The sequence below is a fragment of the Pistacia vera genome, unplaced genomic scaffold, assembly GCF_008641045.1.
Source record: "Pistacia vera cultivar Batoury unplaced genomic scaffold, PisVer_v2 Contig220, whole genome shotgun sequence".
NCBI classification, from domain to species: Eukaryota; Viridiplantae; Streptophyta; class Magnoliopsida; order Sapindales; family Anacardiaceae; genus Pistacia; species Pistacia vera.
The window spans coordinates 72039-144127 of record NW_022196025.1 but is presented as its reverse complement, the minus strand read 5'-3'; the positions used below and the strand labels follow the sequence as shown (position 1 = coordinate 144127).

The window sequence follows — 72089 nt, the reverse complement described above, 5'->3', positions numbered from 1 at the left end:
ATAAAGTCATAGATTTGACAGGGCAACTATGGTAACATGTTTTCTCTTGGGATTTTCATCAAACAATTCATAACCACATGCTACTACCATGTTGGCTACACTTCCACCACTCTCTAATTCAACCAAATTGTGAGCCAAAAACTCACTAAATTGAGTATCAAACCTGGCTCAATTTATCGCTTCTCTACACTCCAAAAATCTCAACACAAAATCTTCCACAACTTCACCAAATCATCACATAACCATACACTACTTCTCATGGCTAGAATTTATACATCAATAAACATAAAAAAACAGCTCATAATTCTCTCATACCATCATATAAAAACATGTAAAAAAATTCATTCAACAAAGTCTTGCTCAAATTAAGGTTCAAATTAGGTTTAGTTACCTTGAGCAACTCCAACACTATACTCTCAAACCCTAAGCATATACAACCATGAGAATTCAAAACTTTAAAATTTAATGTCACTTCTTGGTGCAAGAATCTTACCTTTGGATGCTTAGGATTGAAAATCTATCAAAAGTTAGCCAAAATCCTATGAATTTCCTTGGAAATTTAATGAAGAAATTTGAGAGAATTTGCGTAGAGAATGGCTTGAATGGAGGTTAGAGTGGCTAGGGTTTCTCTTCTTCAACTCTTAATATCATAAAATAATATATATTAGATTCCTATTTTACCCTTGCACTTTCTATGAAATTTCATCTTTGCCCTTTAGTCAATTACAATAATGCCCTCATCTCCATTGCATTCTCCATGAAATTCTATCTCTTTTTACTCCCCACATTTTCAACTAATTATGAGTGAAAAGACCATTTTACCCCTAATGAAATTTTAGGGAATTTTCTTCATATTTGTTCAAGATAACTTTAACAAAATTCAACTAAAGGTATTAGGGCATAAATAAAGCTATGTACCTTGATGTGGGCGTTACAATCTGCCATCAACCACCACCTCATTCTCGACAAAAGAGCTTTACTCACTACATTACCATTCCTAGAGGTTGGGGGTCGAGGTCATACTTCTAGTCTCAGTTCTAATCTCTATCTTCTAGGAACAATGAACACTCACTTCAACAAGAAAAGAATCCATAAATTAAGTTCAAAAGTGAACAAATGTAGTAGTTCAGCTCAATCTTCTCTTATTCCATATCTCCTCTCTCCGGGGAAGGAACCCCTGGAATTCAGGGTTGGGAAGGTTCGTAGTCTGAGGGTTAGGTTTGATACCTTGTATCTATTGAAAAATCTTTCTATTTCTCTCAAGTCTTGTATATGTAGCGACGGGCGTTGCTTGATAGAGTAATGTATTGGAGCAGCTTGCTTTGCTATTGGAAAGATGCCATGTCCCTTTTTCTTGACGCCGAATAGAGGGGCTAGATTGATCTAAAGAAAGATGCTTTCGCACGAGCGTAAGTCTGTCTATTTCTTATATATAAATTCTTAGTTCAGTGCAAGTGGCTTGTAAATGAAACCTTCCTTTATAGGGTCGATAGGCCTTGCCTTATCTTAGCCCTCTTTCTTCTGCCTTTCCTTCCTTTTACACCTTGTTGTTAACTCTCTTCTTTACCACCAATGTGGGAATATTCCTAACTTTACTGACAATTGGGGAAGGGAAGGAAAATCCGAGGAGAAGACTTTAAGAATCCCATCTCATGAGTAACTATTGGGTAACTAGAAATTTCATAAGATTAGGGGGTGAAAATCAACTAGAGTGGGTCGACACTTATCAATATGATTTTGCAGTTATCGCTTCTTATTATTTGGTTGAATATACAATGGTATGAACATGCCCCTTCCTTCTGGGCCATTGAAATCAGACCCCTGATTCTTGGGGGACCCGTGGAAAGAGCCTTGATTGTTGGAAAGCAATTATGACATTTGTACCACTAGACACCTCTGACCTTCTCATGCGGAAGAAGAAACTTCCTTTAAAGTGGAAAGATTTGGTGTGATGTTCATGAAGCCATTGAATTTCTAAGCCCTTCTACCATTGGAGCGGTGCCCTTCCATTATCTTCTATTATGTGTGAAAACCATATTGCTCAATTTCATTTCATTTTCATTCATTGTGGGACCGATCCAATCCTAGAACTTTGTTCGAGTTGTATTCCGTTTTCTTGGGAAAAATGGTTGTAGTCAATTTGAGCTCTAACGGGGCATCTCAATTTGATCAAAATCAATATTTAGGATATATTTGTGCAACGAGTCATTTTATTAATTTAGATTGGCAACTAGAAAAGAAAATTCTTGCATTTCATATATTTGAATATCCACATACTAGCATAAATATTTATGAAGAATTAGCTAGAATTTTTAGTGAAAATGAAATAAATGATAATTTTTTTTCTATCACATTTGATAATACATCATCAAATGATAGAGTCATTGATTTTTTGTCAAAACAATTAAATCCACCTTATGAAGATCAACTATTTCATATTAGATGTGTTTGTCACATAACAGATTTAATTTCACAAGATGGATTAAAATCAATTGAAAATGAAATATCCTTAATTAGGCATGCAATTACATTTATTTCATCATCTCCTTCACATTTACAACAATACCATAGTTTGCGTAATCAAATGGGGTTAGAAAAGAAAAAATTGAAAACTGATGGTAGGACTCCTTAGAACTCCACATATTTAATGTTAAAATCTTGTAAATCATATGAAAATGCTATTAGACAATTTTTTAATGCAAAACAACATGATCATCAATTGACTAAAAATCATTGGGAACTTGGTTTTTCCTTAACGAATATTTTAGAACCTTTAAATAATGCTACAGAACAATGTTCTAGTATTTATTATCCTACAACTTGTTTAGTCTTATATAGTATGATGGAAATTAGTTTTAGTTTTAAAGAATATTGAAATCATGCAGTTTTTGTAGATATTGCCAGAAAAAACAAAACCCCCCCCCCCCCCCCAAAAAAAAGGGAAAAAATTAGGAAAAAATGCCTATACTATTTTCTTTAGCTATTGTAATGGATCCTAGGATAAAATTATAAGGAGTAAATAATATGATAGAAGAAATTTCAGCAAATCTAGAGACCCCTTTAAAATTTTGTTTAGATAATGTTAGAGCTTTATTACTTCAAATGTATTCAAATTATGAAGTCATATGTGAAAACACGACAAATATACAACCACCATCAAGTTCAAGTTCCTTTAGAGGTAAAGAGTGTATTTGATCTATCATCACTAAAGGTAAACAACCCATAGGTACAATCTCTTCATATAATGAAATTACAAATTATTTAACCATGGATCCTTTGGCTGAAATTATGATTCAAATTGATCAATTTGATATTCTTTGATGGTGAAAAGCACATCAAAATACTTATCCTATACTTTCCACCATCGCACGTGATTTACTATGCCTCCAGTTTCTACTTGTAGAATATTCTTGTTTATCAAACTTATGACTTGTGTATGCACAACAGTTATGTATGCACACTGGTTGCCAATCTTATGATTTGGCTTGTATCATTTGTCTTGTGTGTACAACAGTTCTGTGTGTACAATGGGTGTCATACTTGTGTCTTGGCTTTTTTCATATTGAGTGTGTGTATTCACAACAGTTTGTGCTTGCACACTCGCTTCAGATATTTGCAACCCGGCACTAGTTGCATGTTTGATAAAGTAGCAAATATATTTTTTTTCTTTTATCTTTGTTGCAACCTTTTTAAGACCTTTTACATATGTCATATTATCCTTAAGTGGTCCTAAGGAATAAAGATGCATTTCTTGATTTCTTTTGTGTTCCAAACTAAAAGAAGGAATACTTTCCTTATTTGGACAAACATGGGTCAGCCCCTTGTTCACATGTGTTGAGCAAGAAACGCTACGCTATATAATATCTCTTCTTGCGTATTTGGATCTAACCTTTTGATTTTTATTCTTCTTTGTACTCTGAAATTTCTTGGAGTATTTTCCTCTCAAAAGGTTCATAAGTTCATTTCATTTTTGTGCCAAAACCTCACCATATCATTCATTGTCCTTATGGTTGTTGGAACGTGGTTCCTTACTGATGCTCGTGCACGGAGTCAATGCTTGAAGCTTGGTGGTTCGAAAGCTACTCTCGGGTGTGTTCTCAGTGTGAAGAAGGTCCAAGGAGTTTCAACAAATTAAGAATTCAGAGTGTGATGCTAAGTGCAAGGTTGAACAAGGAGTTCTTTTCATTGTATCCTAGATCAACTTTGAACATTATCTTCTAATGTGTTTCTAACTTAGTGGATTACTTTTATCTGGACAAGGTCCCATGGATGTACCGAACCGTGTATATGGTTGTGTTCTTTACTTTATGCACTTGTGCATGAAATGTTCAAATCTGAAATCTCATAATCTACTTGGTAAAAATATTCCGCTGCCCTTAAAAATGGGTAACCATACTCCCAAGTGAGTTAACAAACTCCCAACAAGTGGTATCAGAGCTTGTTCTAATAAGTTGCTTCAATTGATCTATATCCATTTTGCTTGATTTTGTGTGCATCTGAGTGGTCTAGTGTTTGGACGAAATCTGATTTGTGTTGTGTTTTATTTTAGATCTACTGCATGTCTGTGTGCACTGTCATTTGTTGTGTTAGCATCTATCTGATTGTTTTTTGTCATAAGTTTTTTTACTTAAGGAGGGTCTACTCATAGACTGCCATTATTAGAAAGACCTAACTATTATATATGGTGACCTAGGATACGTGCTTTTCTTAAGTCTATAGATAAAAGAATCTAGTCCACAGTTGTGAATGGTTGGACAGCCCCAATTGTTATTGAAAATGAGGTGTCTAGACCCAAATCAGTTGCTGCCTGGACTGCTGATGAGTTAACACTTGCAAATTATAACTTTAAAGCCATTCATGCTCCTTTCAATGTTGTGTGAACCAAATGAAAGTCATAGCTAATTGTGAGCTTGCCAAGGGTGCTTGGGATAGGCTTCAAGTCAAGAATGAAGGAACTCTTTCCGTTAAAAGAAATATGCTTAGAAGACTTGTCAGTAATTTTAAAAATCTGAACATGGATGATGATAAGACTATAACTGAATTTTATGGTAGAGTTTGTGATATTTCTAATAAATATTTGCTTTGGGAAGAACATATTCTAATGCTGAACTTGTCAGGAAGGTTCTTTGCTCTTTACCCCAGAGGTTTATGTCAAAGGTCACCACCATTGAAGAATGCCTAGATATGGATGCCATGGACATTGATGAACTCATTGGTTCTCTCCAAACCTATGAACTGAATTTGAAACATTAGGATAAACAGAAGTCGAGCAAAGGTTTGACTCTCAAACATGAGGTTGATTCTAATCCTTTTGATGATTGTGATTTCAGTTCCTTAGATGATGAAAAATTGTGCTTTACTTATAAAAAACTTTGCTAAGTTTCTTAAGAAAAACATGAAAAAGCCTTTTGATAGTGGAAATGGCCAAAAACCTTTTGTGAAAAACTCTTATGACCATCAAACCCTTGGTACCTTTTCAAAAAGATTTCCAAAAGATAAAGAAAATAAAAATAAAGGTATCAAGTGTTTTGAATGTGAGGGCTTTGGGCATATACAATCTAAGTGTGCTAACACATTGAAAAAGAAGAAAGGTAAGGCCATGGCTGCCACTTTGAGTGAGAGTGAGCATGATGAGAGTGATACTGATGATTCAGGTGATGATGAAAATGTTCTTGCCTTCACCATGAACCAAGAAGATGGTAAGAGTAAATGTTCAGATGACACTATTGACATCTATGTTGACCAACAAGAAGTTTACGATAAAATGTATGATCAATGGCTAAAGGCCATGAAAAAGTTGCAATCTCTTGGTACTGAGAATGCAACCTTGTTAAACTAGAAGAAAGCTTTGTCCGAAAAGATTGTTGTTCTTACTTCTGAACTAACTGAGGCTTAGGCTATCATTGATAAGTTGAATGCAGGTTCTCTCAAGCTTGATAAAGTCCTTGGTCAAGGAAAATCCTTTGGAGATCAGTATGGCTTGAGCTTTAGTCCTGGTGCTAGCACATCAAAAGTTGGTGCAAGCACGTTTGTTGAGGCCACCGAAACTCATGCTGAAAGTGTTGCTATAAAACAAGCTATAGAGGTATCAAAATTCATTCCAATTTGCCATTTTTGTAACAAGAAATGTCACATTAGACCCAAATGTTTTAGGTTTATTGCTTATTTGAAGAAAGTTCTTAAAAATCATAATTTGGTTTTTAATGTAAATCATAATGCTAATGATGCGTGATTTCATAAACATGCAAATTGTAGCAAGTCGCACAAGTAATATAATGATGAGTGAGTATCGTTCCCATGAGGATTGGTCGCTAAGCACTAAGTTTACTACCGTTTTCTAGTTGAAGAAATCGAATTCTTTTGGATTTAAGGGAACAAATTAAACTATAACTAAAACAAAACTTACTAAATTAAAGTTAAACTATGAAAGCAAGATTTGAAACGGGATAAAATCAATTCAAACAAACAGGTAGGGTTTTGACTTCATTCGGACTCTATGGGTTAAACTTTAAGAATTAAACTAAAATTCATATTCTCATGCATTGATTGTAAATCGAACTCTCTAAAGTGTCCAACATACCTTCTCAGGCTATGTTGTCCTACTCTTCCCTATTAACCTTCGGCACCCAACAAATTGAAAGTTAATAAATCTAAGTTCATTAAGCACAAGAATCCTAGATTGATTTTATTGGTTCTTGAATCTATCTCTAGCATCCAATAATACAATGGTGATTATCCAAGAAGCTTAACACAAATTATCTCTCGATCTCATCATGTTCATCACATACAAACAATAAAAACAGAATAATCACACAATCAAAGCAAAATCATATGAAATTAATGATCATCAACTTTCTAACCCATTAGAATCCGAACTACATCAAAACCCTAACCCAAAATAGGTTAGTTCATGGCTAAATCAATAAAACAAATGAAATAAACGAAAATACCAAAGTTCAACATAATGAAAATAAAAGAAAAGACAAGGAATCTCCCCAAATGACGAATCCACTGATTAAATCCCAAATCTTCACTCTCTTTTGATCTAAATTCGCTTAAAATGAATCTAAGAAAAATGTAAAATGCTCTAACCCTACTCCACGAACCCCTTGCAAAAAGACTAAGTTTTTCTTTTATACTTCTCCCATAATCCTAAGAAAAATGCTAAAAGATAAAACTGTATGTTTTACAAAACTGAAAAAATGCAAACTTCGCCGTGGGGAAGAAGGAAACAGATCTGGTTCATGACTGGTCCATTTCGCCACGGCGAAGCTTCCTGAAGAATTCTAAAAATTACAGAATTGCCCCTTTGCTTGATTCTTCGATCTTCGGTGCTCTCCCTTAGGAACAAGCTTCATAGCGCTTTATTCTGCTTCAAAACTCTCCCAACTTCTGAGATCCGCTTATTTCTGAGTCTAGAATTTCCAATTCTGTCTTTATTTGCTCAAAATGTCCATTTTAACCTGAAACACGAAATGTAACGAATTAAGCAACAATTCAGGTCAAAATGAACTAGAAGGTATCTAAAATCCGACTAAAAAGTCTAAATAAATATTATAATCCACAGATTATCAAATACCCCCAAACTAAAGATATGCTCGTCCTCGAGCATAAGGTACAAACTCATAGAAACAAAAACAACAAACAAAAAAAACATGAAACACACAACAAAACTGAAAAATGAACGAACACAAACAAGACTCAAACTCCACATGCGAATTGCCTAGAAATTGCACAAGTCTCACAAGTTGTTGAAAAATTATTATCAAAAAATGTTCAACACTCCAAGAAATTATAAGTTGCATCGACTTCCTTTCTCAATTGGTCCCCCGAGTAGATAATCCCCATTTCAATCCACCTTCCGACTTCTCGTATTATTTTATGCAGGAATGCAAAGTTTATCAAATGGTGGGAGACTCCATAAGCCTAAATATCGAACTACTATCCAATAATGAGGACTAGACACAGATAAGAATCAGCAGGTCTTTATAAGCTTGTAACGCTAGGCTCGGGACGTGGGTTCCAAGAAAAAGGATAGGAAAAACAAAGTAAGAGAACTTGGTTTTCCTCATGCAAACACTCAAGTCAAATCGAACTCCACTTCTTCTCAACCACCAATCAACGTGTCCACTAATTTACAACCCTCAAACTCATATCTTTCTTATTTCTGATACCATAAATGCGCGAGTCTAAGGTGTATGTGGTGTTGTTAAACCAGAGGTCGCCAAGTACTGTTAGGCAGTTTTTAAGGCGGTTACTAGTTTCCAACCGATATACCCTTAAACTTGGCAAAAGAATTTTTTTTTTTTTTTTCAATGAATCAAAGCAAATCAATTGAATTGAGGTGAACTACCTCATTTATTTTTATTGCCCTTCTCACAACCCCCAAACTACTCTTCTAGTCAATTCGTACAACTCTTCCCTTTCTTTGTGTTTGCATTAGGATCGAATTCTCCTAAGGGTACGATAGAGTGTTTAAGGTACAAGGATCGGAAAATTTTTGGTTAGCCAAGAAAAATGAAGCAATAATGATTCATACGGCTCAAACGGGTGACTAGGGACAATTTCATTCCTGGGTCGGCTAGAAAGGCTCAAACGTTCCAAAAGAATGCCTAAATCATCTCCTCAACCATGTCTAATCCTAGAATTTTGCCTCAAGCACTTCTGTACTAGGTTCTAGAGTCCACCAACATTATCAAACTTTACCTAAGTACATAAAATGAATCTAAGCATGCCGAAAAAAATGAAAATGGTGGTTGAACCACTCAACAAACCTCAATCAAAATTCATTCAATAAACCTAAACTTGAAGCAATGCTTAACATTTCTCAACAATAAAAAAGCAACAATTCAATTCTCATCATTTATTTCTACAATTCATCGTCGGCAAAAACAATCAAACTAAAGAAAAATAACGAAAGTTCAAACTAAAGAAAAAAAAAACGAAAGATTGTGAGAATTGGGAGTGACCACGGTAAGGAATTTGAGAATGATAACTTTGCTAATTTTTGTGATTTAAAAGGCATATTCCATGAATTATCAACACCAAAAACACCTCATCAAAATGGTAGTGGAGAGGAAAAACAGAGTTTTGCAAGAAATGGCTAGGGTGATGCATAATGCCAAAAAGCTTCTTATAAGACTTTGGGCTGAAGCTATTAACATGGCTTGTCATATTTCAAGTAGAGTTTATCTCAGAAAAGGTACACTTCAAACTCCATATGAACTGTCAAAAGGTAAGAAACATGATCTCTCTTAATTTCATGTGTTTGGATGCAAATGCTACATTTTGAATGATAGAGAGAATTTAGTTAAGTTTGATTCTAGGAGTGATGAGGAGTTTTTATTGGGTATTCCTCAAATAGACGTGCATTTAGGATCTATAACATGCGTTCTGAAAAAGTTTCAGAATCCATCAATGTTGTTTTTAGTAATGTAGAAGATTTTCAGAATATTCATAAGAATGTGAAATTCAAGATATGTCTGATCCTCGTGTGCCCACACAAGATGGTGTGAACACATCTAAATCACTTGAGCCTTCTTCAAGTGTGATTTCACCCACTTCCGATGTTGCAGCAACTGGATCTGCTCCATGTAAAGATTTATCCTCTGATTCATCATTGCAAAATGAAGGGATTGAGCTGGTTGTTGATCTCTCTAGTGAGAGTACTCAAAGAAGAAACCAAAGAAGAAAAGATCCACTAACGTGGATTCAAAAAGCTCATCTTCCTTCAACTATGATTAGAGACTCAAATGAGGTAATGATTACAAGAAGGAGAAGACAAATTAAAATTAATTATCTTTGTTATATGTCTCTTGTAAACCAAAGAATGCCAAGCAAGTATTAGAAGATGAAAATTGGATTGAAGCCATTCATGAAGAACTAGAACAATTTGAAAGGAATGATGTGTAGACACTTGTGTCGATGCCTGAAGGAATCAACACAATAGGTTTTCAAAAATAAAACTGATGAGTTTGGTAATGTTGTCAGGAACAAAGCTAGGCTTGTAGCCTAAGTGTATACTTAAGTGAAGGGAATCAACTTTGATGAAATCATTGCCCCTGTTGCACGACTTGAGTCAATTCGTTTGTTGCTTACTATTGCCTATTGCCTCAAGATCAATTTTTTTCAAATGGATGTTAAAAGCGCTTTCTTGAATGGGATGCTCATCGAAAAGTGTATGTTGAAAACCAATTGGTTTTCAAGACCCCCACAAGCCCAATCATGTGTTTAGATTAAAGAAAGCTCTTTATGGGTTAAAGCAAGCCCCACAAGCCTGGTATGAAAGGTTGACAACTTTCTTTCTTGAGCATAGCTATGAAACTAGGTAATGCCGACAAACCCTCTTTATCAAGTGTGTTAACAATGAAATCTTGTGTGCATAGATTTATGTTGATGATATTGTGTTTGGTTCGAATCTCACTCAAATGCACTTGAATTCATTAGCTTGGTGAAAAACGAGTTTGAGATCAATATGGTAGGGGAGTTGAATATGTTTCTTGGTCTTCTAATTAAACAATTGAAAAATGGCATGTTTGTTTCCTAATCTAAGTATGCTAGAAACAAGTTGAAAAGATTTTGTCTAGAGAGTGCGAATGTAATGATTGCTTTCTACTAGTATGCTTAGAAAATATGCTATAAAAATATGCATATTTATCAATATGAAAAGTAGTTGGGCCCAAAACTTTTCTTTATTTAACATATACAATTCTTCACATATACAAAATAATATGTAAAAAAGCTTTAACAATGGTGGACAGTAGTGCCAATACTCTCCGCTCTCGACGTCCATCCGATCGCTTCTCACCTATTTTCTGCAAAATAGGGAAAAACAACGGGGTGAGCACAAAATGCTTAGTAAGTAAATCCGCTACTCCTTTATCCCCGCACCTTATTCTTTGGTTATTTCCTTACCCTATCCTTTTCTTCTTCATTCTTTCTTTGTTCTTTCTCTTTTCTTTCTTTGCTTCTAATTCTTACTGTTCTTTTCTTTTTTTCTAATGCTTTCTATTCTTTTCTTCTCTCTGTTCTTTCTTTCTATTCTTGCTTTCTCTCTATTCTTTCTTTATTTTTTGTTTTTTCTTTCTATTCTGCTCTTTCTTTCTTTCTATTCTTTCTTTCTAATTCTCTTCTTTCTTTTCTTTATGTTCTTTCTATTCTCACTAACCATGATGGAAGTCATGGTAATATGCAAGGATGAAATGAATATGCAATAATGCATGGAAATGCATTTTCTTTCTTCTTTTCTATTTCTTATTCTGTTTCTATTCTTTTCTTTCTTTTTCTTTTCTTGCTTGCTCAAGCTCTTGTTTTCTTTTCTTTCTTGCTAGCTCAAGCTTTCTCATTCTTTCTCAAGCATTTCTCATTCTTCTCATTCTTTCTCATTCTTTTTTCATTCTTATTCTTATTCTTTCTTTCTTATTCTTTGCCGATCGGACTTGGTTGGTGCATGGATTCAGAAACCTAGCCATGTGAATGGGTACAGTCCTTATCTAGATGCACTACTCACAGACTGCACAAGTACTGTATCTCTCTGCTATGGCCGCTCACTCGTGGTGGCGTGCATGTAGGTATGCTCTGCTTGGTACAGTCCTCATCCACATACACTACTCACGGACTGTACAAATACTATATCTCTCTACTAGTGTCGCTCGCTCGTGGCGGCGTGTATGTGAGCATCTCTGTCACTTACAGGTTCCCCATCACAACAACCTATTCTTTTCTCTTCTTTAGCACTCTTCTTTCTTTAATTCTTTAGTGCTTTTCTTTCTTTCTCTTTATTCTAAAAATTTTTTATTCTTTCTTTAGTTCTTATACATATGCACATATATGCATGTGGATGGCTCATGCTCATGCTTTCTTTCTTAAGTTCAATTATACAATGCAAATATGCTCTGCTTGGTACAGTCCTCATCCACATACACTACTCATGGACTGTACAAATACTATATCTCTCTACTAATGCCGCTCGCTCGTGGCGGCGTGTATGTGGGCATCTCTGTCACTTACAGGTTCCCCATCACAACAACCTATTCTTTTCTCTTCTTTAGCACTCTTCTTTCTTTAATTCTTTAGTGCTTTTCTTTCTTTCTCTTTATTCTGAAAATTCTTTATTCTTTCTTTAGTTCTTATACATATGCACATATATGCATGTGGATGGCTCGTGCTCATGCTTTCTTTCTTAAGTGCAATTATACAATGCAAATATGCAATGTTGCACAAAAATAAGGTTTCTCTACTCATGCCTATGCTTCTCTTAGGCATTTCATCAAACAACATGCATGCATAAATAAATAAATTCTAACTTTAATAACTTTCTACTTCTTTCTTGGACCATCCATTCATGGAGCAAAACTCCTCTACAATAAATCTAAACCTGGCCAGGAAAAGCACTTCAAAATTCTCTACTCAATTTCTTCTAAAATTCAGCCAAACTTCACTTGGCCATCACAACCTTAACTCTACTTCTCATGGCTTAAAACCACTCATCAAAGGCCATCAACTCATCAACAAGCACATTCTCAGCAATCAATCTCAAAATCATAAGCATAAACATGCATATCAAATCATTTGATTGCTTAAATCTTAACTGGGGTTGGATTTACTTACCTTTTTTCTTGAGTAGTTCCACAAAAGCTCTCTATCTTTGTTGAACTTGTTCTTTCTCTCAAATCCTAAGCATGAACTTAATAAGAATTCATCACTTATACAAATTAATCTCATATTTAACACAAGAATTCTTACCTTTTTTATGCTTAGGATCAACTCCTTATAGAAATCCAAACCAAAGCCCTCTAATTCCCTTGAAAATTTGATGAAGAGATGAGAGAAATTGAGAGGAAAGATGGCATGTGGGTGTAGAGAATTGGAGGATTTGTGAGATTGAACTTTTAATATCTCACATAAATACACATTCTTTCCCATTTTGCCTTTGCACTTCCTAGGCAATTCCATCCTTGTCCTTTAATTCTTTACAAATACACCCTCACTCCAATGTATTCTCCATGAAAATTCTTTGCATTTCACTCCCCACTTTTCCTGCTAATTAGGGGTACAATGGTCACTTCACCCCTATGGAAAATTCTCTAGAAACTTCACAAGAAAAATCAACTGGATCTTCGCCCCGACGAAAAATTCCAGAGAGCACGTTGCCACGGCAAAGCTTCTTCTTCGCCCCGGCGAAGATTTGCATTTCCAAAATTTGCCAAGTCTTCACCAAATTCAAGGCATCTAAACACTCTTAACCTCTTACAAACTCAACCAAGGGCAACCAATCAACAATAACAATATACCAACTTAATTAAGGGCCAATAAACCACATTTAGAGGCATATCAGCATAAATACGACATAACTCTCAAAGGGGGTGTTACAGCAAAGCATGGTTGAACCCCTATGAGTGCTACCCTTCAGTTGTCTAGAGATGAACATGGTAAAAAGGTAGACAATAAGATATACCAAAGCATGATAGGAAGCCTTCTTTACTTGACTACAAGCCAACCTGATATTTGCTTTAGTGTTGGTGTTTGTGCTAGGTTTCAAGCTAACCTTTCTAAGTTGCACCTAGATGCAGTGAAAATAATCATGGAAAATATTTCAGGTATGTGTGATTTTGGTCTTTGGTACTCATTTAATTCTAACCGTTGCTTGGTTCGGTATAGTGATACGGATTGGGCAGGAAGTTTGGATGCTTGAAAGAGCACTTCGGGCGGATGTTTCTATCTTGGAAACAATCTTGTCACATGGTACAACAGAAAGCAAGATGCCATCTTCCTATCTAGTACCAAGGATGAGCATATTGCTGCAGGGAGTTGTTGCACTCAAATTTTATGGTTAAAGCAAAGGTCGTATGATTATGGTGTTGACCAAGATTGTGCGACAATTTTTTGTAATAACAAGAGTGCCATTTACATCTCTAAGAATCCATTCCAGCATTCTAGGACTAAGTACATTGACATAATACATCACTTCATTAGAGAGTTAGTTAAGGAAAACATTACTGCACTTGCTCATATGAATACAAAATCCCAATTGGCTGATTTATTTACAAAAGCACTTGATTATGATGCTTTTGTTTTCTTGAGGAAGTCTATTAGACTACTTCAACTTGAGTAGTTTCTCATTTTTGTTAATGAATAAAGCATGAACATCCTACTTTTATTTTTGCTTGTCAAGTCCTTTAATCTGTGCTAGCACTCTAATTGTCATTCGTTTTCTCTTGTCTGTGTGTTAACTCTGGTATGTTGTGTCCACTAAGACTCGCTATAATATGACCTTATCTCATCATGAGTTGTTTGTCCATTCTTGTAACCATTATGAAAGAGCTACCTTGCCTAAAGTGTGACAATCGTTTTTGAGTAATTTTCTAATTTGTAGAGACCCCTATGCTTTGGAAAATCTACTATTAAAAGAACTACATTCATGCAAGTGTGAAAGCTACATTTTTGTTATTTCTTTAGAGTTATTTTTCCTTTGTTCAAAATGAAAAGAAAATCATTAAATCTTTATGTTCTATGCAGAAAAAGAAACTTCAAAATTGTTGTAGGCCATGAGGGAAGGGAGAGCTTCTCTTACAAAATATTAATTGACCAATGTGTCATTTAATCCTCCTTGAAGACACTATCACACACTTAGACAAGCCTTTGTGACTTTATCTCTCTTGTGTATGGTTAAGGAAGTGTTTTCTTTATTGCATTATGTTGACAACTTCCTATGAGTTTTTGTGCCTTTCAAGAATGAAAAACTAATCTATTAGGATGTTTTGCACAAATTGACTGTCTTGACCTTCAAAAATTCATATGAAGCATTTCATCATTTTTAATTTCATATTTTTAAAATTGTTCAATAAAGTTAGGTCTTTTGAAAAATTTTGATGTCTTTTGGGATACTATATGCTCATACGATTGCACTGTGGACACTCACTTAGGATAAAGTTCTATTTTTTGTAAAACTCTCTTTAGGGCTCTAGAATGACCGCATGCTTAATTTATTTGTTGTAAATCACTTTTGCGTCAGTTTCTTCAAAACCCTATAGCGCTGCCTCCTGTTTTTCATCTCTCACGATTTTTTTCTCTCAATCTTCTCTGTTTTTCTTTTTCTTCTTTTTTTTTTTTTTTTTTTTTTTTTTTTTTTTTTGCTTATCTCATGGATTCAAGAAGAAAGCCATGGAAAACCTGAAAAGAAAAGATATGGAAAGTCTCTGAAAAAAGGTTTCCAGGCCTTGAAGAAATCTAGTTGACATAAAGCTCCAACAAAAGAACCATCCCTATCGGAGTCTAATTCTAAAACGCAAGAGGGTTTTGAAGAAGAAGAAACCAGTTGTTCATCCTCCCCTGATTCATCCGCTGTTTCTAGTGACCACTAAGACTCAGTGCGCCCACCAGCTGGTCAAACCTTGCTTCACTAGAGAAATCCTCCTCTTCGGCATCTGACAACATCTCAGACAACACTTCCATTGCTTCCCTCAAATCACAAAAGGCTACTTCTACGAAGGTTGGTCTATCAAAGCCCTTGACACTAGCAGAGATGATGAAAAAGAATGGGAAGGACATCATGGAAGAAACTTCAACGGGTAAAATCTCACCCTTTGTATTGCCTGTGGCCGAGAATAGGTTTAGAAATCACGTTGTTAAGAGGACAATTATGAGTGAGGCCAATGTTAGGTTAGAAGTTTTTAATGAATTTCATGCCATGATGAAGAAGTATAGATGGGTTTATACTATCTCGGGTTTGACTAAACCCATTCAAACTCTTGTACAAGAGTTTTATGCCAATTTTGGCTTTGATGATATTGACCCCAACTCTGATGAACACAATGATAGAGTGTATGTCAAGGGTCATTGGGTTCTCTTTAATGAACTGGTTGTTAGGGATGCATTAGGTATGAAAAAGGTTAAGAAACCTTTTGATTTGACTAGTTTGGATTTAGACAAAATTGTCAAAGTTGTGACTAGTGGCTCAATTGCAAAGTGGCAGAGAAGTGGTTCTCTTCAACCTAGTGCTCTCACACCTTTTAATTTCCCGTTGTTTAAAATCTCCCTAACCAATTGGTCTCCCTCAATTCACAATTCCACGATTAGGCCTGAAAGAGTTCAACTTCTCTATGGGATAGGACTAGGAAAGAAAATCAATTTGGCTTCTCTCATTTTAACTAGCATTAGGGTGGCTGCACATTCCACACATGCACTTCAGATTTTGCCTTTCCCTTCCCTTATTCATAGGATCATTACCACCTACAAACCAGAATTCTATGAAGTGGAATCTGTGCTGAAATTAAATACTGTCACCAAGAAGTCTTTTAGGCTGCCACTAGGGAACATACCTTCCTCCTGCTCGTTTGAACACATACATGCTAATACTTGGCAATCCAAGTTATTTGTTGCAATACAAGACCTGGAGATGTCTGTGGAGAATGTTCTCCAATATGTGAAGGAAAATCACCTTTCCTTCAATGCTCAGTTGGACAAAATGGAGTTTGCAATGAAGAAAAAGCAGAAAAATTATGCTTCCCCTATCTAGATCGAACCATCTGCAGTTCATGATGTTCCTTATGTTGCCCCTGTTGCACATGTTGTCCCTTCTGCTCCAGTAGTATTTGGTGTTATTCCTACTGTTGTCGATCAAGAATAAGAAGCTACTCATGAAGGCGATGATCAACCTGAAGATGCAATTGCTCATGAACCTATATAGCACTTTGAAGAAGAAGATGCCTCTCATGTGTGCACTGAAGAAGTTGCTTCTCCTTCTGTCAAAGACAACACCCCTCATGTCCAAGAGGAATCCTTTCATGATGTTGCTAAGACCACATCTGCTACTGCCTTTGATGTTCAAGTGGAGAACACTCATGTCACCATCACTACTCCCCCCAAGAAAGGAGTCAAAAGGAAAGCTCATCGCTCATCGGTTCCCTCTTGAAAATCATCAAGACTTATGAACAAAGAGGGGGAGTGAGTATTGGAGTATGGGGGAGTGAATTTTAGACTTTAGTGTTTTTTTTTTTTTTTCTCTTTGATAAACTTTTAATTTTTTTTTATTTTTTTTTTATTGCTAAACTATCTGTTGTTATCTCTCTATAGGGCAGTTATTTTTGCTATTGCTTTTGGTTTGATTTTAGAATTGTTTTATCATATTGTCGTGTTTGTTTTTTGGTTAACATTTGTTTGAGTTTGTGTTGCCTTTGGTTGGAATTTTTTTTTTTTTTTTTTTTTTTTTTTTTTTTTTTTTTTTTTTTTTTTTTTTTTTTTTTTTTTTTTTTTTTTTTTTTTGGTTTTTTTTTTTTTTTTTTTTTTTTTTTTTTGCAAATTCACAAGTTTGATTGTTTGATTGAGACAGGTTTGCTCTTGATCACTTTTTAGTTTATGCTCTTTGTTCATAAGTTTGACAAAGGAGGAGAATGTAGAATATTCTTGTTTGTCAAACTTATGACTTGTGTGTCCACAACAATTATGTGTGCACACTAGTTGTCAATCTTATGATTTGGCTTGTTTCCTCTATCTTGTGTTGCACAACAGTTCTGTTGGGTGCCAGACTTGTGTCTTGGCTTGTTTCATATCGAGTGTGTGTGTGCACAACAATTTGTGCTTGCACACTCATTTCAGATATTTTCAACCTAGCATGAGTTGCATGTAATACTCTCTCTCTAGCTAGTATACTCGAAAAATAACGGTAAAACTCACAAAATATATAAGAAAATATTCATGTAGATGAGTATAAAATAATGGGCCTATAACTAATTTTTCTTTAAATACAAATCTTTATAAAATATAATAAAGTCACAAAACATCAACTCGACAATGTTGCCCAACCTTTCCACTGCATGACGTTCCAAGCGACTGGGCATCCCACTTATTACCTGCAAAAACATTGAAAACAATGGGGTGAGCACTAATTGCTCAGTAAGTAAACCCGCTATGCTACTCTTTTCCCTCCGTTGCTTAAATTATGAATTTCTTTCCTTACATCACACCTCTCTATTCTTCTCTGTTCTTTCTCTATTCTTTCACTATTCTTTCTTTATTCTTTCTCTGTTCTTTCTCTATTCTTTCTCTGTTCTTTCTCTATTCTTTCTTTATTCTTTGGTTGTTCTTTCTCTATTCTTTCTCTTTTCTTTCTCTATTCTTTCTCTATTCTTTCTTCGTTCTTTCTCTATTTCTAATTTCTCACTACCCATGATAATAGGCATGGTATCATGCATAGGTATGATGCCGATGCACAAATGCATAGAATGTGCATTTTCTTTTCTGTTTTCTGTTTCTTTTCTCTGTATTTCTTTCTTTCTTTCCAGTCTTTCTTTCTTTTTCTATTGTTTCTTTCTTTCTTTCTTTCTATCTTTCTATTCTTTCTTTCTATCTTTCTATCTTTCTATTCTTTCTTTTCTTTCTATTCTTTCTATTCTTTTCTTTCTTATTCTTTGCCGATCGGACTCAGTTGAGGCATGGATTCAGAACCCTGCCGTGTGAATGAGTACAGTCCTCATCTACATGCACTCTTACAGACTGTACAAATTCTTCTTCTTCTTCTTAGGCCTCTCACTAAAGGCGACATGCATGTAGGAATATTCTTCTGGGTACAGTCCTTATCCACATGTACTCTTACAGACTGTACAAATTCTTCTTCTTCTTAGGCTACTTACTAAAGGTGGCGTACATGTGGGAATATTCTTCTTCTTGTCACTCACGGGTTCCCCATCGCAACAATCTTCTTTTCTTTTATCTTTTTACACTTCTTTAGATAAAATTTCAGATTTGAACTTCTTTAATATTCTCATTTCTTTCTATTTACTCTTTAACATTTTTAGTGCTTTTTCATGCTCTTATGAATATGTATGCATGTAGATGGTTTCATGCTTATAATTCTTTCTAAATTTACATGTTTAGATGCAATAATGCAATATGGAATGCAAATAGGTCATTCTCTACCATCTACAAACTCATCTCAATATAACACATAATCATACTCATACATGCACTTCTCTTTGAAATTTCATCAAACAACTTATGTGCGCAAAGCAACTCTAATTTGGCTACACTTCTATCTCTTTTCTAAGCCACCAAAAATTTGGTATAAAATCCTCCATATTTAATGCCACACCTGTCCAAAATGTACACTCCAAAATTTCTACTTCAATTCTTCCATAATTCATCCAAACTCTTATCAAACATAAGTACACAGACACTACTTCTCATAGATAAATTCTAACCATCATTCAATATCCATTCCATCAACAATTCTTCATATATACGCATACACATGCATAAAATAAATTCTCTACAATTCATCCAAACTCTCTTTCTCTTTGTTCTTTAATGTTCTCATATATGTGTATGTACATGGAAATATGCTCATTCTTTGCTATTCTTTCTAAATGCAAATCTGAGAATGTGAGAATGCATTATGGCATATAAAGATATCATTATGGAACTAGTATTCTCTACCAACAACATTCCCATACTTGAAATCAATCATAGATTATTAGACTAAAAATAACTAATAAATTGGAGGTACTTTTGAGGTAGTCACTCTGCATAGGTCATATTCAAGAAGGCATATCTCAAGCTATACACATCGTATTGCTATGATCTTGGTCTCATTTTAAAGCTTAGAGAAAGGGCTACAACCTTTATGTTTAGGTCTCAACCCAATTCGATGGGTAAGATACTCAAAAATCACTCATAAAGTCAAGGATTTGACTAGGCAGCCATGGTAACATGTTTTCTCTTAGGATTTTCATCAAACAATTCATATGCACATGCTACTACCATGTTGGCTACACTTCCACAACTCTCTAATTCAACCAAATTGTGAGCCAAAAACTCACTAAATTGGGTATCAAACCTGGCTGAATTTATCACTTCTCTGCACTCCAAAAATCTCAACACAAAATCTTCCACAACTTCACCAAATCATCACATAACCATACACTACTTCTCATGGCTAGAATTTATACATCAATAAACATAAAAAACAGCCCATAATTCTCTCATACCATCACATACAAACATGCAAAAAAATTCATTCAACAAAGTCTTGCTCAAATTAAGGTTCAAATTAGGTTTACTTACCTTGAATTTGAGTAACTCCAACACTATACTCTCTCTTTGGTAGAATTCCCTCCTTCTCAAACCCTAAGCACATACAACCATTAGAATTCAAAACTTTAAAATTTAATCTCAATTCTTGGTGCAAGAATCTTACCTTTAGATGCTTAGGATTGAAAATCTATCAAAAGTTAGCCAAAATCCTATGAATTTCCTTGGAAATTTAATGAAGAAATTTGAGAGAATTTGGGTAGAGAATGGCTTAAATGGAGGGTAGAGTGGCTAGGGTTTCTCTTCTTCAACTCTTAATATCATAAAATACTATATATTAGATTCCCATTTTACCCTTGCACTTTCTATGAAATTCCATCTATGTCCCTTAGTCAATTACCAAAATACCCTTATTTTTATTAACTTCTCCATGTTATTCTATCTCTTTTCACTCCCCACTTTTTCAACTAATTATGAGTGAAAAGACTATTTCACCCCTAATAAAATTTTAGGGAATTTTCTTCACATTTGTTAAAGATAACTTTAACAAAATTCAACTAGGGCATAAATAAAGCTGCATACCTTGATGTGAGTGTTAAAGTTGCATGTTTGATAAACTGGCAAAGATATTTGTTTATCTTTGTTGCAACCTTTTCAAGACCTTTTACATGTGTCAAATTATCCTTAAGTGGTCCTAGGGAATAAAGATTCTTTTCCCAATTTGTTTTGTGGTCCAAACCAAAAGAATGAATACTTTCCTTATTTAGACAAACATGGGTAAGCCCCTTGTTGGCTAACGTGGCACAAATGTGTTGAGCAAAAAACCCTATGCTATATAATATCTCTTCTTGCGTATTTGAATCTAACCTTTTGATCTTTTATTCTTCTTTGTAATCTGAAATTTCTTGAAGTATTTTCCTCTCAAAAGGTTTATAGGTTCATTTCATTTTTGTGCCAAAACCTCACCATATCATTCATTGTCTTAATGGCTATTAGAACGTGGTTCCTTTCCTGATGCTAGTGCATGGCGTTGATGCTTGAAGCTTAGTGGTTCACAAGCTACTCTCGGGTGTGTTCCCGGTGTGCAGGTCTAAGGAGTTTCAACACGTTAAGGATTCAGAGTGTGGTGCTAAGTGTAAAGTTAAACAAGGAGTTCTTTTCACAGTATCTTAGATCAACTTTGAACATTATCTTGTAATGCGTTTTTAATTTAGTGGATTGCTTCGATCTAGAAAAGGTCCCTTGGATGTAGGGTAAAAATGGATTTTAACCCAACCATGTATATGATTGTATTCTTTACTTTATGCAGTTGTGGATGAAGTGTTCAAAAATGAAATCTCATAATCTCCTTGGTAAAAATATTCTGTTGCATTTAAAAATGGGTAACCATACACCAAAATGAGTTAACAAACTCCTAACACTACTGTAGCATCAGAATCAACTTTTAGTACAGGTGGACATGTATTGGATGAGAGAAGATCAAGTTTACATCCAAGTGTTGTCAAAACCCTAATGTGTATGAAAGATTGGGTGGTGGTAGATTTCAAGCTTCAAAATCATGTTGTTGAAGATATATTTGAAGATTTTAAGAATTTAGAATTATCAATCATTTACTTTGAATATTTGTAAACTAGAATCAAAGTTGAGATAGTTGTATAACTTGGATTTCTAATGGAGATGTAAAGGATTGATAAAAAAATTGATCAATCATTTAATTTGAATATTTAATTTTTAACATTTGTAAACTTGAATATTAAATATTAAACATTAAAAAAAAATTGTTGATCAAAAAAATTGTAGGTTGGCCTGCAGCCCTTCAGATTTGGCGGGCCTTGGCATGGCACGACCCACAGCACGACATACGTTGAATTTTTAGGCATAGTAAGACCCATCACCGGCTCTATTGAATACAACTATCATTTTCAAGAGAAACCTTATCTTGAAACACGATGCTATATTTTAATCATCTATATGCACACACACACAAAGACATGTATATACAAAAACCAATGATCATGATCAGAATAAAATGGCATAAAGTCAACAAAAAATATGGTAAACTCCCATTAACCCATTATATCAAAAGATCCTAAAACGCCCATGTTCTATACATGACATTTAAAACAACAGGTCTTAGTCCTCTAGTTAGGGGATCAACCAACATAAAATTAGTACTAATGTACTCTACATGAATCCTCAAATATTCATATTATCACAGCCACTTATCATGGAAGAAAAATCATATGCATCCAAAGTGACAGTAAAACATTTCCATACAAGAAAACAAGCAAACAGCTCATATAAACAATTGGGTCATCAAACTTTAGTCCATCATGTCACAATGTAAAATATCTTTCGCATGCATGTGACATTATATGATAACAATATCATAAAATTTCTCCTAATGTCATTTTATTACAAATCCAAATGATATCATGTAATAAACTGAAGAAAACCCCTACTAACCAAGTGCATCAAAAACTAAAAACTCAAAACACATGACATCAACATGTATATAGTAATCAATAAATTTAACATCCTGGTTAATGAATTAGCTATAACAATCGTTGTAGCATGTATTCAATCATAATCATAATTATTGACCACATCTGAAGGACATAGTAAATATATAGCACCGCAAGAATTTATCCAAAACAACTCCACAAGCCATTGCAAAACATATACCAAAACTTAATAAAAGAGGCATTTGGTATGAACAGCTTACCATGTCTAATTACATCTCAGGAGATTAGATTTACCACATGTGAGCATAAAACATATAGTCTTTAATAAATATTTCATAGGTTTCTTTAATGCCACTCAATGATCTATATCTAGATTAATGAAAATCTATCCAATATAGTCACCCAAAAGGAAACTAAATTTCCTCCCAGCTAACCTTAAAATATATGTGAGCATAAATATGAAGTATAAGGTCAAAAACTAGTGGTATAAAAATCTTTACAAAAAAGTTATTAGAAAATACAAGAGAAATTGTATTTCTATGAAATATATATAGCTTTATGTGAAGCTCATAGTTAGTAACTAAGCCTTAAAGCATTTTAATATGCCTTATCCCTTTAGCTTTAAATATTCATCTATAACAAATGAGTACCATTTTATTAAGAGAAAACACAAGCTATCACAAACAATTACATTTCATGGAATCCATATAAATCCTCTTAACCTCTAATAACAATAATACTAATGAGAGTTGAAAACATTGATTAGAAGCTTCCATATTAGATATTTATCTCTATCAACTTTACCTAGCTTTTATAATGTGGTGCCATGATACAAACAATCAACCTACAAACTTGAGTGTTTTCAAGATAGCTAATGTACTAAACCTGAGTTTCCAAATAGCACAAAGGTTAAAAAAAAACAAAAAAATTATAATATTAGCTTATTATAAATTTCTAGCTAATGTGGAAAAGACAGTTTTCAAAACTTCAACTCAAAATAATAAAGACAAATTTTTCTAGTCATCAATATTTCGCCATACCTTTACTAGTGCGACTTTGTCTCTCAACCATCTCATTTTGCTTAGGTGTACAAGGCATACCAACACTTTTCTTGAACAAACACAAAGGTAGCCAAGGAAGAAATATTCAACTATATGTAGTGCATAGGAAGGAGATAAACAAATTAAGCACTACAAAACTAAAGAAAGTTGAAAAATAATTTTCTTACAACCTTCCTTCAAACAAAAATGTACACACTTATCCCAGAATTTCAATTTCAACATATTATTCTTATTCTTATTACAAGTGGGTTGAGTCTTTAAAAAACTAAATAAGACATGGCTAATAAAGACATTCACATTTTTATCTTTAACAAATTCTCTCCCCTTTGAAGACAAATATAAATAGCAATCTATTTAATCTCATTTGTCTATTTAAGTGTTAAAGATAATCTTTAACTAATCAACCATATGGGGAGAGTCGTACGGTAAGATGAACAAGAAATAATTCAAAAGGAATATCAAGTCTTTATTTCCAGCTCATACAAACATCCATAGTCAGAGTATCGATGTTCAAGATTAACTTTATATTGTGAAATATATACAAAACCATATATATAAACATCACAATATATACTTCTTTGTTTAATATATTTACATGGGTATTAGAAAAAAAGAAAAGAATAATTAGTAAACTATACATTACTCTCACATGATCTCACCCATAAATCCTTCAAACATGAAATTCATGTGTCTAACAACATGCTTATAAACTCACTTTAATAATATTCCTACACATATATACAACTATTAATGTATATATAAAATAATAATAATAATAAATTATAAATCATGGGAAATTATTGAAACATGAAATTTTCTTATCAATAACATGATCTATTAAACATCCCCAAGACTCAATCAATATCTTGCTTCCACCTCTTATATATAGTATCACTCAGAACCTCAATGGTGGCATTATTATTGTTCACTGTAAGGGAGACTGTTTGTACAAAACAATGCAACAAATCAGTATCATAGGCAATAAATAATTAAAATAGCTTTAAACCTCATAAGTTATTTCATATAGGGACACTATATGCCCACCATTAACTCCCCTTTGGGTGGAGAAAATGACATGTTATTAGGGTCCCAAGCACAAGATTATAGGCAATAGATAACCAAAGTAGCTTTAAAACCTCATAGGCTACTCCTTATAGAGTTTCCTAGTGCATCATCATTGACTCCCATTTGGGCAGAGAAAATGACCTGCAATTAGGGCCCTATGCATAAGGTTATGAAAATAACTAATGAGAACGTATGATATTAAAAGAATTATCCCCTTTGAGCAGATAGACTTTCTAGCCATTGTTCACCTTCCACTTAATAGGAAAACACATGTCAATTGAAAAATCAAACACTTTTGAGTGTATTGAATTTTTAAAGTGTTTGATTTTTCAGAACCAATGCATTTCCAAAAAATTAACCTTATGCAACGATCAATTTTAACACAAATAATAACCACCTTTGAGCAGGAAATTATATGCATCAAAACTGAAGAATGTATTATTTACCAAATGAAAAATTTTGCAAGCTTCAATCAATGCACCGCTTTGGCGATAAACATTTTGACAACTTGCAAAAATGTTATAATGATATTAAATAATATTGTCATAATTAAGATTTCATAAGATACACACTTGATTATCTCTGACAATATTAATTTAATAACTGTTGCATTTTAATTTTCATAATTAAGATTTCTTGAAATATAATACCCAGTTATCTCGGACAATCTCCATTTAATCGTGTTGCATTTTAATTGCCATAACTAAGATTTCATGAGATATAATACTCAAGTATCTTGAACAACCTTAATTTAATCCTATTGCATTTTAATCTAGTGAACAATAATTTTTTCCCTAAGGTTTATACTCTAACTATATACATAATTAACCACATATGACAATGTTGAGAATATAAGATATAAAACATAGTTCAGGGAGAGTACAACATGCCACAATATTCAACCAATAGTGAAATAATTTTCATAATTTTCCAAGGAATATTCATCATAAAAAATATTAAATAAACCAACCATTACATATAAATAATTTACTTAATATTTTTTCACAATCCAAAATTTATGAAATTGCTCCAATCATTCTAAATTAACATGAGAAAAATTCTGAAAAATCTGTTTGACCCGGTTTCACCATGTTTGACCATTTTTAACTGGTTCGACCCACTTATACCAGGTTTGTTGACCCGGTTTGACCATTTTATAAGGTTTGACCCGATTTTGACGTCTTTTGGTGATAATTCTGTAGCCCCAAAACTTTTGTAAATTTTATGTAGTCCCCGAAGCTTGAAATATGACAATTACACCCTACAATCTGGAATTTCCAGATTGTTATTCTGTGACATCAGCAGCAAAAGAAAAAGAAACAGTCATTTCTCTTCTCTATGGCCAAAAAACGTCTCTCTAATTGCCGAAAAAGTTAATCTAGTGGCCGGAAACAACAAATTAACCCATTTGGGGTTCTCAATTAGCCAGTATGGGGTTTAAATTTAAAAGCCCCAAATTGCAATTATTGACATTGGAAAAATATAACCCTAATGCAACAATTCAATGATAGGATTTTCAATTTAACAACAATTCAACCGCAATGATAGGATTTTCCATTTAACAACAATTCAACCGTAGGATTTCGATTTAAAATACTTCAATTGAAATATTATTGACTTTAATCAAAATGCCCAAATTGTGCAAGAACCCTAATTTCACAATTTTTAAATCCAAATTCATAACTAAGCCAAATCCAATTTCAATCCCTCAAATCCAAATTCTATAACCTAATATGCACCGCTCTGATACCTCATATAGGAATTCTAACATGAATTCCACTTAACTCTAACAATCAATCCCAAGATCTGCATATTAATTATAGAATACTGAATTCAAATATTAAGGATTAGAAAAACTTGATTTCGCCATGACTTTTGAATTTCTTGAATTCCCTGCAAGTAGCGACCGGTTTTCCTTTCCAGGAACACTACAGAATGGAGACTTTCAAATAGCGTTCAGTATAACATTTTGGAAAAAATACCTAGCCAATTTATATCAATCTATTGGGCCCTCCCATTTAGAGCTGGGCAAGGGACCGGTCCCTTGCTGGCCCAAGCCTGGGCCCGTTTGGGACTGGTCCCAAATGGGACCAGTCACTCATGGGTCCCAGGCCCATGAGAAAAACCAGGACCCGGACCAGGCCTATGGGACTGGTCCCATAGGCCCAGGACCGATCCTAGGACCGGTCCCATGGGGCTTGGATAATCTTATTTTCCCCTCTCAATATTTTTTATAGTTTGGGGGCAAAACAAAATTTTATAGGGGGTTTTTAGTATTTCTTAGGGGTTGATTAGTAAGTTTCTAAAAATTTAATTAATTTTAAAAAATAATAAATTAATAGTTAATTTTAATTTTTAACATAAATATAATATTCACATTTCACACATTCACGCTTCACAAATAAACAATTAAATAATTTTTTTTATTAAATTATTCATCTTCAATTTCATCGTCAACACTAGTTACATTATTCAAATCTGTAATCCTAAAGAGTTCAAGTAGTTCGGGATCTTCAGGGTACTGTTGTAGTCTTCTTTCTGTATAAGTCCAATCCCGTAAACACGTTATTACTTCAATCATCTCATCGGTTAAAGAACATCTTCTGTCTTCAACAATCCGACCACTCGTTGAAAATGTTGACTCGGATACAATTGTAGAAACCGGCACAGATAAAATGTCACGTGCCATTTGGGATATAATGGGGAATTGACTTTCATATTGGTTCCACCATTGAAGAATATCCATGTCAAGTTGCTCCTTAATCGTCATAAAGGTCAGGTCCACCTGTAGGTAGCAAGTCATCTCATTTGGTCTATGTATATACGAGCTGGAGCTGGAGCTTTCGTCACGTTCCACGTACGCCCACTTGCTCGATCCTTGAGGAGGGGCTGCATCAAGGTCCTGATCGCCTCTCCTAGACGTTCCACTTCCACTTCCATTGTACATGTTCTCATATAAAGAAAAAAGTCTATCCAATTTGTGTTTAAAGTCAATCAAATAAGACGTATAATCATGTCCTAAATAATGGCCTAACTCAGTAATTACACCGTTAACTACGGATAATTTAAACCTAGGATCTAGAAAAATGCCTAATCTATATAAGAATGGAATATCTAACCAATATCTCTTATATTTTCTTCCATACTTGAAACAATTTCACTTAAAATGTTATCATATCTATATTGAGCAAAAGTTTTAGCAATTTGAACTAAAATATCTAACACTAAATTAGTAGTTGGTTAATAAATACCACTTAATGCATTGGTAGCATCATAAACAATTTTAAGAAATGAATAAAAAATTTCACAAACCACCCAATCATCATAGTTGACAATTTCCTCTGGATAGTTCTTCCGGTTGACAAAATCTGTAATTTGTTTCGCGGTTGGCAAAGCTTTTTCCAACATCAAGTAGGTAGAGTTCCAATAGATAGGCATGTCTGTACATAACTTCAAAGGTCGAACCGGTGGCTCCTCTTGCTTACAATATTTGACGTACTCTTGCCATCTTTTATTGCTACCGCAAACGATAAATCTGATAGCTCTACGCACCCTCTCCATCTTTGAATGTATAGCATCTAAACCTGCTTTAACTATCAAATTGATGATGTGACAAGCACATCTCTGGTGATAAAATTTGCCTTCACCAAGCGAATCCAATTTCTTTTCAAATAAAGAGATTACCGCGGTGTTAGCAGCTGTATTATCAAGCGTTAGCGCTACAACTCTATCAGTTAATAAATATTCTTGCAAAACTTCAAGAATTGTAAAATAAATAGTTTCAGCACTATGTTTTTCATATAATGGTTTAAAACCTATCAATTTTTGTTGTAAACCCCAATTATGATCTAAGAAATGTACTGTAACAGTTAAAAAATCGGTTTTTGATCTACAAGCCCATATGTCTGATGTAAGTGCAATAGATATATTCCTAAAATTTTGAAATTCGTTTTTAAGTTTATTATTTATTTTGTTATAAAGTTTTAGTATATCTCTTCTACTTGTACTTCTACTAACAGGGGTATATGCTGGACAAAATGCAGTTTTAACCATATTAACAAAAAAAGGATTTTCAGATAAACAAATGGGAGAGTCCGTAGCAACTATATATCTTGCTATTTCCTCTCGTGCAACATGTGTATTGTATTGCCATGTTGAGAGAGTTGAGGATTGTGGATTAAAATTAAGTTGAGTTTGAATTTGTCTACATGATCCGCTTGAAGATGCATTTATTTGGGGATACTTCTTCTCTATGTGTCGTCGCATCGTTGAAGTCCCCTTCTCAGCCCCAATAATGGTTCCACATAAATTACATATCCCACATGATTCTTCCCCCTCCCTATTTGTCTTTGGCCGTTTTGATTTGGTGAAGTATCGCTAGACATCGAACACGACCCTCTTTGACGGTCGGGGGGGTTGGGCTATGTCTGTGCCCGTTGACTCACAGCTCGCATGTATTTGGCTACACCTCGTCCCGACCGAATGTGGTTGTGGAATTACAGCTGCTTCCTTTGGAGGCAATGGTGAAAATGGATTGAAGGCTTCAATTTCTTCGGTGGATGGAACGTAAAACTCATTTGGGGAAGACATTATAAATTTATGATAAAATAATAAATAATTAAAATGAAAAGAAATTAAGTAATAATATGAAATTATGATGATATTGAAAAATAGAAAAAAAAAATTGAATAATATAAATAAATAATATGAATAAATTATAAATATAAATTGAATGAGAAATTGATTGGAGATTTGGAGTAGAGAAATTGAGAGAATGAAAGAATGAGAGATTGATTGGTGTGAAAAAAATTAAAGGTTTTAGGGTTATTTATAGTGTAGTTGTGGGGGGGCAAATGAAAAAAAAAAACTTATAATTATAAGTTTATAACCGTTGGTGTGACCGTTGGCAGCCAACGGTTATAAAATTTTTTATAACCATTGCCAGCAGCCAACGGTTATAAAAAGTTAATTTTTTTTTTTTAATAAATTTTGTAAAATTTTATTTTAGTCCTTACAATTTATACTTATTTTAGGGGGTTTAATGTAATTTTACAAAGAACTAAAATGATAAAATGTAAAAAAAAATTGGGCCCAAGCCTGGGCCTTGGAGGAGGGCCCAGTGGAGGGCCCGGGCCCTCCTCCTTAGGCCTGGTCCCGTTTTGGGACCAGGCCTCCTAGGACCGGTCCTAAGACCGGGTTTTGATGCTGGGCTTTTGGGCCGCTCTACTCCCATTAAAGGTCCAATAAACTCTAAAGCCCATTATATGCTTAAGTCCAAACTTCTCATCAAATCTATCTTATTTAAAATGAAGTGTATTGGACAAAATTTGAAATAATCACATAAACCCATCAAAATATCTCATTGGACTATGTATTTACCCGGTTTGATTAAATCAAAATATAATTCATGTTAGCCCATGATTAGGAAATTTTCCAACATAATTATCTCCACAAACCGATCACTATTAAGCGTGGAAGGCTCTGCATAATGACCACGGATTTGTATTTCATTGTTTTTGACAAAATCCTTCATTTCATCTTGTTTATGAGTGGCGAGTCCTCCACCAAATTCGTTTTTATATCTTATTTTATGGTTTTGCATATGACAGAACCCATTGTTGCCATGACGAAAGGGACTTAAATTAATTTAGGAGTGTAAGCTTTTTTATAAACTTTGCGAAGATGGTTAGGAACCTTGTGCAAACTAATTACTAGCGGACCTCCAGTTGGGTTGTTTGCCATCACGTTACCTCTCTTCTGGTGTGGCCAGAAATAAATTCGTTTAAGGTAAATATGTAAATCAACTTTGAATAATTAATAAATGTGACAGCAAACTGATGGGATAATTTCCTTTACGTGTTGTTTCTCAAGATCAGTATGAACAGATAATTTTTTTTTTCATAAAAAATTATTTATCTGGTTATGTTATGCAAAGTAGTAACAATAGTAAAGTAAAATGCAGTAGGTAAAGAACCTGAATATTTGGCCAAGAGGAAATACTTGTATGCGGTTTAGATGAGAAGAAGCGCTTCTCCTCCTTCCCTGAGTGACACATATAGAGATAGCAAGGGATCCAGTATTTTCAGATACCCAACCCGTCTCATCCCAAAAATGTTGGATTTTATCCGGTGTTAACAGGCTTGGGCTTCGACCTAGGATGAATTTAAGGCCCGCCCTTGTGTCACACAGAGATACTTTATGAGTCTTATGATTTGTGTAGTATGTCATGCCTCTCTCTTTTGTTTTTTCTCAATCAATCTTAAACATATTTAAACTCTCAATAATCCATTAATTAATTTAAGCTGTCCAATAACTTAATTGTTTTATATGAGGGTGATTGGAATATTGATAGTTGTTGGTTAATATAGTTTAGGTTTTGAAAAGGTGGTTAATTTTTTAATACCCCTAACATTTGGTTAATTTAATTGTTATCCTCTTAGAATAATTAGTTTGTTCAATAATGTTGATGCCCACTTTTGCCAAGGCAGCCCGCAAAGGCCAAACCAACTCCATGATCATCTCATATTCTCACATTCCAACAAGGTTTATTAGGTATGTTATCTCAACTTTCTTCGGGAGATTGGCAAGCCCAAACCTTTTAATGGGGCATTTTGGTGGGATATGGTGTGGTATGATAGAGTGTACAATAAGGTTTATTAGGGCCGAGGTACTTTGTTGAATTAGGCTCACTTGGCGGATTCTAAATGGATACTTTTGTCTTAATAAGCTACGAAAATGATTTAAAGATTTAAGTCCAAATTATTTTAAAAATAATTTTCTAATTATAAAAAACCCTTCCAAAAGCATCATGTGTAATTACATAATTATCAAGGCATGTAGATATGAAATTACATATTTTTTCCAGTTTTTTTCCTTTAAAAACCTGAAGTTACGAAAATACCCCTGTTTTGACAATTTGTTGACTTTTGAGTTGAGTTTTCAATACAAAGTCGTTTTTGTTGATTTCCTATTTTCTAAAATCCTAACAAAATACAAAAAGCTCTATTTTTAAATTTCATAATTTTTAAAGTTGCATTTTATTTTATAAAAATGTTTCTTCGTTAACAAAATTTCCTTTTAGCATTTCCAGCCCCCGTTTTTATTTTATTTCTTTTCAAAGAATGTTTTTAATATTTTTAATATTTTCCCTGCGGATTTAAGGGTATAAATTCGCTCCAATTATTCTTCTTTTCCTAAAATTACTAAAAGAACCCTTTAAAATCTTTGATTTGGCAAAACTGTGATTTCAATTATATTCTTTTATTTAAATATTTATTAAAACCACAAGATAAACGTGTACAATGCTAATCTTATAATTTTAAGATTTATTAATTTATTTTAATAAAAATCCAGTTTTTTATTTAATCCATGATTTATCTCATAAAAACTCTTTATTTATGTAATTATCTATTTTATTTTGCATTTTAGTTATGTGAGATAATTATTTAAGGGTTTCTCCAATAATTATCTCTTCTTAATAAATATCTAAAAATGCCATTTATTAATTGATTTATTTGGATAATTATTCTTTAATATTATTTTCTCTTATTATTTTATTATCTTTATATAAACAAATTCCTTATCTTTTAGGGGGTGTTTGGTTGGGAGTTATCCCCTTTACTGAAGTAATGTCATCTTATATTACTCTGATTATCGCGTTTGATTATCAAGTAATATAAGATTTCGATAATCTTCTAAAACCAATAATAATTGTTATTTGTTATATAGGTGGTAATCTGATTACCTCCATTTTTTAAGGTATTTTAAGATTACTTGGTTATCTTAATTTTATTACAATTTTATCGTTAATTATTAAAAATTTTGGACAATAATGCTTTTATTTTGAAATTAATTTACATGAACCCTATCATCACAATTTTACCTCTAAATAATTAAAATTTTGGATAGTAATACCCTTGTTTTTAAAACAATTTACCAGCCACCCAAGAGGACTACCATCAACCGGCCAACAGTGGCCAACGTTGTCAGAACGACGCATGACTGACCGGATTTGGCCTGTCATGCTTTGATCTAGCCGTGGATCTAGGCTTTTTTTGGTCAGATCTAGACTATTTCCTATGTGTAGCCATCGATATTAAGCCTGATTTGGGCTGACTCTAGCATCACCATCAGCCCCAACCACCACCATCATACTCCTCTCATTTTCCTCTTCAAATCCCACAAACCCCATTGTTAGGGCCAAAAATCGTCCTTGGCCCAAATAGGGAAGAAGGACCATTAGCAGCGAAGGACCAGGCCCAGTCCTGCAAAGGCCCAAGCCATGCTAGTTCTATTCTAAACACGAGGAACAAACCGGCCCAAACCGAGCGGGCACAAGCCTCTCAAACCTGGCCCATGTCCTAGGTCCATGGACGAATCCAAAGCCCACAGCCCTGTCATAGTGCTTTCCTATCCCTAATCACCTTCCAATTCGAAGACGCCTTCCTAATTTTGACCATGAATAATATAAATAAATTATAAATATAAATTGAATGAGAAATTGATTGGAGATTTGGAGTAGAGAAATTGAGAGAATGAAAGAATGAGAGATTGATTGGTGTGAAAAAAATTAAAGGTTTTAGGGTTATTTATAGTGTAGTTGTGGGGGGGAAAATGAAAAAAAAAACTTATAATTATAAGTTTATAACCGTTGGTGTGAGTTGACCGTTGGCTGCCAACAGTTAAATTTTTTTTTTTTAATAAATTTTATAAAATTTTATTTTAGTCCTTATAATTTATACTTATTTTAGGGGGTTTAATGTAATTTTACAAAGGACTAAAATGATAAAAGGCAAAAAAATTTGGGCCTGGGCCTTGGAGGAGGGCCCGGGCCCTCCTCCTTAGGCCTGGTCCCATTTTGGGACTAGGCCTCCTAGGACCGGGTTTTAGAGCTGGGCTTTTGGGCCCAGTCCCAAATGCCCAGCTCTAGTTCGTGGCCTCAGATGAGCACGATGTTCCTATGGTATTTCTAAGCAAATAGAAAGTTTTCGGTGCCTTTGAGCTATCTCAGCAACATAAGGCAAGAAAGGGATGAATCCCTACAATCCTACATTGACCGTTTCCACAGGGAACTCAACAAGGTGGCTTATGCTCCCGAAGAGTCCATCCGAACACTCATAATAGTTGGAGTTCGCCCGCAAACCGACCTGTGGAAAGAATTATAGGCTGAGGACGATGTTTCCCTCACCAGATTCTATAACCTTGCGGAGAAATACCTCCGGATAGAAAATTCGCTGGCAGCACTCCGCCGTCGCGACTCCGGCGCTTCTGGCAGTATGTCTGGTAGGGGGGAAAGCCGAAGGGCTGATCGCGGAGGGGCCGCCGACGATCAACAAAAAGAGAAGAAACCTCGCTACGAGCCCAGAAAGTCCTATGCACCTATTCCTCGTCGCGATCGCGACAAGCACCAATATACTCCACTGAACGCCTCTGTATCTACCATTCTTGATAAATCCGAAGAAGCCAGTCTGCCCAGAGAGCCCGAGCCCATGGAAACCCCCACGACAGTCAGAAATAATAAAAAGTACTGTCGCTATCATCGGGACAATGGGCACCATACTGATGAGTGTCGAGCTCTGAAACAAGCAATTGAAGAGCTTATCAAGAAGGGGCATTTTAAGGAATACATCGATGACTCTGCTCCCTCAAAAGAAAAAGACCGGGGGAAGCCGAGCAAGAAGCGCCGCGATCAGAAAGGGTATTCAGTCTCAATTTGATTTTCGGGGGACCGCACTTCGTTGGAAATTCGCGAGGTGCCCCAGAAAGGTATGCTCGCGAAGCACATCACGACCCCATTAGAGTGATGAGTGCGGAACAATGACCACGAAAGGTTCACAGGGAGGTGGAAATCTCCTTCTCTGAACAGGATGCGGCTAGGTTGCATCATCCATACGACGATGCCCTTGTAGTCACTCCCCTGATAGGGCGCTATAACACCCAGAGAATGTTAGTGGATAAGGGCGCTATAACACCCAGAGAATATTAGTGGATAACGGAAGTGCTGTGAACATCCTGTTCGCATCCACTTTTGAAAGGATGAATCTGGACGAGGCCGACCTGAAGCCTGCCTCGTTCCCACTGTACAGATTCACGGGAGACCATCTACTTCCCAAGGGAACAATCTCACTCCCAGTCACGCTGGGCGATTTTGACGAAGTGACCAAGGTAATTGAGTTCTTAGTGGTAGACTACCCATCAATGCTGGGCGATTTTGACGAAGTGACCAAGGTAATTGAATTCTTAGTGGTAGACTGCCCATCAGCTTTCAATGGGATCCTTGGGCGACCTCTGTTAAGACAGTTCAAAGCGGTCACTTCAATTTACCATCTGAAGATGAAGTTCCCCACCCCGACGGGGATCGGGGAAGTTAGGGGTCTTAGTGCGCATTGCGCGACTGCTATGTAAAAGCAATCCAGATGGCGTGCAAAGGAAAGGGCACCTCGTGCGGCAATCAGAGGCAGGCCATGGCGATCAGTAGGATCGATCCACGACCTGGTTCGGCCGAGGACAACCTAGACCCTCGTATTCAAGACTGCCCTTCCAATGGGCCAGTTGAGGACCTGACTGAAGTACTGGTCGACCAGAAAGAGCCGAGCAGGGTGTTAAGAGTCGGTAAAAATCTCAATCCCCAGCTCACTACCGAACTGACAGGCTTCCTCAGGGAAAACATTGATGTGTTCGCATGGTCGCACGCAGATATGGTCGGGATCAGCCCAGATGTCATTTGCTATGCATTAAATATCGATAGTGAAGCCAAGCCAGTTCGCCAGAAACGAAGAGCGATGGATCCAAAGCGGTACTCCACCCTAAAGCTAGAGGTGGATAACCTCCTCAATAACGGATCCATTCGGGAGGCACTATACCCGACCTGGGTCACCAACCCGGTTCTGGTAAAAAAGCCCAATGGCAAGTGACGAACCCGCGTCGACTTCAGCGACCTCAACAAAGCTTGCCCTAAAGACAGCTTCCCCTTGCCAAGAATTGACCAGCTCGTGGATGCCACCTCGGGGCACGAGCTGCTAAGTTTCATGGAAGCATACTCGGGGTATAATCAGATTCTGATGTATGCGCCTGACGAAGAGTACACATCTTTCATTACAGATCGGGGACTGTATTGCTATAAGGTCATGCCCTTCAGCCTCAAGAACGCTGGCGCGACCTACCAGCGGCTAGTTAACCGAATGTTCTTCGACAAGATCAGCAAGTCAATGGAGGTCTACATAGATGACATGCTGATCAAATCCCATGTGGCTTCAGATCACGTAGCGCATCTTGTAGAGATCTTTGATATCCTCCAGCTGTACAGAATGAAACTGAACCTGCTCAAGTGTTCGTTCGAGGTATCCTTGAGTAAGTTCCTAGGGTACATGGTTAACCAGCGGGGAATAGAAATCAACCCTGAAAAAATTCAAGCTCTCCTCAATATGGAAAGCCCGACCAGCAAAAAACAGGTTGAGTCTTAACGGGCGAATATCGGCACTTAGTCGTTTCATATCGAGGTTAACATATCGTTGTTTACAGTTTTTCAATATTCTGAAGGCCAATAAGAAATTCGAATGGACTCCCGAATGCGAACAAGCGTTCCAAAGAACACCTTGGGAAGCCACCTCTCCTCTCCAAGCCTCTTCCGCAAGAGATCTTGCCCCTGTACCTATCCGTCTCTCAGTTCGCGGTCAGTGCAGCCCTAGTTTGAGAAGAGGAAAAAGTTCAATAGCCTGTTTACTACGCTGGCAAGCACTTGTCGGATGCTGAGATGCGGTATCTAGAAATGGAGCGATTAGCCTATGCCCTGCTGATCGCTTCCAGAAAGCTGCGACCTTACTTTCACGCCCATAAAATCCATGTATGACTAATTACCCCCTCAGGCAGGTCCTCCAGAAGCCAGAAGCCTTGGGAAAACTGCTCAAATGAGCCATAGAATTAAGCCAGTTCGACCTGGAGTACAAGCCCAGGTCGACCATCAAAGGGCAAGCTGTTGTTGACTTCATTTCAGAATTCTCTTATCTCCCGAATGAGTCAGAGCAACAGCTCAGCAAAGCCATCCAAGAGACCATTCATAACCTATCGACCTGGAGCCTCTATGTCGACGGGTCATCGACCAGGAAAAGGGCAAGAGCAGGTCTCCTCCTCTTGAGTCCCGAAGGGGCTCGCATTCACGGCATCCTGTGGTTTGGATTCAAGGCGACCAACAACGAAGCTGAGTATGAAGCTCTGCTCGCTAGATTACGGTTGGCCAGAGAAATGGACGTAACCGCGATCAGCGTCTATAGCGACTCTATGCTGGTCGTCAACCAAATCCTAGGAGAATACCAAGCCAAGGAAGAAAACATGATCCGTTATCTAAAAGAAGCTAAGGTCGCGCTCGAGCCATTCAAGCACTTCGCGATCACCCAGATCCCTAAAGATAGCAGCTCTGTAGCGGACGCCTTGGCAAAGATAGCATCATCGTTGGACTCGGAGGCACCTGATAGCATTCTTGTTCGGTTCATCGAGGCCCCGAGCATCAGCCCGACCGAACAGGCCATGAATGTAACACAATCAGATTCCTGGATGACGCCCATTTACTGGTATCTCAAGGATGGGATCTTGCCCGACGACAAGGTCGAAGCACGGGTCCTGCGAACAAGATCTGCTCGTTACTCTCTCATCGGAGACCAGCTGTACAAGCGAGGATTCAGTGCCCCTCTCTTTCGATGTGTGACTAGTGAAGAGGCAGATTATATCATGAGGGAAATTCATGAAGGGATCTGTGGTAATCACACCGCCGCACGATCTCTCGAGAACAAGGTTGTTCGTCAAGGGTATTATTGGCCCCGGATCCAAGAAGATACCTGCAATTTTATCAAGAGGTGTGACAAGTGTCAACGGTTCGCAAACATTCTGCGAGCCCCCTCTCACGAGCTGATAACGATGACTAACCCCTAGCCATTTTCCATGTGGGGGATCGACCTTATTGGTCCCATGCCAGTCGAAAAATGGGTAGTCAAGTATGCCGTGGTCGCGGTAGACTATTTCACAAAATAGGTGGAAGCTGAACCGTTGGCCGCGATCACAACCAGAAAGCTGAAAGATTTCATTTTCAAGAATATAGTGTGCCACTATGGAATTCCTCACACCCTCATCTCGGATAATGGAAAGCAATTCGACAACGAGGTGTTCAAGCAGTTCTGCGATGAGCTGGGCATCCATAAAAAAATTGCCTCAGTCGCAAGACCGCAAGCAAATGGCCAAGTTGAAGCTGTCAACATGACCATCAAGCGCACTCTAAAGGCCAAACTTGGGGCAGCCAAGGGAAATTGGGCCGACGATCTCCCCGAAGTCCTATGGGCATACAGGACAACTCTGAGAACTTCCACCTCAGAAACGCCCTTTTCGCTAGCCTATGGCTGCGAAGCAATGATTCATGTGGAGGTAGGAACTGGTTCTCTTCGGAGGGACTTGTACGATGAGGTTGAAAACGAAGCACTTATGAGAGCGAGTCTAAATCTTGTTGAAGAACACCGCAGCAAGGCTTCGCTAAGGATAGCAGCCTACCAGTAACGTACGAAGAGGTTCTTCGATTCAAAGGTCAAGCGAAGAGACTTCCAGGTCGGTGACCTTGTGTTAAAAGAAGTTCTCCTCGGAACCAGGGAGCCAAGTGCGGGGGTACTAGGACCGAAATGGGAAGGTCCGTACTGGGTCGACAAGGTGATCAGACCGGGGACTTACCATCTCAAAAGGCTGAACGGTTCCAAAGTACCCCGAGCTTGGAATGTCGAGCACCTCCGGCCATACTATCAGTAATCCCGAACTCCGCTCTCATTGTAAATTAGCTTTTGATTTTGTTAAAGTTTCCTTTTTCCTTGTAAAATATTATTCTATTCGCTTGTAACAGTTCGCATGTAATATTGCCTATGTAAATAAACTGAATTGTAAACTGCACTCATGTATGATTAAGCGAACAACAATTGAAAACAAAATGTATTTCATTCATATACAACAAAAACTGTTGACCCTATTGACTCCTATTGGGTCGGCCTCATCGCACTAGGCCTGGTTGGTGGGGGGTTTCTTCCAAGCAGAACCCAAACCCTCTGCCTGGTCAGATCCTCAGGCGGCCACTGCTTTATCATATTCCATCGCCAAGGTCTGCAAGGCTTCCTGCCACTCCCCCGGGAGGTCGGACATATCCAGATTTGGGTTCTTTGGTCGCAAGGTGTAGATGGACCCGATCGCCCAGTCGACGGCCTTTTCCTCGATCTCCTTCGACTGGCTTCGCATTTCTTCAGTCAAGGAAGCAACCTTTCCCTGACTTTCCTAGAGCTCAGCCTCAAGAGCTAGCCTTCTCTTTTCGGAGGCCTCCATTTCTTGTTCTGCTCGCTGAGCCCGCATTAAGGTCGTCTGGAGCTCCTGGTCCTTCTCTCCGACCTCTTTGGAGAGCCTAGCGGTTGTCCTCTGAAGCTCTTTTACTTCCTTCGCACGTCACTCAAGCTCCATCTTTTGGAAGTCCACTGTACGCATAGTGGCCGTCTTTTGGTTCAAGTATCTGGTTGCTGCCTCAGCGGACAGCGCTCTTTCTGCTTCGACGTCCTCTAGGCTCTGTTTGATCTTCACGACTCCTCTTTCAGATCATTTTCCCCCTTCGCGGCTCCCAGTCAAGCCTTCTCCAAGGACATTCTCATGGCGAGCAAAGCCTGCAAACAAGAAATGAGTTAGAATGAAAATGGTAGACAAACTCTTCAAGAACAGTGCGTAGATGCTGAACCGACGGGTCATCAGGTCAACATCGCCAGTATCGACGAACTCATCGTATGAATCGGATAGTCCACACTCAAGTAGAGAGTAGACTACCGGCTACAGGTATTCAGGCTAGTTCCCCAGCGCGTCCAGCACTGATGTGTCCTTCACCTTGTCGGCAGCAACCGTCTCATCCGCGGGTTCCTTGCCCAACCTCCTTCCGGCGTCCTGCTGCGACCTCAGGGGTTGATCACCTTCAAATTCGGTCTCTGACTCATTGACCTGAATCTGCTTCCTCTTCTTCAACCGCTGAGCCATTATCTTTTGCCTCGGGAGAGCAAGCGATGGCCAAGCGACCTGTTCTGTCCTAGTCGTTTCTTCCTCAAGACAAGGCTGGGAAGACGCGACAGTTCGCACCAGTTGTGCCGCTATGGGGCGAGCAGCTTCGGCCGCCCTGGCCCTCCTCGATCGAGGCATGGTCGCTGCATGCAAGTACGTTAGTAACTAAACAAAAATTATTCTACGACCAGAAAGGAATCAGTCGGCCCAACTTACACTCTGGGGACTCTAAAGACGCATTATTGCTGAAAAAACCGTACTTCCACAAGTTCGCGGTCGTCACGAGCTTCTTCGCGTCCCGACTTTCTTCGGGGAGAACCCCAAAAGACATGATCCTGTCCAGGTCGGTGAGCAGGTTCAAGCTGGTCGACTTGTTAACTGCAAAAGAATGCAGGTCGTTAGAAAAAGAAATGCACAGTAAATGAATCTAGCGAAGAGGAACCTACTTGGATCCTGAAAGCGACAGTAGCCATCGTAACAGAAGAAGAAAAACTTCGTCTCGTAGGCTCCCGCATTGCTGGGATAGCTATGTATCCCTCCGACAATGGTAGGTCGCCGGGACAAGTAATAGGAGTCATTTTCTTTACTCATTTTGAGGAAATACGCGCAGCCGAGCTCCACCACTGTTAGCTCGCCCAAGCCGCTCTCGCGGCACGCGATGTACATCGTAAAGGCGATGACATACGCATTTGGCGTTAACTGCATTGGTACGATCCCGAAGTGATCCAAGACCAACCTAATAAAAGGGTGAAAAGGAATCATCCCCCCACCCTTGAAGATCTCTTCGAAGATCGCAGCTAAGCCATCAGAAGGATGCCGAGACGACCGGGTGGAGTCGAGGAACACCTCCGCGCGGACATTGAACTGTCTCTTTACCCTCTCGAACTCCTCTCGAGTGAGAACCGAGAAGACCTCAAGGGATGCGTCCGCGGGAACATCCCGCGAAGACGAGCCCCTCCTTCCTCGGATCTAGACGCTGAGGGTTCCATTCCACAGTCTGCAACAGTGACAGACAGAAGGTCATTTTAGCCATCGTACGTTACCCCGTACGACGGCATGGAACAAATTCCCTAAACCTTAACAGTGACTCAAGCCGCCATTCACGGCTCGAACCCGACTCCAGCGTCACGTCTCTGATGAAACATCAGAAGACCCAACGCCATTGCACTGCCATGAAAGCTTAAAAAAAAAAAAAAAAAAAAAAAAAAAAAACCCTTACCTTTTGGGGCACGTGACCGTGGACGGTTCTTGCTTCGGGTATCGGAGAGATGCAAATCGGAAAAGAAAAGCTTTCGGTTGGCAAAGATTTTTCGCTCGAGGCAAAAGAGATTCTAGTGGCATCATCTGAAAAATTTGGGCTTTTATATGGACTATGAACCGGCGTTTACCACCCCTCGGAATCAAAACGACGCTTAGGCGGCAACTATTTCTCACTGTTGATCGCAGACACGTGTCGCTGATCAATGGGGGGGAGAGAGTTACAACTAAGGGCGGTCAAACCCACGACCCTTCCGTTGAGAAACTCGAACGACGCCTTTCTCTCTCTCTGCATTAATTGCGCCCCACGCCGCATTTAATGCTGTGATAAGAGTTGTCGTTTCGAGCGTGTCAAGCAATTAATGCTTTGTCAAAACAATAACGCGTTAGCACACAATGCATTTAATGTGCCTGGCAGACGCTTAACATGCGCAGAGCGCCTGTCAACGCAGAAACTGCTTCATTAAATCTCCATCCCTAAGGTACGGTAAGGAACACCTGATGAAGTCAGGTCGCTTGGGCGATGGCTGTCAGGTCGCTTAGGCAAGGGTCGTCAGGTCGCTTGAGCGATGGCTGTCAGGTCGCTTGGGCGAGGGCCGTTAGGTCGCTTGAGCGATGGCTGTTAGGTCGTTTTGACGAGGTTCATGCGAGGTCATGTTGGCAAAAGGCCCTATCCCGAGCTTTTTTCATTCAGGTCGGAATTGTCAGAACCTCCAGAAAACCTCTAATCACGACATAGCTTAGTTTCAAAGGTTCGATCCTCAAACCTTAAAAACTAGGAGACTTCTGTTTTGCCTGGGAAATCAAGGGCTGACGTGGGAAATCACGTGATAGAGTGTGACTTGCTCCTGTCAGAATGGTAAGCACGCGCCAGACCTGCCAGAGTTGTGGAGATCCCACGTGTCTATTCCCTGCTCTAAATCGCGTGAAATCAGTTTGGAAGGTGGGCAATGTGATATAAAGCCGAATTTTGTCCTGACATTCACACCAACCCATGGATTTAATGATGATTACTTGCACTCATCTCACTATAAAAAGGAGAAGACCCCTTCATTGAGGGGATTCGGCCATTTTACACTCTGAATTAGCTATCCCTCTCTCTCTTGTATGTTTGCATTTACTTTTCACTAGTCATTTGTAAGTCAGTCCGCTGTTACGACTTGACCCACAATATTAATACAACTATCAGTGGACGTAGGACTTGCTATCTGAGCATCCGAACCACTTTAAAAAACTCTCACTACTACATTTACTACATACTTTATCCATACTCATGTGTGTCTCTTGGCCAACCAACGTTACGCACGTGTCAATTAGTTGGTGTCAAAATCACGCATCAACAATTATAAACTATCTTTATGTAGTAATGTCACATCAATTCTCATAATAAGTTTGTATGCGTAATATTTTTATTTTTATCTAAGTTAATTTTTCGCATAAAGATTTGACAGACACTCAAGAATTAAAGAAAGTTGGATATGAAGAACGCATGATTTATCATTCTACTAAGCAGATGTAGCTAGCTAGGTACATTTTACATTTATTAAAGAAGAAAATAGAAAAGACTTCCAATTTAATGGGATCATGTGGTAGGTACAAACCCTAGTTGCCTGCCCAAAAAGGGGTACATTAATGTGAATTATGGTGTGATTGAAATTTGAAAACCCTAAAGTAAAAAGAAAAAGAAATTGAACGTTGGAAATAGTACCAAAGATCACAAGTGAAGAGAATTCATTATAAAAATTGAAAATTTAAATGAGAATTTAGGTTGAAGTGCGTGTGCATGCACGTGCAAACATGTGTGTGACTGTGAATATATGTGGAAGGAGCCGCACGTGCCCACATGTGTACGTGATTTTCTTGAAAAGGACAGCAGTAAAATGTGATGGCATGTGGATTCATAAAAACCTTGTCAACTTCTGTTACCATTCCTCCCCTTCCCCCAAGAAATTTCAACACTCCCTACATATCTCACCTTCCTCTTTAATTACTCTCTTGACATTTCACACTTATCGGATCTCTAATCCTCCAAATTAAAAAAAAAAAAATATATATTTACTTATAAGAGAATTTAATCACGACACTCAATTGTGTGGTGATAAGACCATACAATAAAAAATATGATACATAGTGACATATAGGTTAATTTTATATCACTTATTAATAACTTTTTTTTTTAATGACCGAAGATGTCCAGATTAACAGTTTACGCATATCTTAATTTTTTGGGATCTTAAAATTATCGATCGAGTAAGAACTCTAGTGATTATCTTTATTTTGATGACCGAGGGTGTTCAAACTAACAGTTTACGTTCATCTTAACTAATCTCCCCAAACCCTAAAATAATTGACCAAGTAAAAACTTTAGTGACTACCCTATATATTAGCAGTGAAGAAAAGACTTGAACTCAAAACTTTTTGAATAATACATCCAAGAGTCCTTATCGAACTAATCGACCATCTAGAGATAGTTGTCTAAAAACTATCACTATAGTGGATCCCTATAAAAACTAATTATGTTATGAGACGGTCTCACCGTGTCAGTGCTTTAATCTTAATAGCAAATATTGTGTAAACATCCCACATGCTAAATAAAAGAAGAAGATACAGAGAAAGGGAAAAGATACAGTACATAAATAACCAGTACTAGATTTGTCTACAGCATAACATCTTGGCCTTTTTAGCTGATAAATAGAGAGGACCACACCCCAACTAAAAACAATCAAACGAAAGCAATAAAATGTCATCCAATAAAGAAGAAGCAGGGGAGAGAGAGATAGAATTACTGCAGGAAAGAGGTATGTGTCCATATACTGAGGAAGGGAAAAATGGTCGTGTACCCGGTTTTGTTAAGAGGGTACACTGTGCCTCGCTGTCTCGCATGTGAAGAAGTTGTGGCTTTCTCTTCTCTCTCTTACATGCACCAACTATAATCCCCAAACCCCAACTGGCAATTTTTCTCCATTCTTAATTTCCTCTCTTCCTCCTTTCACTCACCACAAAGTTTTATTTACTCTTTCTCATTACAAAAAATATTACCAAAATGAACGTTTTGGCTTCAGAATGCACCAGTGGCTGTGAGTCTGGGTGGACTCTCTACTTAGAGCAATCTAATTTTGCTTCACATAGGAATACTAATAAGTTTGTTGATGGTAAGGCTGGTTTTTCTGAACAAGATTTTCAACGTTGTGATGATGATGAAGAGGAAAGTTTATCTATGGTTTCTGATGCGTCTTCTGGACCTCCAACTTTCCATGAAGATGATGTGTGTTTCAATGATGTTGATAGATACCACCAGCAACACCCTCCTTCTTCCAAGGCTACAACTCCACGAGTGGCCAATGGTAGTGGGAAAATAAGGCTGAAAAAGAAAGAAAAAAGAAGCCGCGAAAAACAAGAACTTCTGCCTTCTTTTCTTGACGACACTGCTAGTTCTCCAGTCATCAACTTCTCCTCCAAGGTAATACTTCACATTAATTTATAGCCTGTTTTAGAAAATGTGAGACCCTAAAGTTTTGCTTTTTACTTGTGTTGTTCACGAGTTCTTAATCATTTATTGCAGAATAATTTTGGTGCTGTAAACAACAATCAGGCATCAATGGAGAGTGTCTTAGATTATTCTCAAGGGTACTCTGCAACTGACTTTCAGGTATACTTTTACAGCTAGTTTAATTTGTTCTAATATTTGGTTGTTTGTTTGCAAAGTGTGCATGTCAATAACCTTTGAGTTAATTTCTTGCAGGGGAGATCTGCATTTCAAGACCCTTTTGCTTTCTTGCAATCTCCTCACTCTGGAAACCATGTTCAAAATAACCAGTTGAGTAAATCTTTTAATAGTCTGACAATGCATCAAATTCAAAGTTTGAATATTTAAGGTACTATATTAAATGATGATCATCTCATTGAGAGTTTCAATATTTGAGTTTACAGGTGGTTATAAAGGGTAATTAAGAGGAATGATGGAGATGAGATAAGGATGATTTCCATCAGTTGCTGCTCTTCCTGCTGCATGCTATTGCAGAAATGTTGGTGTTGAAGTTGCACTAAAAGAGATGGTTTAGAGAGTTAGTTGTCAAATTAAAAACTCAAAAGCAAATGGATGTCATCAAATTAAGAGGATCTTGTTGCTTCCTCTTTTTCTTTTTCAAGTTTTCCTAATTTTACCTGTCAATGCAGTGGGAAACAACCAACGATGATGAGAGCAAAAGTTAGAGATAAATTTCTTGTTTTCAAAATTAAATTATCTTGTCAATGAATAGTGGGTGCAAATGAGCTGAATTTTGTCCTTTAGGCCGCCTCTTGTGCAATTATGCACAGTCCTCCTTTTTTAATGGAGCCCCATGCCCTCTTTATTTCACCACCACTAGCTTTCTCTCCTACTCTTATCATAAATAACCAGTACAGCAGCCTCATTATAAAATCAAGCATATGAAAGCCATTTGCCTCTTAAAGCCAAGGAGCAAACAAATAATAAGCAACTGATGCATAATACAATTAATGTAATCATTCAGTAATGCACATTAACAAATGCATACAATTCTTTAACTCATAAATCTAATTATTTTATATACAAAAGAAGGGACACATGCAAACAATTGTTTGCTGGATTCTCAGTAGAATATGAGAAAGATCCTAATGCAGATCTGATAATTGATTAGGTGGGATTTGCGGAAATCTATTATGAAAGTGAAAAGTTTGATGAGTAGAAGTTATGTGTCCATCAGACAAAGATCCATCCACATTGATACTTCGTATTTTCTCATAATAAATCACAAAATGAAAAGAAAAATGAGACAAGGTAGATGATGGGAGATCAGAGTGAAGGAAATGACAAACTCAATGTTGGAATATTTCATATGCATCTCCATGACCCTTTTTTGAAGCCCTGAAGATCCTGCCTGTGATTTTCCTGACCCAATGGAACATGCTCCATTTAATTTAATGTGTACTCTTTATCTCATTTGTAAGGATCTTATTATTAAACCATTTTGTTTATTCAATTTTGCTCCCTCCAACCCTGTCTGCTTTGTAGCTGTCATTGAACTTGATGTCATGCACAATTATATGTCTTCCCTTCATTTCTTTATTGAAGTAACTGTTCCTAGTCATCTTCTCAATAACATTATATTATGGGAAAAAAGTTGGAAAAGATACAAGTTGGGAATTTAGGATGTCAAAGTTCTGAGCTATACCCACATGTTCTTTTTTTCATTTCTTTATATAATTCTCATGTAGTCAAAAAATTACAAATAAAGGAAAAGAAAAAGACAAACTAAACAAATATAAAAAAAATTGGTGCTTAGAATTTTCCTCACTGCACTCCATCAATTTGGATAAGGATCTAATTCAAGTATGGGATAAACATCTATGTTGTTCCAACCACCACCAAAACAAGAACCTTCATTTCTCTCCTGTAACTTACAGAGGGGAACGGAATGGCTTTCTTGTTTCTTATAATTTAACTCATTTCTATTCCTGTCTCCATTGTCCTTTTAGCTTCAACTTTGTTTCCATTTTCCATGACACCACTCACTATTCTCCTTGTCCTTTTATCATCTTCACATTCATTACCTCTTTCTCTATCAATTAATTTTCTTTCCGGATTGTTCTTCATTTTAAGTATAGCACGATGTGAAACTGACATGAATTCATCTACTTGTATATTTTTTTAATTTGCTTGAAGTCGGTACACCAACATGAAATATTCAAGTCCTAATATAGGACAGCAGCATATATAAAAGATGAAGGAATTGAATTGTTTAAACTGGTCAATTTTTTCAAAGAATCCAATAGGAATTGATCTTATCGTTTTACTAAAATAATCTTTCTTAATTTATACATGGATAACTTCAAAGAAACTAAGAAAAAAATATAGCTTAAAGCTAGCTACGTGATTGGATTCTGCACCAATTTTCCTCGTGATCAAAAGGAATTGATATTTTTTATTTTTGTGAGTTCATCAGCTCAAAGTAATATTCCCAACTAACTCAAAAATTTAGTAGATCAGTTAAACATATAATTACTGCATGAAGATTGTACTTTTAAATTGAATACCGACCAGGAAGTTATCTGAAATAGAATAAAAATAAAATTTATTATTTAAAAGATCGACATTCGTATCCCACCATAACAGGAGTTGTAGCCTCAAAAGTCATCTGCAAAATCAACATGATAATTTTCAAGGCTTCTTTTTTATTGTTGCAACTTATAACATAATTGCCACATGACACCTTCAAAGGGTTTTCAAATTCTTGCTCAAGCAATGGAAAAGTAATCCCTTATATGATATACAGCCATTATATATATATATATATATACACACGAATTTAACTAATATATTAAATATGTTTTGTATAGCGTAAACGACTTTTTCTCACCCAAATAATGATTTAATGACACTTTCATACCCATCGACTTTTAAATATCACTTTACTATCCAAATTTATATTCTGTTTCCGATTCCGATTCCAACATTGTTGTGACCTTACACTATCATCATTTTCTTCCCCGATCATCACTCATCAAAACGCCTCAAATCCTACTTCCGTCGACCTCGCCAATCATTGGCAATCAAGCGATAAGGGTTTGCACAACTGTCATTTCCAAGTCAAATTCCAATTAATCCCAACCACAAAAATACAATCTTCCATCACCAAAATACTCATCGGCCTCCATTCTTTAAAAGCCCCAATAGCTTGGATTGAGTTTGCTCTCTTTGGCGCCGGAGTATGAATTATTAAATTTGGATAATAAAGTAGTATTTTAAAAGTTTGTAGGTGAAAAAGTGTCAGTAAACCATTAAAAAAGTCCTTAACTCTTTTGTATATAGAAGTAAGAGAATTAAACCTTATTTTAAGTAGGCATCGTTCAGTAAAAAAGATTGCAGTGAGATTTCCTCAATTAATCAAGTCTCTCCGGTATTAACTTGTCTTTATCAAGTTATGCATTAATCTCTTTAAATTAAAATGCAGTTAGATATATAATATCAAACTTCAAAGAAAGTAGTACTTGTTAGGGCCAAAAATCGTCTTGGGCCTGACGAGGCTCAATAACGAAATAAACATGTCACGGCCCAAGGCCTCAACCCAATCTCGATTGGGCCTACGCTTAAAATCACCTTGCGACCTACCTATTCTATGAGTTGGGCTATCCTATAAGTTAAGCTAAACTGGGTTTCAACCCATTAGCCTGCAACAGTCTATAAATAGGAAATCAGAATCCCATTCTATTTACTCTTCTACTAAGATTTCAAATCTTACTCAAACTATTAAACTTGATCTGATAAGGTCAAGAAATCATATCTCTTTCATGATAGGGATTATCTCTCAAATAAACTTAGTGTCCTACTAAGATTTCACTCTATTTAACTATTAAACTTGATTTGATAAGGTCAAAAAATCATATCTCTTTCATGATAGGTTATCTCCCAAATAGGACTTAGTGTCCCACTATGATTCCAACTCTTATTAAACTATTAAACTTGATCTGATAAGGTCAGAATCATATTTCTTTCTTGATAGGATATCTCCCCAAAAAGAGGACTCAATGTCCTACTAGGATTCTACCCCTTGGGTTCACTATAAAAATGAGGGCAATCTCCCACAGTCGGAGGACACTACTCAAAACCATCTATTTGCTCCTAAGTTCTTGCTCCTAAAAACCCGACGCCTCCGCCGTAGTCCTAGCCTCCGACAAGACCCCTAGTAATTCTTCTTCTCCTTAATTCATATTAAATCTCTTTCAGCCTTGCTGACTTGAGCGTCGGAGTGCCTATGGTAAACACCACCCCGGTGTTTTCCGGAAGCTTCACGCTTGCCCTTTCATGTGTGCAGGTCTAGCGGATTGTCAGTGGCCTCAATCTCACGGGATCAGACCCTATTTTCATGACGGTAGATTTTTTGCATCTATAGTTTGGCGCCCACCGTGGGCCCTGACAATCATTTGTCAACGACAACTTGCAACATGAGAGGAGACACATAACTCCCTTTGACTGGCATTGTTAACCCGAAAATCTCATCACGATAAGAAAATTTTTGTTAATTTTCTTCATTTTAAATCCATTGAAAGTATCTAGGAATAATTCACATGTCATATATGTTCTATTAAGCATGAAATGTGTTGAAGCATCAAAACACATCTTCCGTGTTCATAATTTGTTTATGCATTGTTGGAATATTGCTCACTTTTCATGTGTTTAATTTCGTTTTGGAAGGTATTTCGTGTCCTACAAACTCTCACATCTCTTAGCATGTTATCGATGTTTTAAAAAATAAAAATTCAATAGAAAGACAACAATGTGATCCATCTCATTTAGGTCCATGAAGTAAGATATACTTATTTTTACTTCTACGCGTTTTGCAATATCGAACATGGAAAAAGCAATTGCCCTACTATTTACCGTTTACTTTGATCTGCAAAATATATGGCCAACATTTTGGGATTGATAATGAAGTACCTTTATCTTAGTTATAGATATATTAATACTCAAGACCTATACTTTTGGTTCAGAGTTGACCCTTTCTTCTCGTAGATCAAGTGTTTTAACACCGTTTTGTGCAGCTCTGTCTCTGTCTCTGTCTCTCTCTCTCTCTGTAGTGCATATGTGTGCCTATCTTGACACTTGTGTGTGTATCAACCATGTTATTTGAACATTTTTGTCTTTGTATTAATTTGTGCTAATGATGAATGAGACTTATTTACTGTAATTCCACCTTGATCAAGTATTTGAAGACTGGGTACAACCTACTACTATTGCACAAACCAAACGTCCACATTGATTATGTTAATTTCAGGATGGCAGTGGCGTGTGTAATAATTTGGTTCTTTCTCCTACCAATTACATTATCGATGTCACTGGGAACACCAGTCCATTTATCTTATTGTCAATACTCCACATTCTTATTAAATCAACAGGTCCTGCCATCTTCGCAAGGCCAAAAAAATTGCCCACTTGTATTGACCAAGAATAAAGAAACACAGGGCAGCCACCAGACTTTTGCTGACCTCCTACTCCAAACAACCAGCAAAAAAATAAAGTTTACCTTAGAAAGCCGGCTGGAAAACTTCGTCAGAAAACACAAGAGAGGATGAATTTTTTTCGCAAAATACGAAATCCAAAAGAAGATGGATTAGAAGAGTAAGGAATTGCTTATTGCTCCATAAATGTTTGACATTTCAAATGACATGTGTCAACTTCATGTTGCATCTTGAAAAAGAAAATCACTTTTTTTTGTCTATTGGATATGGAGTTTTTTTATTGAGACATGACCACCATGTGGAGACACGTGTAATGGAAGTAAACCATTTTAGTGTGCTCCATGTGAATCCATCTCAAGTAGAGGAGCAGAGCCGAGTCAATCGCACTAATACATCGACCATTGCCATTTGCATCTACATTAATTAAAATGCACAATTTAATCAGCTCGCTCTTTTGCCTTTTCTGTTCCAATCGGTCATTTGGCACAGCTCAATCTAACCACTTCTGGCACATTTAGCGTGCACCACCTTTTTCCTCCCCAGTACTTTTACTTAAAACTTCATTTTGCTTAGTTTTTTGCCAATCACATGGTAGAAACATTCACCCCCATTTGTCTTTTTCTTTCTCTATTTGGCTTATTATTTCATTTGGTTTATTACACATGAACACCACGCATATTAGCTCTCCATTTGGCTCTTTGCTTAAAACATCATGCCATGCAGTCACTGCTCCAGCTTCAATCAAAGGTTTCAACTACAGTCGGTCATGCAACTTGACCGCAAGCTCCATACAAGCTCTACTTGGCATACACTTCGAATTGGCCTAACCCGATTCATAGATTTACACCTTCGGATCGACCATGCTCGATCCACGATTCACACATTCAGATCGACCCTACTCGATCCACAGATTTACACTTCGATTGACCTTGCTCAATCCACGGATCTACACCTTCGGGATCAACCCTGCTTGATCCACGGATTTACACCTTCGGATCGACCCTGCTCGATCCATGGATTTACACCTTCGGATTGACCCTGCTCAATCCACGGATCTACACCTTCAGATCACGCCTGCTCGATCCACGGATTTACACCTTCTACAGATTTACACCTTTGAATTGACCCTGCTCAATCCACGGATCTACACCTTCGAATCGGCCTTGACTGTCCACAATTTACACCTTCGGATCGCCCTACTCGATCTACGGATTTACACCTTCGAATCGACCCTGCTGCTCGTCCACATTTACACCTTTGATCGGCCCTGCCCGGTCCTAAAACTACACATTCAGTCCGCAGACTGTTTGAAGGGTTCTTACACCTCAAATCGACAGTATCATCACTCAATCCACACAATGATCCATCCGCCTAACGGCTGCTATCACTAATCCGCTCAGTTTGCACTCATTCGATTTAATCTCTCTCTAAGCTAATACTCTTTACCTTAGGAGAGTGGGGGCTACTGTAGGGCCAAAAATCGTCTTGGGCTTGACGAGGGCCCAATAACAATAAACATTCACAGCTCAAGGCCTCAACCCAATCCCGATTGGCCTACGCTAAAATCACCTTGCGACCTACCTATTCTTGAGTTGGGCTATCCTATAAGTTAACTAAACTGGGTTTCAGCCCATTAGCCTGCACAGTCTATAAATAGGAAATCAGAATCCCATTCTATTTCCTCTTCTACTAAGATTTCAAATCTTACTCAAACTATTAAACTTGATCTGATAAGGTCAAGAAATCATATCTCTTTCATGATAGGGATTATCTCCCAAATAGGACTTAGTGTCCTACTAGATTCCAACTCTTAATTAAACTATTAAACTTAATCTGATAAGGTCAAGAAATCATATCTCTTTCATGATAGGGATTATCTCCAAAATAAGACTTAGTGTCCTACTAAGATTCCAACCTCTGTAAACTATTAAACTTAATCTGATAAGGTCAAGAAATCATATTTTCTTTCTTGATAGGGATTATCTCCCAAAAAGAGGACTCAATGTCCTACTAGGATTCTAACCCCTTGGTTCACTATAAAATGGGGCAATCTCCCACAGTCGGAGGACACTACTCAAAACCATCTATTTGCTCCTAAGTTCTTACTTCCAAAACCCGACGCCTACGCCGTAGTCCTAGCCTCCGACAAGACTCCTATAATCTTCTTTTCCTTAATTCTTATTAAATCTCTTTAAGCCTTGCTGACTTGAGCGTCGGAGTGCCTATGGCAAACACCACCCCGGTGTTTTCCGGAAGCTTCACGCTTGCTCCTTTCATGTGTGCAGGTCTAGCGTTGTCAGTGCGCCTCAATCTCACGGGACAACCCTATTTTCATGACGGTAGATTATTTGCATCTACAGTACTGATCAAAGCATTAATTTCCCACCCGCAGTCACTAATTTGTCTCTACTTCTCATTTGTTACAAATTTGGTGACTTCACCTGTGAAAATGGCAACGTGTCTCTTAAGAATGAGTCAAATAAATGCAATAGAGGTCAGAATAACAATATGATTCGGAGGACATGATTTTTGTTCATTAATTTAAATTCAATCTACTTAAATTGCTTAATTAATCTTAAATTACTGATTTGATATCATATATATATATTTTAGAATCCTGTAAATCCTCTCTCTTTCATCTTTTTTTTTTCATATTGATATACACACATTTTCATTCATCTTGACACGTATACGAAGACAGAGAGAGGAGAAATAATAAATAGCTCGAAACCAATGTGAGATGGCTACATGTGTTCAAAACAAACATGCACTATTTTTGAGGAGCCTATCTGCACCATTTAGGCCGAGCCATTACGACAATCGTGCCAGTATAATTTTGGGAGCCAGGTGCGAGCCCATCTAGGCCCATTCCCAGCCTAAAATATGAGCACATTAGCCCATATCAATTACTGCCACAAATGTGTTTGTGCTTTGTGGAGCCAATGTACCCCATTTTGTTGCATAGCCCATCTAGCCCCATTCAGCATCACTAAAAATATGAGCACATTGGCCCATATCAATTACTGCCACAAATATGTTTGTGCTTTTGTGGAGCCATGTGAGCCCATTTGGTTGGCATAGCCTTCATCGTTTATTGTCTACCCCAATTGCCAAGTTCTTACCAATTAACATTTTAGGTTGCACATTTCATCCTTCAAATTCTCTTCTTTTTGTTTTATGATCCTTTTTTTTTTAAATTAAATGTTGGGAAAAAAATTTGTTAATATAAAAGGTAATAGATAAGGGAAACCAAGAACCCTACTTCTCAAACAACCTTTATTTCAGGGATAATTTACTAAAAGAGTTTCATGACACGTAACGACCTTTTAGGACATCCACGTTGAAAAAAATAGGTCATGTCAAATGATAATTGAAGCTAGCATATTAGCATAGACAATGAAGTAAGGTTATCGATCAATCAAGGACAAGAGTTGGTATGACAAATCTAAGGAACGTAAGAAATCACAAATGCCCTAATCTCTTACACGTGTCAAATCTCCAAAGAGTTATACAATTATAAATGGAGAAAGTTGTAGTTCCAAGCAAGACACAAACACTCACAACCTAGGACTTCGCACTGAAAATATTCCTCTTATTCTTGAGATTAAGTGCTTGTTTAATCCTCCTTGGTTATACTATGGACTGACTTGGAGCGCCGGAGAAGGCACGGTAGCACCACCTTTACTGCCTCTTCCCAATTCCGTAACCTGTTGCAGGCCATTCTGTGCAATTGGGCTTTCAGCAGAAGTTCTCCCGTGCAAGCCCAAATCCTTTTTCTTTGGATTTGCAAGTGCGAGCTCAATTGATGTTGATGAAGGCCCAAACCAAAAACCGACTTTAACAACCTTACAAATTTTTTATCACCATTACTAAAACTTCTGGCTTTGACAAAAATAAGATAAAGTTAATTGGTTTGAAAATTTTAACATCATTTCTGGGAAATTTTTGCACCCAAAGAGTAAGCTTCTTTTTTCTTTTTAGAGCACAGTCCTCTATTTTCTTGTATGTATAATTTGTCGCCCACGCAAATAAACCCTAACTTCGATTAGTATGGTTAAGAAAAACTCATTACCTCACTTAAAGAAAGAATAATTTATGTAATTTTTATTCAAACGTCTTGTGTTCAAGTTTCACAAAGTAAGTGATCACTTACCATATTTGTGATTTATTTGACTCATTGGATTTGTAGGGTGTTTAATAAAGTTCGAAAACTAATTGAGTTGCGCACAAACTTATCCGAACAGCTCGATCATAAAAAAATAAAAAAAAATTTAGGTAATTTTAATTTTGACTGTATAAAGAGGTTAAATAAGTAATTATATCCTTGACAATTCCACCCTACATATTTGGATAAAAGAAACTTAGAAATGAGATTAATTTACTCAAGCAATTCATGCATTTGAACTTAATAATTGCATACAATTATAACAATTTTGCAATAACAACTAGTTAAAGACAATCTTATTTGTTAGTCTGAAGCCAATCAAGAATACCCTTCTCTGATTCAGAGAGTTGCTGGTCCTCCTTGGCTTTCAGAGATCCTTCTATAAATTCAAAGTAATCTTTGTAATTCCGCTTGTAATAGCTATCCAGTCTCTGCCAATAGACATAATTTGATATCAGAATAAATAATAAAATGCTTTATCGGTCTATAAGTTTATATATATATATATAGAGCTTCAATTGACTTCAAGCAAGCTAAAGGTTTTACCTCCTTGTCATTCTTTGCCTTGTTTTCCTCTGATTTCTTTAAATATTCTGATAAGATTAACAAATTTTCAGACACACATGCATATAAACTCTTAAAAAAGAAATTAACATGGACAACAAAGAGATTGAACAAGAAAAGAAAACAAAAAAGTACTTTTAAGAAGCTCAGTGGTGGAGTCGTTAACTTGAGGAGCGGCAGCTACAGTGGATAGAAGTAGCCCTCTTCTTCCTATATCAATATCAGTGATTGCGGCGGCTTTTGCCTTTGGTTTTGTTCTTGAAGGTTTTGATTCTCTTCTACTGGGAACTGCTTGGACATTTAAAGAAGCATATTTGTTGACAGTCACAGTTAAAGCCATCAAAATGCTTTGGCCTATTGAACTCATCAGTAACCATTACACTTCAAGCTCTCTCTGGAGTTGAAGTTGGGTTGGTTATGGTTGTGGAATTGGAATGGCCAGAGCCACCAGTTTTTAGACCTGTAGATGATGATATATGATATTTTTTTGTAGATTTATTTTCTTTTTCTCTCGCTTTATCCTCTGCATGGTAAGTCAGTCGTCGTAAATTACTTAACAGCCCTTCCTACTATCAGTATTTATAAAATATAGTTTATAAATTACTTAAATCATTTTAATTTATAAAATAAACTTGAAATCTGAAAATGATAAGAGAGAGGTTGAAAATCCAAATTTAATGCATTTGTTTGTGTGTAACATGTGAACGAACTAGAGAACAATGTAACACCGCATTCTGAAAAGCAGTTAATAATTCTACAAATTGTCAGTGTTATTCTAAGTAGATAGACTAAATTATTTGTCCCAATTTTTTGCATTACTAAATCAAGTACAATGTATTTTAATTCTTTCTTGAGTTATTTTCAACCTGATAAATGTAATGGAAATATGATAAACCCCCAAGTTTCTTCGGATTCTTTCATGAGAAATAATAAATTTTGTTTTCGGTATTTTATTTCATTTTCCCTATATGGATATAGATAAATATGATTCATTGGAATTTCAGTTTTCCTATAATAATAAATATTAGATGCTCTTATAGGAAATTTCAGATTGGAAACTTTCCATGATCTTTGAGCATATATGTTTAATTTTACAAAATGTATGCACTATTAAAATCTGGAAAAGCAGACATCAAATGTTCCTGCATTCAGAGCATATAATATAGATTTACAATATTCACAAACACAGCATGAAGCTTCAAGTTTTGGAAAGTTGCATTCATGTAAACAATTCCAACCATTGGCTTCTTTAACAATACAGAATCACCCTTCTTTCACTCCAGCAGACGCTTGTGCTTGCACCAGGCAATAGCAACTACATATAGGAATATACTCCCAGTTGCGCCGCCACCAACAGTCCACAGAAACTCTTGCATGCCTGATTTGTTTTCGTCAAACAGCTCGATGGTGATATTCATTCCAAATATACCAGCCACAACAACAAACGCACTCACCACAAGGGTTGCAGTTGTTAGCATGACCCCCATTTGCAAAAGATGATTCTGTTTGTCATCCAGCATTATGTTAATGTAGTCTTCTGTGTCATCTACGTACTCCCTCAGCTTCCAAGAAACAAAAACACAATGATAAGAAAATATGTGAAAAGCATCTGGGGAAAACTAGCGAATGGGTTGATTTCCAAATTGACAGTGAGTTTGTATATATAAGCAAAGAAAAACAACTTTAAATCTTTATTTTTTTTCCATGCATCTCCCAATGAGTATGAACCTTTCCATAACCATCATATCAAAATTCAAACTCAAAAATCATCACCCCCTTTCTTAAAATGGAAAAGCGGAAAACCCTTTTAGAGCTAGTGGAAAGTTTCTACCCCAACAATGAGCAAACTACTATACTGTGTTTAAAACAAAATGGGAAAGTTTCTCTAAGCATGAGGGAAAAACTATATTGTGTGTAAAAACTAATTTTTAAAGTCTACATTGCATAAAGCACCAGCCCTAATCTTGGCCAACAATCATATAAATAAGAATAATCTCAATGTTTCTAAGAAATCACCGGATTGCTATCATTTAAAACCAGCTACACCATACAAAGTGGAACATGTCATGTCCAAAGGAGTACTTGTCAGCCCTTTTTCAAATAATAAGCATCATCAACATGCTTGCCCTAAAAAGAGTTTCATAATCTTGCCACTGCACTTTGGAACAATGTTAATCTGTGACACATCTGGCTATCCTGATAAACCTACTTATAAGTTTTGTTCCACAACCAAAGTGACTGCTCTCTTACTCAAAACACTCCCCACTGCATGCCTGACCCTGAGCTGTTCCATCTAGTGGAATCCCTCAACACAATATGAGCGTAATCTTCACTCAACCACCCCAAAGTTTATATTCTAAACAAAAGAGTTTCGTCGATGTGTCTCAGCAACCACAACAAGAATTAGGTAATAACTAATAGTAAGCCTCAAAAATAAATGTCCAAAGCCATATTCACTGCCTCACTGGTAAAAACGCTTGGCTATGTCTAGAAGGATTTATGGTAAGAGTAGCAAAAATGTCAGATTTCTAATCTCAATCTACGGATAAAATCTGAACTAATAAATGCAATTAAGACTTCAACAATGATCACCACTCCGTTATACCATCCTATTCTTGTAATATATACTCATAATGCAAAGATACTTAAATGCTAGAGATTTTAAACTATGATAAATAAGTTTAGGCCATGCGGCTGCCGATTGTGAGCCTCCTACTCATAGAATAGCAGTACCAGAGCAAGGAGCAAGGTGGGCACCCCTTGCACTTACACATTAAAATTCCCATGAAGAGAAGACTAATTAACTCCTCATAGGGTTCATGTACTATACAGTTGGAATGAGTTGCCTTAATCAATATCAACATCAGACCTCTGAAGATTGATGCATGAGGAGTAATCCTTGTCGAGACAGTTTATAAACCACATCCACATAAATGTTTAAAGGAAAAAGACATGCCTTGTAACACTTTAATACCCGTTTACATAAATGTTCAACAGTTCATACTGACATTAATATGTGATTGGCTAATCCTGATTTATTATCGTTCACCACTTCTTTATTTGTGACGCAAATGACTGTTTAGGGGAGGCAAATTAAGGAGAACTGCTGAACTGACTTTTCGAGGAAAAAAGTTTTATATTTTTTAACAGCACAAGGCTTTAATGTGTTTACTTTTGGTGTTGTGGTCGCCCATATATTTCCAAACAAGACATCAAGAGTTTATCACATCTATTTTAGTATTTGAGTCTTTTATTTGTTATTTTGGAGTTGTGTTTCATGAAATAGGATCAAGCAGTGAAATTGAGTTTCATACCGTAGACAGCTTGTTTAGTGTACCATCAATCTGCACAAAGTATGCCTCCAGGAGCATTTCAAGCTCCTCAACATCAAGTTGCTTGCTTATAGCACTGTGAGTGGTACTAGTACGAGTCCCGTGGCTTTCCCTGCCAAGTACATTATGTGCAGTAAACAACTCATGGGTGTTCTCTGCGTTAAGATCAACTTCATAACTAGTGGATCCCCCAGCAGCATTCACTGATAATTCAGCAGGAGTCCTGGAACAGTAGGAGAAATTGTAGGAGAAAAGCAAAAATAAAAATAAGAAATAGGAAGGCCAGACAACAAAGTGATAGAAATTGGTACCTGTCATCCATATTTGATTGAAGAACTTCATCATCCATGTCATCTCTCTCATTCATAGAAGAAGTGGAGGAGTTTTCAAGTTGTTGAACCAACTTCTCAGTCAGATACATCTCAGCCATGTCTTCATCATCATCTAGCAAGTGTTCTAATTCATCCCTCACCTGGAGATGAACACATGTCCATCATAGTCAAAAAATTACCATAGGAAAGAAAACTATCAATAACTTGAGTGCATGGTTTGATTAGGTGATGAGACATGCGCTCTTAAATTGTATCCACAAGGTTACTAAGTTGTACCAGCCTATGCAACACAGAGTAACAGAAAACCATTTACAATCCTAATATTTGAAATCACTCAACCTTCTGAACACGTCCAGTTATTGCAACCAAGCGGCTCTTAATTTGACGGACACGTTCCAAATTGAGAGTACTGATCTTTGAAGTCAGCTTATCTAAAGCCGGGTGAGCTTCTAGTTCCAATGTTTTTGCCTTATTTAGAAACAAGAACAAGTAAAATTACAAGAACAAAGAAAATAAATGTAAGATGCTAGAGCAGTCAAGAAAAATCTAAGAAAGTAGGAAATAAGGTTAATTACTTCATTTTCTAAGCAACTGCAAGCAGCCTCAAGGCAGGCTTCTAGGGCAACAAACTCAAATGGAAGAACCTTTGATCCATCCCGGTTCTCAAGACCTTGTTTCCCATCTGCCTTAACTTCCTCGTGTTGATCCTCATACTGTGGAAAACCTCCAGCAAAATTTGGAGGACTGGAATCTCTTGATTGTGGTTCTTCCAAATCATATAAATTTCTCCATTTTGAATCATCTCCAGTGCCCTCCTATACAAAAGATACCATAATAACAATAACAAAGTATATAAATAACAATCCAAAAAACTTCACACAAACAACAAATTAATATAAATCAACATGAATATAAAATTGAAGTTGAAGGCCTTGCAGCCCATGTAATTAATTGAGCATTCGCATTTGACTCAAACAAATAACAAATGCACTTTATGCCAGTAAAAAAAAAATCACAATTCATTATCCAGGAATTTTACTGACCTCCCTTTCAACTTTCAAGAATAGATTTATAACAATTTTCATATTTCAAGAGAGTTCTGATAAAATTGAACACATACTCCGTCCAAAGTACCTAAATATGCTGTTTTAACTTCACAAAAAAGTGAAACAATTATAATGATAAAAGGAAAAAAAATCAAAAACAGAAATAAAAACCTGAGCTTTAGTGGCCTGATAGTGGCACAAAATCCTCCTCTGTAACTCCTCAACAAAGGGAACAACAAAAGGGTCTCTAGAATTGAGCAACAGAACTTCCTGGGCAGTAATAATAGCCTTGATGTGCTCCAAATTAATAACAATAGCCCGTTCACGGCCCAACACAGTTGAAGGGTACGACAGTTGCGGATCCAGGATCCGAAGGTCTCGTGCCGGCAGCCCCGTGCGCCGCATGATGGCGTGCTTTCCGGCTTCCACTACCTGGGCCTGCCCACTCGAATCAAGAAGTAGCCAGGGACGGACTCCCGCTGCCTTCTTACGGAGACCAGCGGCGGTGGAGAGGGCCATGTTGGCGGAGACGGTTGGTGGCCGGGCTGACTCCGGGTCATCATCGGGTTGGGTATGACCCGGTTTTGAGTGAGGAGGGTGGTGGTTTCTCATTGTACGGAATCGCGTTGCTTTAGTCCGTTGGTTGATCTCTCAACCATTTATTAAGGAAGTCTGTGAAAAATGCCTTTATAAACGTTTGAACTTTGAAATGTTAGCTTACAATTGGTGAAGTCGTATGGATAGTAAGACCAATTTTTAGAAAGACAAAATCTATTATAAATCGAATAATTATGAACACACATTGTATTTGTTAGAAAAAATTAACGAGAAACATTTGTGAGTGTAATGGTTGTTTATTAAGACAAAGATGATTAGTTGCACCATCATGTTTTCTGTGCTGTCTGAAATTTTATAATTAGATATTTACAATTTTTTTTTTTAGTAATATTACACATACATCATTTTCATACAACATTATGTGACAAGATATGAGTGGCTAATTTAAAGTTAAAATTAAACTTTCATCCAATTACATCTTACCACATAATGTTGTATGAGAAATATTGTATAGAAATGATGTATGTATAGTATTATTCATTTCTTTTTCAGATTTTTTTTCAATTTTGTCTAATTTAGTATGTCTATCTCTAAGCTAAAAGTTAATATCATTTATTAAGATATAAATTAATAAAGTAGATTATGTTGGAGTGTAGTAGTTAAATTTTTTGATAAAATAAATTAGAAAATAAAGTAAATGTTTTTTGCTTTTGAGATAAAAACATGTTAATTTGGTTGTTTTCGGGTTGGTTGGCTTAAGTTTTTGATTAAATACAGGTGGATTTTGACATTCCTCAAAACCATTTTCTAGAATTTGTCAAATACATATCCAACATCTCATCATATTTGATCAATCCACAAAACAAGCACTAATTTTCTCTTTCTTACAACCTTCCTAGCTAGTTAAGGTAGGCTTAAAAATTTTCACTTCGGGTTTGGCCAAAGTAAAGTTTCACCCAGTGTTCTAAAACCCGGATTGGACTGATCGATCCAACTGGTTTGGTTTTGGGCCCAACTTTCCAAAAGCAACATAAACCCGGTTTTACGCATTGAATCGCTTTGGACTAGCGAAATAGTGACAAACCATTAGTCCAACCGAATCAGTGGATAAGCCGGTTCACTTTAAACAAAATCCCTAAAATCCCAATTCCATTTTTTGCTTCTAATTCTTCAAATAAAATCCCAATTTGATCATTGCTTAAGCTGTCTTACTCTTTAGGGTTGCTCTTCTTTTCAGTTTTTCAGGTGAATAATAAATCTTTTGCTTCAAATGTTAAGAAGAAGTTGTAGAAATTGAATAAATAGAATGATGTTTTTTTGGAAATAGGCGAAAATGGAGTAGAGAAAGTGCTTAGGTGGCGTCTAGAGGCTTGAGAAAAGTAGGTGGGATCCAAAAACTATCGGAAAAATGATTGGAAAAAGACTAGGGTGGATTGCAATTGCAACGACTAGGGTTTCCTGGAGTTTTGATTGCAAGGGCGTGTTTGATAAATTTCAAACCTGTTAGGACTGATGTGTAATTTCTTAGGGGTATGTTTGTTAAGTTTTAAACTTGTTGGATATGCTGACTCATCGGTTAGACCGATCGGTCCAACTAGTCGGACTGTCGAACCAACCAACCCAAGAACTCACCCCTTGACTGGGTCAAGGGGCGGTTTGGGTTTTAGAACATTGGTTTCACCCATCGATTCTAACCAATGATACTTTATACCTTAACTTTTTTTATCATGACATAACTATGTTCTATTTTGATGGAGTCCAAGTTAATAAACAAGAAGTTCATTTCCTCAATAAAAGTAAACAACAACAACAACAACAATAATAATAATAATAATATTATTATTATTATTATTTGACATAACATTATTATTATGATAATAATAATAATAATGATATAATATCCAACATCTTATCATATTTGATCAATAACCATTTCCACAAAACAAGCACTAATTTTCTCTTTCTTACAACCTTTCTAGTTAAGGTAGGCCTAAAAAATTTCACTTCAAGTTTGGCCAAAGTAAAGTTTCACCCAGTGTTTTGAAGCCCGGACTAGACCGGTCGGTCCAATCGGTTCGATTGGGTTTTAGGCCCAACCTTCCAAAAGCAACATAAACCCGGTTTTACACAATGAATTGCTTTGGACTAGCGAAATAGCGACAGACCGTCGGTCCAATTGGATCAGTGGATAAACCGGTTCACTTTAAACAAAATCGTTAAAATCCCAATTCCATTTTCTGCTTCTAATTCTTCAAATAAAATCCCAATTCAATTGACATACTCACTGTTCAAGCTGTTTTGATCTTTAGGGGTGCTCTTCTTTTCAGTTTTTAGGTGAATAATAAATCTTTTGTTTCAAATGTTAAGGAGAAGTTGTAGAAATTGAATAAATAGAATGATGTTTTTTTTGGAAATAGGCGAAAATGGAGTAGAGAAAGTGCTTAGGCGGGGTTTTAGAAACAATCGGAAAAATGATTGGAAAAAGATTGGGATGGATTGCAATTGCAGTGGCTAGGGTTTCTTGGAGTTTTGATTGCAGACAGTGGCAAATCTAGGATTTTTATTGAGGGGGGGGCCTCCATAGCTTCATCATTGTTTGCTAAACAACTAGTAAAAACTTTAAAAAATCATTAAACCTTAAGCAAAGAAAATAATACAATATCAAAAACCTGAGAGAAAAGAATGTAATAACGCAATACTTTCCTACTTGAATAAATCTATGAGAAACAAAATTTTGAGTAAATATGTTAAGTAAATCTTGAGCAAAACCTTCTTTTAATTTTAATTTTTTTTTTTTTGGCTTCCAAAGATTATAATATTAATTTAATGACTTTGACCATACCTAACTTAAGTTAAAGTCAACCAAAACTTAAATCAAATTAATGTTGCGTTGACTTTTAATATGAATTAATAAAAAAAAAGGGAATTTTCCTGATATAAACATAGATAGTAACTCAAATTTCTTTAATTATTTTGAATAACAGAATGATGACGTTTGACATGTAGGAAAGTGGTGGGTGAAGGGTAAAGAATAATGTCTTTTAAAATATAGTTAAAGTTTTAATTTGGGAAAACAAGTTAATTCTTAGACACAAAACACAAAATAAACTCACAAGATCCACATCTTTTCCCCTCAAATTAGAATAAAAAACCTCCACACAAAAAAAAAAAAAAAAAAAAAAAATCAACCATAAAATAAACTAAATTGAAATGAGCAATATGAACGAAATAGAGACAACAACAGGAACAAAATATAATAGTAAAACAGAACAAACAGTAAACAAAGAAAAAATAATACGCGCGATTTACCCTGGTTCACCCAATGTGGGCTACGTCCAGCTGAGTCAATATTATTGCAATATGCCTCACCTCTCTCGTTTACAATGAATGAATTGTTCTCACACCCATAACAAGAGAAAAGTATGTTTATATACTAGGTTTAAGAGATTAAACCTAGTTTTACAAGGATTCTTATTCCTAAGCCCAACCCAAAAAGGAATTAATAACTTAAAAAAAATCCTACAGCGGTTATACATGGAAAAGCCCAAAACCGCCTACGGGCTCGGGGGCGCTGCCCCCGCGACCCCTGCCCGCTGACCGGGCAGCGGGACCCCGGAGTGCGTCTCCGTTACCCATTGATGCTAAAGTATTCGACAACTCCAACACAATACACATACCTAAAACTGATAAAACAGAAAACAAAGCTAATTGTGACACCTTGAGTTGTGAAAGCTTCAACAATTTCAATCTTTAAAAGTTTTAAGATCGAATAGCATAAGGAAGAGAAAAAGAGAATGAGAGAATAAATAATTTTGAGGATAAAATTATAAACCATAGGTGAAACCGTGAAGAAGAAGAGTGGAGAGACTAATAAACTTTTAATATAATATGGACTTGGAATATATATAGTAATAGCAAGTTTTTTGTGGGCCTAGATATATGTATAATAATTATCATTTTTTTTTTTTTTAAATCTGAGGATAAGCTTAGGTATTTATATTAATATCAATTTTTGTGGGTCTATATATTAATAATTTTTTTTTTTTTTTTTTTATTAATAATTTTTTTTTTTTTTTTTTAAAACTTGAGGGTAGGCCCTACCCTCAAAGGGGTTGGATCCGCCCCTGATTGTAGGGGCATGTTTGATAGATTTCAAACCAGTTGGGATTGATGTGTAATATCTTAGGGGTATGTCTGTTAAGTTTTAAACTTGCTGGATATGCTGACTCACCGGTTAGACCGATCGGTCCAACTAGTTGGACCAACCAACCTAGGAACTGGCCGCTTGACTGGGTAAATGGGCGGTTCGAGTTTTAGAACATTGGTTTGACCCATCGATTCTAACCAATGATACTTTATACCTTAACTTTTTTATCATGACATAACTATGTCCTATTTTGATGGAGTCCATGTTAATAAACAAGAAGTTCATTTCCTCAATAAAAGTAAACAAATATAATAATAATAATAAAAACTTTAAGGTCAACCATGCATATATGAGAAATTGAGCTAATTTGCAGGGGTTGTAGGAGATATCGAACGGAACATGCTATAAGTCTCTCTTTTTGAGTACTGGAAGACAGTAATTAAATGTCTGCAATCCTTTGTGGAAGATAGCCTTTCTATTAAGAACAAGATGTTATGGGATAACAGTGGCTGCCACAAATTCTAAAATACATAATCAAGTTACACAAATGTCTAGTTCTAAAAATTTAATCAAGTGAAGAGACAAACTCTTCGGAAGAAAAAAGTTGTAAGGCAAAACTTCTCAATGAAAGCAATTTTAGCGAACCTTCTTTGCAAGATTCAAGAAACTTTACAACATCCATCTTAGTCATGTGTTCCATTACAATCTTCAATCATATAAAGAGAAGCGGGACACAAAAATAAAAAGTAAATACAAAAAAGAAAATTAGAGAAAAAAGTGAGATTTACTCGAAAAGTTGCAATGAGATTGAGAAGGGAGTTGAAAATAGGCAAAGAAGCCAACTAGGTGTTAGTCGCCAATTTATTCAAAAATGAATTTAGGGAAAAAAATCTCATTTTGAAAATGGCTTGTCGCATGATGTTTCAAAGATACTGTTGATGCTGGATTTGGCACCAACGAATTATCATGTGCGTAACATTGATTAGCTGTTAAATACACGTGAAAATGGAATATCTCCAGCTATATAAATGCAAAGGGAGTTTTTTAAGTGGTTCGGATGCTAAGGTAGCAAGTCTTACGTCCACTGATTTGTATTGATATTAGTGTGGGTCAGGTCGCAACTGCGGACTGACTTACACAAGAGTTGGAAAAAGTAAATGTGTTTACAGGAGAGAGAGAGAGATTTTTTCTTGTATGAAAATGGCCGAATCCCCTTAATGAAGGGGTCTTCTTCATTTTATATCAAACTGAAGCGTGTAATCATCATTAAATCCATGGTTTGGTGTGATTGTCAGGACATAATCCGGCTTTACGTCCCATTTTCCCTTTCCCAAGCTGACTTCGCACGACTTATTGCAGGGAAATGGACGCGTGTGAGCTCCATATCATTTGGCAGGTCTGACGTGTGCGTGTTGCTCTGACGGGAGTAGGTCACCCTTCACGTGACTTTCCCACGTCAGCCCTTTATTTTTCCGGGCATAACAGAAGCCCCCTAGTTTTTAAGGTTTGATGATCGGACCTTGGAAACTAAGTTACACTGGAGTTTTTGATCGCTCCGACCTGAATGGGATGAGCTCGGCATAGAACTCTTGGCGAACACGATCTCGCGCAATTCCTTGCCAGAGCGACCTGACAATCTTCATCTTAGCGACCTGGATCTGAGGGACGCTCCTCTCTGTACCTTTAGAGATTCAATGAACCTGGTTCTGCGCGGTCAGGAGCTCTGCACGCGTTAAAGCGTTTGTCAGACACATTAAATGCATCGTGTGCTGACCCGACGCCGTTTTGACAGCATTAGTTGTGCAGCGCGTTCGAAACGACTATTATCACGGCATTTAATGCGACGTGAGGCGCATTTAATGCGGGGAGAGAGAGTGGGCCGTCATTTCGGTTCCGAGGGGTGGTAACCGTCGATTCGCAATCCATATAAAAACTCGCATTTTTCAGATGAGGTCACCGAAATTTCTTTTGTTTCGAGTGACGAACCTTTGCAAACCAAAAACCACTCTTTTCCGATCGGCACCTCTCAGGCAACTGAAACGAGCTTCGGTCTCGGTTACCCATCGCAGAAGGTAAGATTCTCTTCTTCCTCTCTTTTTTTTTTTTTTGCATTTGCTTGGTTAGGCGATGGCGTTGGGTCTCCTGGTGAGATATGACGCCGTCATTGGATTCGAGCCGTGGACGGCGGCTCGACTTACTGCTAGGGTTTAAGAATTTGTCCCCTGCCGCCACTCGGGACAAACATGAAGGCCTAAATGACCGTGTCTGTCGATGTTGCAGACTAGAATGGAACCGTCAACATCCAGACCCGAGGAATGAGCCAGCTCGTCCTCGCGGGAAGTTCCCGAGGACGTGTCCCTTGACGTCTTTTCGGTCCTCACCTCGGAGGAATTTGAAAGGATTAAACAGCAGTTTGACGTTCGCGCGGAGGTGTTCCTCGACCATACCAGGTCGTCACGGCGCCCTGCCAATGGCCTTGCCGCGATCTCTGAAGAGATCTTCAAGGGTGGGGGGAGGATTCCCTTCCATCCTTTTATCAGGTCTGTCCTGGATCACTTCGGGATCGCGCCGATGCAGTTGACACCAAACGCGTACGTCATTGCTGTCGCGATGTACATCGCGTGCTGCGAAAGCGGCTTGGGCGAGCCAACTGCAGTGGAGCTCGGCATCGCCTACTATCTCAAAAAGAGCAGGGACAAGGACTCTTATTATTTGTCTCGGCGACCTACCATTGCTGCGGGGATACACAGCTATCCCAGCAACGCGGGGGCCTACGAGACAAAGTTATTCTTCTTTTGCTACGATGGCTACTGCCGCTTTCAGGATCCAAGTAGGTTTTTCTTCGCGGGGTCCATTATCTGCTTGCGCGATCTATAGTAACGATCTACTTTCTTTTTGCAGTTAACAGAACGACCAGCCAAAACTTACTCGCCGACCCAAACAGGTTCGTATCCTTTGGAGTACTGTACGAGGAGAGCCGGGACGCGAGGAGGCTTGTGATGACCGCGAACTTGCGGAAGTACGGGTTTTTCAGCGACAAGGCGTCTTTAGAACCCCCAGAAGGTAAGTTATACTGGTTCCCTTCTGGTCATAGAACGATTTCGTTTACTAACGAACTTAAATGCAGAAACGATACCCCCAAAGGAGTCCGGACAGCCCCGCCGAGCACCATTCGTCTTTCCTCGATCGAGGAGTGAGAGGGCGGCCGAAGCTGCTCGTACTATCCCGACACAGCCGGTGCGAACAGTCCCGGCTTCCCAGCCCCGTCCTGTGCAAGGAGCAACCAGGACGGAACAGGCCGCTCAGGCGCCAACTGCTCGCCCCAAGCGGAAGGCTCCGGCCCAGAGGTCGAAGAAGAGGAAGTAGATTCAGCCCGAAGAGTCAGAGACTGAATCTGAGGGAGAGCCTCTGAGGTCGCGCCTGTTCTAGACTCATTGGGGAGTCTGCCCGAGTACCTGCAGCCGATTGTCTATGGCCTGCTCGAGTGCGAGCTATCGGAGTCCTACGATGAGTTTGCCGACACGGGCGACGACCTGATGACCAGGTCGTTCCAACATCTGAGCAAGGTAAATGAGCTGTATTTGAAACTTCATTCTGATTTATTTCTAACTCATATCTTGCTCGCAGGCGTTGCTTCAGGAGACTGAATCTGAGGGAGAGCCTCTGAGGTCGCGCCAGGGATCCCGGAGGTCGGGCAAGGAGCCCGTGAGCGAGGCAGGTGCTAGAGACAAGGCGAAGGACGTACCTGTTCTAGATTCGTTTGGGAGTCTGCCCGAGTACCTGCAGCCGATCGTTTATGGCCTGCTCGATTACGAGCTATCGGAGTCGTACGACGAATTTGCAGACACGGGCGACGACCTGATGGCCACGTCGTTCCAGCATCTGAGCAAGGTAAACTAGCCGTACTTGAAATTTCAATCTGATTTATTTCTAACTCGTACTCTGCTCGCAGGGATTGCTTGCGATGAGGATGTCCATGGAGAAGACGCGACTGGGGGACGCAAAGGGGACAAGCGACCTAGAAGAGGAGGTCGCGAAACTAAAGCAGAGCTTGGAGTCCGTCGAAGCTGAAAGAACACAAGCGTTCGAAGCGGCGAACATGTATCTGAACCAAAAGGAAGCCGCTTTACGAACGGTGGATTTTCAAAAGACGGAGCTCGACCGACGTGCGGAGGAGATTAAAGAGCTTCAAAGGACAACCGCCCGGCTCTCCAAGGAGGTCGGAGAAAAGGACCAGTAGATGCGGGCGACCTTCGAACGGGCTCAGCGAGCTGAAGAAGACAAAGGGGCCTCCGAACAGGAAAGGCTAGCTCTTGAGGCTGAGCTTCAGGAGAGTCGGGAGAGAGTCGCTTCTCTGACTGTAGAAATGCAGAATCAGTCTGAGGAGATGGAGGAGAAGGCCGCGGACTGGGCAGTCGGGTCCATCTATACCCTGCGAGCAAGGAACTGCGTGGGACTTCTTCGACCTCGGAGGTTTGGCAGGCGACCTTGCGGATCATGGCCGAGGAGGACGACCAGGCTGCCGCGGCGCCAGGGACCCGACCAGGCAGGTGGCTCTGGCTGAAGGATCTTCGACCAGCCTTAGCGTTAAGAGTCGTTCCCATTGTACTGAGTCTTGACTTTTCGTACATAAATGAAGACATATTTTCTTTACAATTGCAGTTCGTTCTCATAAATGCACTATTTACAATTGTGATTTACATAAGCGATTACATAAATTCTTACATGCGAACAGAACACATGCGAACTGTTTTAAGCGAACAGAGTAATACTTTTAAAAAGAAATTAACAAAAACTGAGAGTGAGTTCAGGATTACTGATAGGATGGCCGGAGGTGTCGGCATTCCAAGCTCGGGGTAAGTTGGAGCCGTTCAATCTTTGAGATGGTAGGTCCCCGGTCTGATCACTTTGTCGACCTGGTACGGACCTCCAGTTAGGCCTAGTACCCACTTGGCTCTCTGGTCCCGAGGAGAACTTCTTAGCACCAGGTCTCCGACCTGGAAGTCTCTTCGCCTGACCTTTGAGTCGAAGAACCTTTTTGCTCGCTGCTGGTAGGCTGCTATCCTTAGCGAAGCTTGCTGCGATGTTTTCGATCAGATCCAAACTCGCTCTCAGAAGTGCTTCATTTTCGTCTTTGTGTACAGGTCCCTCAAAGAGAGCCGGTTCCGACCTCCACGGGGACATGCCTTCGCAACCATAGGTAGCGAAAATGGGGTTTCCGAGTGGAGGTCCTTGGAGTTGTCCGTACGCCATAAGACCTCGGGGAGATCGTCAGCCCAATTTCCTTTGGCTGCCCGAGCTTGACCTTCAGAGTGTGCTTGATGGTCTTGTTGACTGCCTCAACTTGGCCATTCGCTTGCGGTCTGGCGACTGAGGCAAATTTTTATGGATGCCCAGCTCGTGCGAGAACTGCTTGAACTCTCATTATCGAATTGCTTCCATTATCTGAGATGAGGGTGTGAGGAATTCTGTAGCGGCACACTATGTCTTGAAAACGAAGTCTTTCAGCTTTCTGGTCGTGATCGCGGCTAATGGCTCGGCTTCGACCCATTTTGGGAATAGTCTACCGCGACCACGGCATACTGACCCCTCCCTTTCAACTGGCATGGGGCCGATAAGGTCGATCCCCAATGGAAAATGGCCAGGGGCTAGACATGGTAATCATCGTGAGATGGGACCCGCGGAACGTTCGCGAACCGCTGGCACTTGTGCACTTTTGACAAAGTTGTGCGCATCCTCTTGGATTCGGGGCCAATAATATCCCTGGCAAACAACCTTGTTCGCAAGAGATCGAGCTGTGGTGGTTACCGCATATTCCTTCGTGAATTTCCCTCATGATGTAGTCTGCTTCTTCACTGGTTACACATGGAGGAGAGGGACACTGAATCCTCTCTTGTATAGCTGATCTCCGATGAGTACGAACGAGCAGACCTTACGTAGGACCCTGCGCTCGACCTTGTCGCTAGGCAAGGTCCCATCCTGAGGTACTGGACAATGGGAGTCATCCAGGAATCTGGCTGAACCACGCTCATGGCCTGTTCGGTCGAGCTGATAGTTGGAGCATTAACAAAACGAACAGGAATGCTATTGGAGCCTCTAAATCTAGTGACGGGCTATCTTTGCCAAGGCGTCCGCTATAGAATTACCTTCCCTGGGGATCTAAGTGATTTCAAAGTGCTTAAAACGACCCCAGAGAGACTTTAGCTTCTTTCAGGTAGCGGACCATGTTCTCTTCTTTAGTTGGTATTCCCTAGAATCTGGTTGACGACCAGCATAGAGTCGCTAAAATACTGATGTGGTTGCACCCATTCTTTGGCGAGTCGCAACCCGGCGAGCAGAGCTTGTATTCGGACTCATTGTTGGTCGCTTTTAACCCGAACCGGAGAATACCATGAATTCGGATCCCCTCGGGCTCACAGGAGAAGACCCGCACGGCTCTTTTCCTGTTCGATGACCCGTCGACGTAGAGGTTCCAGGTTGACAGGTTCCGAATAGTTTCTTGCCCGACATTCGCAGACTGTTGTCGCTTGGGAGATAGGAAAATTCCGGAGTGAAGTCTGCAACAGCCTGCCCTTTGATGGTTGACCTGGGCGTACAATTTAAGTCGAACTGGCTAGCTCCATGGCCCATTTAAGTAGTTTACCCGAGGCCTCCGGTTTCTGGAGGACCTGCCTGAGAGGATAACTGTCATTACATTGATTGTATGGGCATGGAAGTAAGGTCGCAGCTTTCTAGACCGACCAGCAGGGCAAAAGCTAGTCGCTCCATTTCCGGATACCGCATCTCGGCATCCGATAGACGCTTATTGCATAATATACGGCCACTGAACTTTTTCTCTTCCCGTATTAAAGTACACTGACGCCGAACTGAGACACGGACAGGTAGTGAGTAGGATTTCTTGTGGAAGAGGCTTGGAGAGGAGAGGTGGCTTCCCAAGATGCTCTTTTATACTCTGGAATGCCTGCTCGCATTCGGAGGTCCACTCGAATTTCTATTGGCCTTCAGAACATTGAGAATGGTAAACAGCGGTCTGTTAGTTGATATGAAGCGACTTAGCGCCGTATTCGCCCGTTCAGACTCATGACTGCCTTTTGCTGGTCGGGTCTCCATATGAGCAGAGCTTGAATCTTTTCAGGGTTTACTTCTATGCCCCGCTGATTGACCATATATCCTAGGAATTTTCTGACGATACCTCGAATGAACATTTGAGAGGGGTCAGCTTCATTCTGTAGAGCCGGAGTATGTCAAAAATCTCAGGAGATGCGTAAGTGCTCTGAGGTGACCTGGGATTTGACCAGCATGTCGTCCACATAGACCTCCATTGTCCTCCCGATCTGGGCGGAGAACATTCGTTGACCAACCTCTGATAGGTCGCACCGCATTCTTGAGGCCGAAGGGCATGACTTTGTAGCAGTATAGCCCCTGGTCCGTAATGAAGGTCGTATGTCTCATTGGCTTATACATCGGGATTTGATTGTATCCCGAGTATGCATCCATGAAGCTTAACAGCTCGTGCCCCGAGGTGGCTAACGAGCTGGTCGATCCTTGGCAGGAGGAAGCTATCTTTCGGGCAAGCTTTGTTCAGGTCGCTGAAGTTACGCAGGTCCGCCACTTGCCTTTGGCTTCCTTACCAGGACGGGTTAGCGACCCAGGTGGGTAGAGAGCCGCGAACAGATCTATTTCGGAGAAGGTTCTCCACTTCTGATTTTAACGTGGCGTACCGTCCGGATCCATTGCCCTTCTCTTTTGGTGAACTGGCTTAGCTTCAATGCTGACGTTCAGTGAATAGCAAAAACGTTCGGGCTGATCCCGACCATATCGCATGCGACCAAGCGAACACATCAATGTTCTCCTTCAGGAAGCTTACCAGCTCGGAAGCGAGCTGAGGGTTGAGACAGCTTCCGATCTTTAGCATTCGGCTCGGCTCGGCTCTTTGGATCAACCGATACTTCAGACAGATCCTCAAACGGGCCGCTCGGGGGGATTTCCTGAATTCGTGGACTATATTATCCTCCGCCGAACCAGGCCGTGGCTCGATCGGC

General features: G+C 38.0%; 3 protein-coding genes across 4 annotated transcripts; 1 reads left to right on the top strand and 2 right to left on the bottom strand.

Moving 5' to 3' along the window:
• Positions 1 to 43598: 43598 nt before the first annotated feature.
• LOC116130450 lies at positions 43599 to 45928 on the top strand. The gene is made up of 4 exons (XM_031416200.1): positions 43599 to 44387; positions 44490 to 44576; positions 44670 to 44743; positions 44858 to 45928. Exons 1-4 carry the CDS (start codon positions 43971 to 43973, stop codon positions 44865 to 44867), a joined length of 588 nt encoding a protein of 195 aa, XP_031272060.1. The 5' UTR covers positions 43599 to 43970; the 3' UTR covers positions 44868 to 45928.
• Positions 45929 to 54364: 8436 nt separating this feature from the next.
• LOC116130435 lies at positions 54365 to 55105 on the bottom strand. The gene is made up of 3 exons (XM_031416184.1): positions 54768 to 55105; positions 54615 to 54661; positions 54365 to 54499 (listed from the first exon to the last, which is right to left on the bottom strand). Exons 1-3 carry the CDS (start codon positions 54997 to 54999, stop codon positions 54365 to 54367), a joined length of 414 nt encoding a protein of 137 aa, XP_031272044.1. The 5' UTR covers positions 55000 to 55105.
• A 611-nt stretch (positions 55106 to 55716) lies between these two features.
• LOC116130446 (magnesium transporter MRS2-3) lies at positions 55717 to 59954 on the bottom strand. Of its 2 annotated transcripts, XM_031416195.1 has the most exons (6): positions 59514 to 59954; positions 58872 to 59111; positions 58636 to 58764; positions 58276 to 58436; positions 57947 to 58187; positions 55717 to 56194 (listed from the first exon to the last, which is right to left on the bottom strand). In XM_031416195.1, exons 1-6 carry the CDS (start codon positions 59952 to 59954, stop codon positions 55907 to 55909), a joined length of 1500 nt encoding a protein of 499 aa, XP_031272055.1. In that variant the 3' UTR covers positions 55717 to 55906. The 2 variants fall into 2 exon arrangements, with proteins under 2 accessions (XP_031272055.1, XP_031272056.1); XM_031416196.1 differs by lacking the exon at positions 58636 to 58764 and having other exon boundaries at positions 59514 to 59939.
• Between the last annotated feature and the right edge of the window lie 12135 nt (positions 59955 to 72089).

Coding starts and splice junctions, on each gene's coding strand:
- LOC116130450 (XM_031416200.1), top strand. CDS start 43,971: ATGAACGTTTTGGCTTCAGAATGCACCAGTGGCTGTGAGTCTGGGTGG. Junction 44,388..44,489: donor TCATCAACTTCTCCTCCAAG/GTAATACTTCAC, acceptor CATTTATTGCAG/AATAATTTTGGTGCTGTAAA. Junction 44,577..44,669: donor ACTCTGCAACTGACTTTCAG/GTATACTTTTAC, acceptor AATTTCTTGCAG/GGGAGATCTGCATTTCAAGA.
- LOC116130435 (XM_031416184.1), bottom strand. CDS start 54,999: ATGAGTTCAATAGGCCAAAGCATTTTGATGGCTTTAACTGTGACTGTC. Junction 54,662..54,767: donor CACCACTGAGCTTCTTAAAA/GTACTTTTTTGT, acceptor TAATCTTATCAG/AATATTTAAAGAAATCAGAG. Junction 54,500..54,614: donor AGGCAAAGAATGACAAGGAG/GTAAAACCTTTA, acceptor GTCTATTGGCAG/AGACTGGATAGCTATTACAA.
- LOC116130446 (XM_031416195.1), bottom strand. CDS start 59,954: ATGAGAAACCACCACCCTCCTCACTCAAAACCGGGTCATACCCAACCC. Junction 59,112..59,513: donor ATCAGGCCACTAAAGCTCAG/GTTTTTATTTCT, acceptor TCTTTTGTATAG/GAGGGCACTGGAGATGATTC. Junction 58,437..58,635: donor TAACTGGACGTGTTCAGAAG/GTTGAGTGATTT, acceptor GTTCATCTCCAG/GTGAGGGATGAATTAGAACA.